The following is a 72089-nucleotide window of genomic DNA, read 5'->3' on the forward strand; positions in this document are numbered from 1 at the left end:
AGCACTTAAGCCCAAATTTCAGATCCATCGACCAAATCTGCCTTAGAATCATAAAGTCTTGAACTTTATCACTTTGGACGTCCATAAAGTTCTTAATACATGGTCTTAATCCATTAAGACCCTTCTACTACATGCATGGGACACCTTCAGCCATTGGGACATCATTTTTATCACTTAGGACCCTTTCTAGAGTCTGAAAGGACAGCTCATTTCGTCCAAATCATAACATGCACCAACTTGGGGACGTTTGGGACAAGACTGGTTCCATAAAGCTAGAATGGATAGATCTATATCATTCAAGCATAAAGTATGAAGCTTTTTACCTTCTGGAGCTTCTAGAGCACAAACCAACTTCAGATCTATAAGCTTGGTCTTCTTCTCCAACTCCTTGATGCAAAACCTTCTTCTTAAAACACTCAAGAAACACTAAATAAGCTCACACACTCAAGGAAATGGCTAGGGTTTGGGGAAAACGACTCTAAGCAGTGGAGACTAAGGTAAGGGAGGGGTTATGTGCTAATGATGTTGCTTATATAGGCCTCAAACCCTAAATATTAGGGTTTCCTTCTATCATGAGTACGCCCAGCGTACACAAGTGTACGCCCAACATACTAGGGTGCGACTAATACGCTCAGCGTACCCTTATGTACGTGCATCGTACTCCTCCTGGTCCCAAAGTTGCAACTTATCCCTTAGGCTTCTCATGGTTTCACCATTCCATCCCTGGGGACTATAAATGACAAAACTTGGGATGTTACAAGCATCCTAAAAATTTAAGATTAGTTTCTTAAATCAATGAAGAAAATAAACGAAAAATTATTTATTTAGTTAGATAATCAAAGGATAATCATCTCATTAGTTGACAAGAAGTTTAGAAAGTTAGAAGTTAAAATAACAACATTTTAAAAGTTAAAGGGGCCAAAAGTGCCAAGTTGGCAAAGTAAGCTGACCAAAGGGTTAAATCAATTCATGTGAATGACTATAAAAGTTATATAATGGATGGAGCAGGACTTTTTATGTCAAAACTGAATTTTAAATCACAAAATATGAGTTTATGGTGGAAATTGGCAAAATAAGCAAACTTGAGGGATCAAATATGTAAATTTGAAGGAAATAAGAGGAGTCTTCACGTGCAACCATATGAATGAAAATTTGAGCTTAAGAACTCCTAAAATTGGTGATTTCATACTTCCTTCACAACTAGGGTTCAAATCAAATAAATATTGATGCATTGGAAGGAGAAGTGATTGAAACAAGGGTTTACAAGGTATAAAATCTCTTCCTCTTGCTCAAATTTTGATTTTTAAGGTTTTGGTAAAACCTGAATTTTGTTTTTAGTTAAAAAAAATTGTTAGAGTTTTGGTTTCTAATCTCCCTTGAGTAGTACTGATGCTTCCAATATCAATCTGATCACTATATCGGTGGATTTGATGATTTAGGTGAAAACCCACATGAACCCTAGAAACCCAAATTAGGGATATTGTAATTGATGATGAAATTGGATTGTATTATATGACCTAGATGTTGTTTGATGAAAATAAATCCAATTAGAATATTCAAACACATCCATGATGGTAGAATCATGTATAAGTTAGGATTGAAATGGATTTGGGGAGAATATAATGAAACCATTGGAATCCTTTGTATGTGAGCATTTAATGAGTATATGATACTCATAAACATGATTTGATACTAATAATATGATTTGAATGCAAAAACATGAAGGCTTGAGTGATCTATATCTGAGTTTATGGAATAATTGACCATGAGGGCATTTTGGAAAGTGTATTGATAACTACATAATGATTGACATCTAAGAAGTGAATGACATTCATGAAAAATGAATTGACACTCTAGATATGAAATGGGAACATAAATATGAAGGGATTCTAGTTAAGTTCTATCTCTAGTGATTGTTTTGGCTTAAAGGGTAATTTGGGAACATGGAATGGAGTTGAGGATTCCATAGTTAGATTTGGGTATTTTGCAATGAGATCAATTATGGTTTCAAGTACTTAAAAAATTTATATGGGTATTCAATAAGTTGGGAACAAACTATATGAATTTTATAATGTGTAGTTGGAAACTAGATTAGTTAAACCTTTATTTAAAGCTTAAGGGTCATCATATCCTTGAAGGTTTCAATGAGCACCTAATGGATTAAGTGAAGTGTTTTAAGATGATAAATTACTTCATATTCATGTGTGGGAACCTATACAATTGTAAATTAAGTGAATTGGAAAAGGATCTTCAAGAACTATGCAAAGTAGAGTGCCATTTTCAGAGAAAATGAGTTTGTATCGGACTTAAATCGCCCTATGTCTTGGTAAAAATCATTATGGTTGATTTTAACATTTTTATGAAATTCTCAAAACCTTCATAACTTTTGCACATGGATTCGAAAACACGCATGGTTTTCACCTATATTCATATTCTCAAGTAAGGAATGATTTGAGACAATAAGTCCTAGAAATAGAATTCATTAGGGTATTTTGGTCATTATATTGACTTGAACTAGTATGATGTAGAAAGCGTTTAGAGAATGTTACTTGGAGGGAAGAAGCTTGAAAGGGAGTAACTAACCTTCTTGTTATTGAGGTGAGTACGTGTTGGCATTTTCCCACTTTGGGGTACATGGAAAAATAAATTTATGATAATGAAATGCAATTCTTTGATATATGAAATGTTTTTATATAAAAGTGTTCATTTTTTTTGAAAAGAATGTTTTGAAAGAATTCCTTGAAAGTAAGAATGTTTGAAAAGCAAAAGTATTTTGGAAGAACGAATGTTTGATATGTGAAATGTGTCTTTTCAAAGTATATATTCCTAACAATATATGTTATTATAAATGATGATATGAGTATTGATATCATGGAAAGTTAAAGCTCAAAAGAAAGTAAAAAGGAAAAAGGTAAAGAAATAATGAAAACTACCTGGGCCATGATACCTTATAAGAGGCACTAGAGGAATCTACTGGGGTGGTACCTTCTCCGTCGCGGAGTAGCTGTCCTAATGGAAATGATGTCTTGGTGGATTGATTTGTTATTTCCACCTTGGTCCGCACTTGGTAGTGATTCCTTTATTGGAAGTAGACCCTAAGTATAAAATGACAACAGTTTAACACCAGAATTAGCCCTTAATGGAAGAAGGAATAGAATGTGAAAGGGAATGTATTTTTAATTATGTCATGTCTAATGAAATGTTTTGATATGGAACAAATTGTGGAAAACGTCTATTTGAAATATGTTTTGCGAAGATGAAATGTTTTTAATGAAAATGTGATAAATTTTTTGGGTCACAAACCCGCATAGCTCATGAGACATTTTTGTCGTACGTATCTATTTTTAATGTCATGTATCCCATGTTGCGATTAAGGAGAAAATATGATATATGGCAGATAAAAGTTAAGGGATATAGGATGTAGTGGAACTTGTTAAGTTCATATTTAAATGATATTGATGTAATTCTTATTTGCTTGCTATGGTTTGTATGATGCTTAATGGTAACACCTAATGTTTTAATGATAAATACTTTTGTGGGACTTTTTTTTTTTTTTTTTTTTTTTTTTTTTTGTAAAATGTTGGTTAATACCCATAATGATTTTGTTTAAACCATAGCATGAAAAAGTTTGAAAATGTTGGGGTGTTACAGTTTAGTATCAAAGCCCAAGTTTAAGCGAATTAGGATGAGATCATTCCACTCCTAGGATTAGACTTCGGTTATGAAAAAAATATGTGAATGAGTTATAGGGTTCGTATGCCTTTAGTTAGATAGAATCTTGTGCAACATGTTATAGAAAGGAATTTTCCATACTAGATGTGAAGCTCTAGATAAGTTAAATGAACTTGTAAAATGCTATATTTAGTGCTTTTAAAGCGAGTACTGAACATTCTAAACAAATGGATCAATTCTTCTAAGTGGTGAAGTCAAGGTCGGGTATATATTATGTGGATATAATAGTATAGGGCCCATACTATTATAAATACATGATACATACACGATCTCAGTGGAACCATGAAGGGGTTTTGTGAAATGTGGTAAGGAGTTGAGTGAGTTAAGGACTTAATGAACGCATAACTTGTGTTAAGTGAGAGTCATGAAGGAGTTTAAAACATGGTAATGGATAATGGAAAATTTTGACAGCTTTGACTTTTCTGTCAAAGTCAAAAAAACTAATATAAAAATGAGAAATTACTTGGAATACATTTGATATATTGTTGAAATTGAGTTTATACCCTTTTAGTATCATCAATAATGAGTTAGAAACGCCAATGAATAAATTGAATTGAGCTGTTTAAATTGTTAACAAACATTTAGCTCAAAAGGGGCATAGTTGACTTTTGGTAAAAGTCTAAAATGGGACAAGAACTGGAATTCCAAATTCATGATTAAGAAGATTAGTTAAAGTTGGTAATTTTGGACAAGCTTATGTTACAACATAGGAGTAATAACTTCAAGTTATAAACAACTTGATTGAGAAAATAATGAAATTGAATCATGAATTCCATCTTCAGATGAAAGTAAATACCCAGATGCGATTGACGACATTGGAAGGAGAGACAATGACCTAATGGACAAAGTTGTGATATGAAGATGAAATCGAGATAGTTTAAGAAATCACGATCGAGATATCTTAGGAAGGAGCATGATATTGTTGACCCAATGAGATCATTTTGGGATCCTAAGGACTTGGCAACCAGATGACAACAATATTAAGTGTCGAGTATGATGGTAGCCGTGGAAGAAGAACATCCTTGCGAACCAAGACACTAGTAAAATGTGAGCGATGATGCATTAACCTAATACACTAGACTGGTGAATGAGGTCACTACAAGGAAAGAATAGTAGCGTAAGATACTTGAAGGTATTCCTTGAGCCAGAAAGGAAGACAAACAATATGAAGATCGTCTTGAAGCATGAAAATAATGGAAACTAATAGTGACAATGATAAGCTCATGATGAGAGTACCTTACCCTAGGGTACTAGACTATAGTGATGAAAAATTTAACGATAGGAGTTTTGTAATCTTTACTTACAAGTTCTATGACTTGTGATGAAAAGTTAAGATTACATGGAGAACATGATGGGGGAATTGGAAGGAATGAGACTCCAAGATGTCCTATTATTGATCAAGGAGGGAAAATGAATTCACTTAATAGAATATCGAAGAATGCAAATAGAACACCAAAAATCTTATAGTACTATCAATGTATGGACAAGAATAAACATTTAAAGTTTGTTGAAAAGGACTGTCAAGAAAAAGATGATAAGTAAAGGAAATTTTAGAAATTTCCATGAATGAGCCAGAGAGACGAACTACTATAGTGTGCGAATCATAAGATAACTTAGACTTTAAAAGAAATTCCCTTATTTATTTTAAGGGGTAGATGGTAAGAAGGATATGGGAGTGTGATGATGCGATATTGCAAGAGCTCACAATACTATGGAGGCTGGGTAAGAACAATATGTGGTGCTTGGACTTACAAGTGACCTAAACGAACCAAGGATACACGATTTATAGATTCCAAGTTGATCTACCTAATGACACGGACCAAGCACACTCAAGTATAATTATTTATTAGGTCTGAGTATTGTTGTTAATCTGGATTCGACAACCAGATAAAGTATGGGAAAACTTATGATAGTGAGATCTTCTGTGAAGAGTCCAAGTTGAACAATTTACGTGTATAGACCCCACAAGCTCATGCACATTCGGTACTTGGTACGAGTGCTAATGATAATCTTGATTCGGTTACTGCTCAAGGGGCGACAAGCATTTAATTTTGTCGATAAAGTGTCCATTTATGTTGGCATTCACCCAAATATATCTAAAAGATGGAATTTTGACTGTGGACGCGATGAGTACCTCAATGATGACTAAGAAATGTAGAAATTAATCCATCCAAAATTGATTGTAAAGGAAGATTGTTGGCTAGTCATGAAATCATGATAGAAGCTATATATGATTAATGGTGAAAAGAAAATGTGGAATTTGAGGTCCATAAGGAGTAAATATAAGGCAACGAGTATTCCATGAAGAAATAAATGAAACATCTTGCTACATGATGAGGTTCATATTGTGTTTTACCTTAAAAGAAATGCCCTCATTTCTTTTAAGGGGTAGATAGCTGGGAAAAATAAAGGTACACGTGTCGAGATAATGCGGGACCAACAAGATTTTGGAAGTTGAGTTGAATCAACACCATGCGCTTTGGAACTTCTTGTCGTGGTATGTTAGGCTTGTAGGCCTAAGAAATGTTTTAACTCATGAAATGAGATTTCGGTTTTATATGATAGTTAAAGTGAATGAAAGTGGATATGGAAAAGGTTGGAAGCAGACATAGACTTGGGTGGTATGGTACATGTTGGTGCAAAAGTATAAGATTTATAGCAATAAACATGGTTGAGTTGTATTATGAGTAAATGTAGAAGGGGAAACTCACCGGTATGAATGAAATGACACAACATCTTCAAGGTAAAGTTTCAGTATTATGACTTGAAAATCAAGACCTATAGAAAAGAAAATATAGAAATGAGAGGTCAAGAAAAGTGATTAGACTCTAAGTATAAAACCTAATAATAAATTAATTGCGATTATAGAAATAGAAATTAGACAATATGTGTAGCATAGTGTGTTTTGTCATGTAACTTATATGAAATATTAGCATGTGGACCTTGCAAACCATATTTTGGCAGGTTTGTTAAGTTCAAGTTGAATATACCAGATTATGTTTGAGACTATGATACAAGAGGGGGCTAAAAAGGAAAAGATGAAAGATATTTCGAGAGCTAACTTTTGGTAATGACTTACCAATTGGATTATAAAATAAAGAAATAATGGTGGCGTGCTTGAGCAAGAAAGGGTATACTTAGGCAATGTAGAATGCCTAAGTAAGGAAATGGTTAAATGATAAATTAAAGGTTGAAAGGATTTGATAAGGCTTCTTACATGCCTCAAACCTTTTCAGAACATGATGATGCTATATGTCTTTAAGTATTAGATATCATCGTCAAAGTGGTTTGTTAAAAGTTTAAAAAGGGGACAAAAGGGTAAAACCGTCCAAAAGAGTTGAAGATCCCAATGTTCTATTATTAATTACTAGGAAAAATTATAATTAAGACACATTGACCAAGGTTATGAGGCCATCAAGGAAATGGAAAAGTGACGAGATGAAATTATATTGAGAGGGCTTATGATGTCATTCTGAGGACGAAATCCTTTTAAGGGGTAGATAATTGTAACATCCTAAAACATTTAAGACCAAGTTCTTAAATTAATGAACTAAATAAATAAAAAATGCTTTATATAATTATATCATCAAGGGATAATCATGTAATTAGCTGATAATAAGTTTAGAAAGTTAGAAGTGAAAATAACAACATTTTAAAAGTTAAAGGGGCCAAAAGTGCCAAGTTGGCAAAGTAAGTTGACCAAATGGTTGAATCAATTACTGTGAATGATTACAAAAGTTATACAATGCATGGAGAAGGAATTTTTATGTAAAAATTTAAGTTTACATCACAAAATATGTGTTTATGGTGGAAATTGGTAAAATGAGCAAACTTGAGGGATCAAATGTGTAAAATTGAGGGAAATAAGAGGAGTCTTCACTTGTGCATCCATATGAAAGAAAATTTGAACTTGAGAGATCCTAAAAGTGGAGATTTCATACCTCCTTCACAACTAAGGTTCAAACCAAACAAGTATTGATGCATTAGAACGGAAAGTGATTGAAACTAGGGTTTACAAGGTATACAATCTCTTCCTTTTGCTTCATTTTCGATTTTTTAAGGTTTTGGTAAAACCTCAATTTAGTTTTTAGTTAAAATAAATGGTTAGGGTTTTGGTTTCTAATCTCCCTTGAGTAGTTTTGATGGTTCTAATCTCAATCCAATCACTATATTGGTGGATTTGATGATTTATGTGAAAACTCAAATGATTCCTAGAAACTCAAATTGGGGATATTGCAATTGATGATGAACTTGGATTGTATTATATGACCTAGATTTTGCTTGATGAAAACAAATCCAATTGGAATAATCAAACATATCCATGATGGTAGAATCCTATATAAATTAGGATTGAAATGAATTTGGGGACAATATGATGAAACCAATATAATCATTTGTATGTGAGCATTTGATTAGTATATGATACTTATAAACATGATTTGATACTAATAATATGATTTGAATGTAAAAACATGAAGGCTTGAGTGATATGTATTTGAGTTTATGGAATAATTGACCATGAGGGAATTTTAGGAAATGTATTGATAACTACGTAATGATTGACCTCTAAAAAGTGAATGAAATTCATGAACATGAATTGACACTCTAGAGATGAAATAGGAACATAAACATGGAATAAAATTGAGAATTCCATATTTTGATTTGGGTATTTTGCAATGAGATTAATTATGGTTTCATGTACTTTAGTACATTCATATGGGTATTCTATAATTTGGGAACAAACTATGTGAATTTTAGAATGTGTAATTAGAAACTAGATTAGTTAAACCTTTATTTAAAGCTTAAGCCTCATCATATCCTTGAAGGTTTCAATGAACACCTAATGGATTAAGTGAAGTGTTTTAAGATGATAAATTACCTCCTAATCATGTGTGAGAACCTATACAAACGGTACAAAGTGAATTGGCAAAGGATCTTTAAGAAATATGCAAAGTAGAGTGCAATTTTGAGAGAAATCGAGTTTGTACCTGAATGAAATCGTCCTATGTCTGGGTAAAAATCGTCATGGTTGATTTTGACAATTTTATTAAATTCTCAAAACCTTCATAACTTTTGCATATGGATTTGAAATCACGCAAGGTTTTCACCTATATTCATATTCTCAAATAAGGAATGATTTAAGACAATAAGTTCTAGAAAGAGAATTCATTAGGGTATTTTGGTCATTATATTTACATGAACTAGTATGATGTAGAAAGCGTTTAGGGAATGTTACTTGGAGGGAAGAAGCTTGAAAGGGAGTAACTAACCTTCTTGTTATTGAGGTGAGTACGTGTTGGCATTTTCCCACTTTAGGGTACATGGAAAAATGAATTTATGATAAAGAAATACAATTCTTTGATATATGAAATGTTTTGAAATAAAAGTGTTAAATGTTTTTGAAAAGAATCTTTTGAAAGAATTCCTTGAAAGTAAGAATGTTTTGAAAGCAAAAAGTATTTTGGAAGAATGAATGTTTGATATGTGAAATGTTTTTTTTTAAAGTATATATCCCAAACAACATATGTTATTATAAATGATGATATGAGTATTAATATCGTGGAAAGTTAAAGCTAAAAAGAAAGTAAAAAGGAAAGAAACAATGAAAATTGTCTGGGCTATGATACATTATAAGAGGCACTAGAGGAATCTACTGGGGTGGTAACTTTTCCGTCACGAAGTAGTTGTCCTAATGGAAATGATGTATTGGTGGATTGATTTGTTCTTTCCACCTAGGTCTACACTTAGTAGTGATTCCTTTATTGGAAGTAGACCCTAAGTATAAAAATGACAACGGTTTAACACCGAAATTATCCCTTAATGGAAGAAGGATCATCATATCCTTGAAGGTTTTAATGAGCACCTAATGGATTAAGTGAAGTGTTTTAAGATGATAAATTACTTCGTATTCATGTATGAGAACCTATACAAATTGTACAAAGTGAATTGGAAAAGGATCTTCAAGAACTATGCAAAGTAGAGTGCCACTTTTAGAGAAAACGAGTTTGTACCAGACTGAAATCGTCCTATGTCTTGGTAAAAATCATCATGGTTGATTTTGACATTTTTAGGAAATTATCAAAACCTTCATAACTTTTGCACATGGATTCGAAAACATGTATGGTTTTCACCTATATTCATATTCTCAAATAAGGAATGATTTGAGACAATAAGTTCTAGAAATAGAATTCATTAGGGTATTTTGATCATTATATTGACTTGAACTAGTATGATGTAGAAAGCATTTAGAGAATGTTACTTGGAGGGAAGAAGCTTGAAAGGGAGTAACTAACCTTCTTGTTATTGAGGTGAGTATGTGTTGGCATTTTCCTACTTTGGGGTACATGGAAAAATGAATTTATGATAATGAAATGCAATTCTTTGATATATGAAATGTTTTGATATAAAAGTGTTCAATGTTTTTTTAAAAGAATGTATTGAAAGAATTCCTTGAAAGTAAGAATGTTTTGAAAGCAAAAAATATTTTGGAAGAATGAATGTTTGATATGTGAAATGTGTCTTTTCAAAGTATATATTCCTAACAACATATGTTATTATAAATGACGATATGAGTATTGATATCGTGGAAAGTTAAAGGTAAAAAGAAAGTAAAAAGGAAAGAAAGTAATGAAACAATGAAAAATATCTGGGCCATGATACCTTATAAGTGGCACTAGAGAAATCTACTGGGGTGGTACCTTCTCCGTCGCGAAGTAGTTGTCCTAATGGAAATGATGTCTTGGTTGATTGATTTGCTATTTCCACCTTGGTCCGCACTTGGTAGTGATTCCTTTATTGGAAGTAGATCCTAAGTATAAAAATGACAACAGTTTAACACTAAAATTAGCCCTTAATGGAAGAAGGAATAGAATGTGAAAAGGAATGTCTTTTGAATTATGTCATGTCTAATGAAATGTTTTGATATGGAACAAATTGTGGCAAACGTCTATTTGAAAATTGTTTTGCAAAGATCAAATGTTTTTAATGAAAATGTGATAGATGTCTTGGGTCACAAACCCGCGTAGCTCACGAGACATTTTTGTCGTACGTATCTCTTTTTAATGTCATGCATCTCAAGTTGCAATTAAGGAGAAAAGATGATATATGGAAGATAGAAGTTAAGAGATAGAGGATGTAATGGAACTTGTTAAGTTCATTTTTAAATGATATTGATGTAATTCTTATTTTCTTGCTATGGTTTGTATGATGCTTAATGGTAACACCCAATGTTTTAATCATAAATATTTTTTTGGGAACATTTTTTTTTGTAAAATGTGAATTAATATACGTAATGATTTTGTTTAAAACATAGCATGAAAATTTTTGAAAATTTTGGGGTGTTACATATTGATTGTGCTTTGCCTTCTGGTAAGAACTCATTATGGTTGTACATTCTTAAAACTATGGGCATTCTGAAAGAAAATGATATAAATCTTTTACAGTTGTATAAAAAGAAGATATGTGATGGGGCTTCTACTTCTTTTTGGGAAGATTCATGGCTTGATGGGGTGACTTTAAAGAGTCAGTTTCGTAGACTATTCAATCTTGAAAAAATATAAATAGGTTTCAGTTAAGAATAATTTATATCTGTTGAGTTTATTGGCTTTTTCTATAAAAGCCCCGGGGGAGACCCTCCAGTGGGAGGGGTTTCAAAGCATGTTTGGCATAACTTCTCTTTCTTCCACCCTAGATAGGTCGATTTGGTCTTTATCTGGAATCGTTGGTTTTTTGTGGATTCAGCACGTTTATTTATTGATGAAAATATGTTACCTATTTCTACATCTTCTACTCGGTGGGTTTGGTCGGTTCCTAATGAAGTCAATATTTTTTCCTTGGTGATTGTCTTTTGATAATCTCCCTACTAGAGCTAATCTTGATAGTTGTGGTATTGCCATTTCTTCTTTACTTTGTCCACTTTGTGATGGTGGTATTAAGATGACTAGTCACTTGTTTTTTGCTTGTCATGTGGCGAAATAGGTTTTGCATCAGATTTTCTATTGGTGGGGTTTGTTGATGTTGAATTTAGACTCTTATGTGAATCGGTTGAATTGGTTTATTGCTCTGTGTCATATTCGTTTAGTGAAAACTTGCCTTGAGGGGATATTTTATTCTTCGTGGTGGCATATTTGGAATTTTTGGAATTCTCATTTGGTTGGAGTTTCCTAACTGAGAGTGACAAATCTTTTTGACAAAATTGCCACTCAACTATTATTTTTGGTGTAATGCTAGAAATAAAAAATATATTAATTGGGTAAGGTGACTTCAATAATCAAGACCCAATCCTAGTGCTCTATTGATGTAATTATGGTTTTGGCTAGCTTCTTGCTATTATGTTTTCAATAGAATCTCTCATGCCGTTAAAAAAAATCGAATTGATGCAAGTTCCAAGGGATTGAAAATGTGATGTAATACAAGTTAGATGTTGCAAAATGCACCCTTATATAAAACGATTTTGATTCCGAACACGATAAATAATCAAGATCATACCTCGTAGTGGTCCCTATGAGGTTGAGGGGTAGTTCCCCGAAACATAAACATAGTGCAATGGGAAAACATGATCATATTAAAAGATTCATAGAAAAATTAAGATTTTGGGTTCTAAACAGGTAAACTTGAGTGGCATGCCCAAGATGCCATACTGCCATACTATCTATATCCATATCTATATCTATATATATATATATATATATATATATATATATATATATATATGTATATATATATATATATATATATATATATATATATATATATATATGTGTGTGTCTGTATATATATATATATATATATATATATATGTGTGTGTGTGTACTTATAAAAGAGGCATTTTTTACTTGCACCACATGCATTTGAAACCTCCATGAATTTTCAATTTCTTTCTAATAATTATTATAAAGAGGTTAATAATGTCAAATTAATGTAAAAACTAAATTCTATAAAGTTATTAGCATTTGATCTGACATGCGGAATTGTAAAGAACACAATGAACATGGTGATTTGGGTGTCTAAGAGATGTAGTCGATTATGTAAGGACTTACAAAAAGGTGTACAAGAACTTGACAAATAAATAACTCACACTCACACTCTCAATGTTACATCTATCAAGAACACTCTAATAGTGATATGCAAACCACTATTTATAGAGGAGCTACAACTAGTCTCTCTCTCTCTCTCTCTCTCATGTCAAAAGGCTTTCGTAACCACATATGCAAATGGGTCTTCTAAAGCCAAACCTTCACTAGTCATCTAATGGAGAACTTTGTACCTAACATTCTCCCCCTGAAAGTTAGGAATGGATGACTTGGCTTTAATCTCCTAAATGAGAAACTTTGCGAACGAATCCTCAAGTGTGACAAATGTAGAAATGAGAATCAAATCTTCAAGTCTTCAATGGTTTCCTAATCTGGGTTCTAAAATGTGAGACATTACAATCTGAACATCAAAAGGTAATTTGAAGTATCCAAAACTCCAAGGATTAATTACCCAACTTTGAGCATTAAAACACACCCCAAAAATATTCATTATGTCAAAACCCTTCATGAGACCAGGAAAACCCAAACCATTTTAGAATTTCCAATTCGAATCACTTCATCATCTACCTCCCCTCAAGGTCACATCGGTCTTCAAATTCGCCTAATATGAAAAATCCAAAACTTTCAGCTTCGAATTGCCATATTAAAATATCTCATCCTTTTTTAATCACAATATGATTATAAAACCTAAATGGGAATGAGAAAGTTCTCAATGTGGAATATGCAATACAATCCTCCCCCTTGACACATAACATAAACATTGCACTTCAAATTCGAAAAATCAACAAAATTTTCACTTCTAGTCGGATAATGTGTTGGTGATTTGTTTCACTAATTGCATTTAAGTGTAATGGGTTGACTTGTTGACCAAAATCAATCTTGATGAATAATAAAGAAGTAAGGAAGGTGCGGAGTGCACACTTATTTAAGTTTATTCAAGATTAAAAGTAGACTGTCATTTAGGGGCGAAGCCCCTGAACGAACGGGGGTCCGGGGGCAGCGCCCTTGGGAGCAGGGTCCAAGGGGGCGGCAGCCCCTAGCGTGGTCCGAGGGGCAAACTGTTTTATGACAGTTTTGACAGTTTTCAGGCAAAGGAGGTATTTAACCAATTTTGGTCAGTTTTTTGGGACTAATGAAATTGATACATCCCATTCTTTGTTCTGAATATCTTCCGAGTCTTATCCAATCAAAGATTAAGGAGTACCACCAAAATACTTTGATTTGATAGTGAAATCACAATTCTCATAATATCCAAGTGCCTTTATTACCCCGAAATTCTAACAAAAATCAAAGTATTATGTGATCATGGAAAGTGGCGATTCTGTGAAGGATATGACAAGAAAGTTTGACAAATTGAACAAGTTTGAAGGGAAAGATTTTCATAGATGGCGGAAGAAGATGCACTTTCTCATTACCACTCTAAAAGTGGTGTATGTTCTGAGTACACCCATGCCAGTCTTACCAGAATCTGTTGAATATGAACCTCTTGAGGCAAAAAGAAGGAGGTCAACATGGGAAAATGATGATTACATATGACGTGGTCATATTATGAATGGTATGTCTGACTTTTTGTTTGATATCTATCCAAATTTCGAATCTACAAAAGAACTGCGGGATTCTCTTGAATCCAAGTACAGGGCTGAAGATACTTCTAGCAAGAATGTAACGACCCAAAAATCAAGGGTAAAAATTTCATTTTTAATTTAGCTAAAACATTGATACCATTTATTTCAACATTTCAAATCATCGTTAAGTAAATCATTTATCAGAGTTCATCCCAAAATCACTCGTTGCAAAAATCATAGGTGTATGAACTGCGATCAATCCGAGCTCTTCTTTTTCAAACGATGATACCTGAAACCAATAAACAAAACTGTAAGCACGAAGCTTAGTGAGTTCCCCAGAGCATACCCCACACACAATCCACAATCCACATATCATATTAGCTATAGAAGCTACATATACCACATCAGCCATACATACATAAAATCTGTAAGAATGCCATGGGCTACCCCACATGGTCTTTACCTAGGAATGCCATGGGCTACCCCACATGGTCTTACATCCAATGTCATGGGCTCCCCCACATGGTCTTTACCTACGAATGATATGGGCTACCCCACATGGTCTTACATCCAATGGTCATTACCTAGGAATGCCATTGGCTACCCCACATGGTCTTACATCCAATGCCACGGGCTCCCCCCGGGGTCTTCCCTGCCAATATCATATAAAATCAAAAAGCATAAGATGTGCCACAAAAATATCTATACATAACACGTACATAAACCTGTAAGGATGCCGTGGGCTCCCCCCCCCAGGGTCTTATATCATTGTGCCATGGGCTACCCCACGTGGTCTTTCCATGCAAGTATCACAAAGACAACTAGCATACCACATATCAGATAATTACTAGTATACCACCTAGCATAAAGCTAACTATCATACTACATAACATAAAATGGGCCGGCCTTGGTGCCTTAGACCCATTGGTATGGTGAGAAGACTCACCTCGCACTGTCGAAATCCCGCAGTCGAAACTCCAGCTGCTGGACTAACAACGTAAGACCCAGTAAGTCCCGACGTACTACTCCAACTCAACTGCCTGCAATCATCATGAGCTTAACCTGTCACGACCTTGAAATACCATAACCGCCCTCCGGATCAACCCTGTTCTGAGTCAAGGTCCACTATCAAGGTCAAAAGTCCATGTTGACCTCAACTCGTTGAGTTTAACCAGCCACTCGTTGAGTTCCTTGCTTATCTCGTCAACTCGACGAGTTACTTGAGTGACTCATCTAGTTACTTGATGTTCACGGCCGTAAACTCTCAACCGAAAACCCATGACCGTGAACCCTTGGCCGTGAACACTTAACCGTGAATAAGAAAACCCTCTCGACTCGCCGAGTCACTTGCACGAGTCATCGAGTTCCCTTAGTCCATCATGTTTACGGCCCTTTCCAGTGGGACTCAAGGTCCCAAACTTCAGATCTATCCTCTACTAGTGTAGATAACATGTAAAGTTGCAAACTTTACGTGCATGCAAGGCGTCACATGGCCATAATCACCAAAACTAACACTCAAATAAGGTTTCCATGGATGAAAAGGGAATAAGATTAATAAAAGGTGCAAATTTACGATATTTGGGACCTAAGAAGGTCCAAATCTGGAACCATATCCTTGTGATAGGTCCAGATCTAAACTTGCTTACATTTCCCTCAAGAATGGCCATAATCTGCCTCAAGAACTCTAAGGATCTAAGGCTGAAAGTAACAGATTAGTACCTCAATCTGCTGCCCAACACGAAATAGATGCTCAATCTAGTGCTTCTCCCTCGTTACTTTCTCTTAAGGCTTGGAAATCTCCCCAAAATCCCAAGGATAAGCTCCCAAATGCTCCTACTTCACACTCCAGCGAGTTTGCGGCCGTAAACGGTCTTTTATGGTGTTAAGGGAGGCCACAAGGGTTTATAATGATGTTTATATAGGGAGCAAACTCCAAAATTTGGGCTTTCATTAAACAGCTCAGACTCGCCGAGTCGAGCCTTCCGACTCGCCGAGTCACTTCCGACTCGTGACCAAGATACACGACCCTACTCGACGAGTTGGACTCCCAACTTGCCGAGTCCATGCACAAAACCCTTATAAATTATAAATGACCTCAAAACCCAGGAACAGGTGTTATAAGTCTCCCCCACTTAAACTAGACTTCGTCCTCGAAGTCTGCCGTCGTAAAAGTCTGGGTATGCTTCCTCCGCAGACTTTCATGATGCACCCCTTGCCCTATCAGGGCCAAATCCGGACTGAATCACTATACCTGGCCTTCTGCCCTTCTCCCAATATCGGGTGTCACTCCTGTAGAGCGAAGCCTTGAGAGCACTTCAACCATGAAGAAGCTTAAGTATCCAACTCTTACTAACATCGGCAACCCTTTTTGAGCCCAACGAGTACCGAAACTCGTCATCTCGAGGGACACAACTGTCACCCCTGCATTCCATGACCGTCCACTACAGCAACAGGACTCAACCGCTCCCAACTCTCTCCAATGCTTATCGAAATGGTGCTATCAACTGACTGGATTCACCCACCATGACCGAATACAATTCCTTTTGAAAAATTGGTCTCCTGTCCGGTTGCTGAACCGACTAGCAACCTCACATTCGCCCCACGCGACCTCCGAAAGATACCTCGTCTAATAGAAACTGTCCCTGCCATACCACCACTCCTGGTTCTGCCCATCCTTCTAACACCTCAAATCATCGTAACCCAACAACCTGTCACCACTGAGTCGAATACAATAGGGCGCGCTACCCGAATACGGCAGTCTTTCGTCATTCCCATTCTCCTTCGTCATGCCGTTTTCTGATTCTGACATGTCGTGGCCCTATTACTGATGAAACCAGCCCGAGCACATCATAATGACTTATGCTACCATCGAACCAAACCCATTCATTACCCTGGTATCTTGTAGTTGATGCCCTTGGCATCCTTATCCTCCCAAATCTCATCCCACTGAAACAAATCGTGTGCAAGAACGTGCGCGAACCCCGATTCGGAATCCTTTCCGAAAATGAGTCGATACCGTGGTACTACCTCGAGATCCATAATGCACCATAGCTTCCAACATCCCATACCTGACCGGTAAATAGATACCCTTAGCCGATCCCCAAGACTACCAGTCTCGCACTCGGTCCAACCACCAGGTTCCCAAGAGATCAAATAGCAGGACTTACCCATCCGTAGTCCTACTGCGTCATGTACCACATATCCACAAGATCCTGCAACTCGGAATCCAAACCCTTCACTCAACAGTCTCTACCAGTTCCATTTCGAATTCCCATGACCCTCCAGGCTTGCCCACGGATAACCGGTCGAATAATCACCTCCGATCCTGATTCCACAAAGTTGTGGCTATCCCACAATCTTGTCAACTGGTCTATCCTAGCCTTAATCACCTGAAAGAATTCGTGAATGCTATGGCTACCCCGTAGTCTTACAACAATTCCCACGCTATCCAGCTGCTAGTGAATGCTACGGCTCCCCCGTAGTCTTACAACACTTTCACCCTACACGATCGCTGCCCATGACCCTATCACTCATCTATCAATCCGAACATATCTCAACATTAAGCACCCACGCGGTCTGTCCTCCCAACCGAACTCAAATACTGCTGGGACCCAACCTGGTTCCCTCCCCCAAAACCTGATACTTGACGTCAAGAGGACGCGATCCAAATGTTGTGTAGTTTCCCGAACTCCCATCCCATGATATCCTATATTCACTCGGCCCCTAAGGCCGCCTTTCCTTCACTAATGGGGATGTGAAACACATCCTCGTCTCACACTCGCTTCCACTTAGGTATCTGAATGGTTCTCCCCCACTTAGATTCAACTAAGTCCGCTTAGTATATGAGAATTAAAGGATTCCCAAACCCTCTCTCGTTCCAATGATCAATCTGTTGACGGCCGGTGCTTAGCAAAGCTTGAACACCATGAATAACTCTTCCCAAACAACACGACTCTCGAAAACCAGCTAACACTTCCCGAATCCCAACAATGCCAATGAATCTAGCTGCCCAGACTGATATCACACTCAGATCTCGAAAATCCAAAAGTCGGATGCTCCAATCCAAACTTCAGCAACAACTCTCTCTTCCTTTGACAACCCGAAAGCCTTTCCAAACATAATAGCTAAGGTTACTGAAATATAGACATAATTTCCTCGTACCGACCCTTGAACCAAACCCGACCATTCCCAAAATGATACTCAAACACTGGACAATCTGCGATATACAAGAAAACGAGCCCGTACTATTCCACCCAAAATCATGGCATGCAGATGGCATTTAACTCTTCTTGAAGGTACATATAACTCAACCACAACCAGAGATGACAACCAACGATACGCCTACTCACGCTGATTAGGAGGCAAAAGGGTATATATACCTCGCACCCTTGCTTGTCGAAATTCCGATCTCTCCTGTCCGATCCTGCAAAGTGGGGCCCCTCTCTGCTGGGCTCCGGCTCTACCCTCTCATCCATTGGTGATCCTCAAAATAGCCGGAGCGGACACACTCACCGCTCCTCTCTGATCGTCAGGTAGTCGACCTCCTTATCACCCACCTGCCCACAATGACAATATGATGGTCTTGCCCCCTATGGGCAGTCCCTGCTGACGTGGCCAAAGCTGCTACACCCGTAGCAATCTAGATCACCGAACAAATTCCGACGACTCGGAGCAATCATGGTATATGCGGGACCCACTCCGCGAGATATGTCCGTCTGAAGATTCCTCAAAATTCCTCGGCATGCTGGCTAGCATCTGACAACCCTTGCTAACCCAAAAAATAGCAGAGAATCGAACCGAGATCCAACTTATCACCATTCCAAAACAATGCAAATTCCCGATATCCATCGGGAATGGCCGAATATAGCATATCCGCAAACATCTGGAGGAATCCTGACCACCTCCTCCTGAGTTACCACTGACCATCCTGAGAACATGATGTAATACTTTATTCTGATCCTAATGACAATCCAACCCTTGGAGCGAGACTCCATCGTGCAATTTCTGCAAGCGTTGCACCGAATCCGGCCCCACTGACCACTCAAAAGCTAATCAAAGCTTCTGGATCTCTTCCCGAGATCCTCCACTAACTTCACATGGCCTGAGCCTCTCTTCTCGAGGTACTCCTAATCAATCTTCCGCCCTCGGGCTCTGGAATCCATATCATCCAGGGTCTCCCACCCTGACCCACTCACTGGCTCAATTGCCACGACTACACTGCAATAACTGGAGCAATATCTGCTCTAAACCAGGCTACAAACTATCCCTGCGACTTGGTCTCCAATCCCGAATGTGCACTAGATCTCACAATTCTTGCCGCCTGATCCTAGACGAACTCAAAATCCTGGCAGTCCTTCCGCTAACTGGCTCACCATCGGAGCCGGGACCAAACCCTTGTCCTTTATGTAATGCACGTGTTTCTAGGCTAGGCATTAATATTGACATGATAGTCTAGGTTAACCTTTGTGACTCTTTTAGAAGAAATGAAAAGGAATTATGTGAATATTATGTGTTTTATGTGTTTTATGTTTAATTATTAGGGTTTAATTAATTAAGAATACAAATGAGCGTCAAAAATAAATATTAGATAAAGCCGATATTTATTAATAAAGTTGTAGTGGTCGTGACAAGGATTACGGATATATAAAGAATGCCGAAATCCGAGTTATAACGAAGAAGTTATGACCTGTCGAAGTTTCGCGACAAAACCGACACGGTGCCGAATGTCGTAAAAAGTGAGTTTTTGATAAACTACTTTTTAGCCTTAGTGATCTAAACGAAACTCGTAGTGTTCGTTAAACCGAGAGTAGGTATAAAAAGAACACCTAAATCTGACTTCGTATGAGGAAGTTATGATTTTTCGAAGTTTCAGCTTAGCACTAGACAGCTAAAAACTCGAATTTTAGATCGAGTGATTTTTAGCCGACACAACCTAAACGAGAATCGAAGGTCTCGTAAATAGTAGCACAACGGTAAAAAGTCTGACGAAAACGGATGTCGGATGAAGAAGTTTTGAATTTTTAACGAATTTCCTGTCCCGGTCTGTTAAAAATAATAATATAAAAATTAAATTCAAAATTAGCCGACAAAGTCTAAACGGAAGTTGTATAGCATAATTTTACCTACGCGTGCATATAAAGAACGTCAAAAACGGAGCTCGTATGCGAACGTTATGAATTTTAGAAGATTTTGGCACAAAATTCGAGAAATTTCGCATGGATAAGCTTCACCCGGAAAAGCCACGTCACCCTCGCTCCGAGCTTGCCACGTATCCGAAGCAGCTGCATCATCCGAGTCGTGGCGCGTCCGAGGAGCGACGCGTGTCGCACAGGTGTCCGAAGCAGCTTAGTCACCCGGTGAGGAGGCTCGTCCGAAGGTTGACGTGTGGCCTCGCATGCGAGACGTGTCCGAGCCTCCTGCTGCCTCGTGTCCTCGGTGCTGACTCCCCTTCTCGGCCGACCTTCGGACCTCCCTATAAATAGAAGGCATGCGAGATTGCCCGGGTAGTTTTGGAGAATTTACACTTTTCACCCCCTTTTTCAATATTTTTACTATCTCGACATCCCCCGAAGCCTCGGTATCAATTATAACCCCCGGAATACGCCGCGAAGTGCCCGAGAAGCCCAAAAAATTTATCTTTTCGGTTTCGAAGCCCGACCCTTCGCAGAGCCCGGTTTCTCAATAAAACTCCCGGTTTTATTAGAAACGATCGTTTTAGGAAACGAATTGCTGCCCGATTTTCATTAAATCAGGTGAGTGTGTAGTCAATTTCATCTTACACATAGATATGAAGTATTTTATATAAAATACGTGCTATGTGTATATATGTTGTTTGTTTATTTGAGATGGATGTTGAATGAATGTTTATACATGTTTAAAATGATTTAAAATGTATATATATTTTATCTTCAAATATGTTGGGTAAAACATGGGTAGATAAAGAATGAAGGATAAGTACAGTATAGATGTACGTTGGTAGCCATGAATTTAGTATAGTATAGATGTACGTTGGTAGTTATGGATTTAGTACGTTGGCAGCTATGGACTTAGTGTCTGTTGTATAAACCTTGGTGACGATGTGACTTCGTGCCTATTTGACATAAATTGCCGAGGGAAAGCAATGTTGTCACCCCGATGTTTGTTTTATTTGACATAAATTGCTGAGGAAAGCAGTGTTCTCACCACATTGGTTGTTTTATTTGACATAAATTGCTGAGGGAAAAGCAACGTTGTCACCCCCAATGTTTGTTTTATTTGACATAAATTGCTGAGGGAAAAGCAATGTTGTCACCCCGATGTTTGCCTTATTTGACATAAATTGCGGAGGAAAGCAATGTTGTCACCCTATTGGTTGTTTATTTGACATAAATTGCTGAAGAAAGCAATGTTGTCACCTTATTGGTTGTTTTATGTTAGGTTGTCTTGTTTGACATAAATTGCTGAGGAAAGCAGTGTTGTCACCCCATTTGTTGTCTTATTTGACATAAATTGCTGAGGAACCTCCGAAGCAATGTTGTCACCCCTAGTGAAAATCCTTAGGCTAGGTCCCTTGTGATAGTTGTTTTAGGGACGTAAAGTGAGGATAATGGGAATGGGTAATTAGGGTTATTTTTGGTTGATGAAATTAATAAATTTATTGTTGATTGAGAACTTAATAAGTTTATTATTTATTGTGGGTTGAAAACCCTATATGCTCACCAGGCTTCCAAGCCTGACCCACTCAGCTTTTTATATTATAGGTAGTGGACCCCGAGCATAGTCGGATGATGATGATGAGTGATTTTTGGATCATAGGCCAGTAGTTGTAAGTAACTGTTGTAAGGCTTATAATGTCTTGTTTATGCTTTTGATCTATATCGGAACATGACATCCCGAGGTTTTGATATAAAAAGGAAATTATATATTTCTTAAAGAAAGGTTTTGATAAACTTTTATCATGCTTTGTTTTGGGAACAAATTCCGCAACATCTTTTAAAAGGATTACTCTGATTTTATTTTAAAAAGCATAAAATAAATCGGTCTTTTCTGGCCGAGAAATTAGGGGATGTCACACTTTCCCTTGCGTGCTCATCCGCATTCTACACAGAAGCTACCCCCACGATCCAATCATAACCAAGAACTCTCCTTCCCAGGCTTCTTAGATTCTCCAAAACTTTCCCCGATTCGAGTATGGATCCTGTGCTTTCAGTAGTACGGGCCCAATACTACCTTCCACACCTATCCATACTTACCTCCGGAATCATCCCAAATCCTCTAATTCACAAACTCCCATGATGAACTAAATGACTGCTAAATAGCGACGCAATATCCACCGAAGCACCTCCTAGGCTCCCCCTAGGTTCCCAACCTCGCCCTGCCATCAGCTGCTGAAGAACTCCCCATGATGACAACCATCCACCTCCTGGATATCGTCATATCCACTTAGTAGCTGACTCCCATCACTCAAGAGTTCCACAAAGCACAAAACAAGAAACATTCAGACAACGGACAACTAACCAACATACCCCAAGCATGCAATTTTATCCGCACATACCACTCGTAATCCGGTGACTCTTGTCACTAATCTCATCCTAGGCTTACCCTAGGGAAATCTCCGACCCATAAACTATCATAGAACATTCAGCCCGCATACCACAACTCATGCTATCCACATCCATCCATCCTCTCTGTCGGCTGCCTTATGCATGCAAATTATACACAGAACATGATCTAATAGACTGTCGAATAATAGACTCTACCCTAGGACCACAACCACACAAGGAACAGGAAATAAGGCCCATCAATTATTCTAAGGCTATAGATCCCAACCGTATACAATTTTAAAAACATACACATAGCAGTTACAAATTCCAATTATCATTCTCATTCCGGCATGGCATCAAATATTCCCAAGGTTACAAGCACCACATATCAGGCCAACCTATTACTGACTACTTAGCACTAGCATGCAAGTCTACCAGCTCATACAACATATACAAGCATCTCCCCTAGCCCTAACTAGCATGCGATTCTCAAATTCATAAATCAGATCATAACAGATAACAAATGTGGGTATTCTGGGGAAACTTACTTGAGCTCGGCTGATTGCATGCACCACACCCTTTCTTGTCTTAGAAATTCTTTACTTAAAACATTTTTCTTTTGAAGACTTTACAGATCCTCGGTTTGAGTTCAGACTCACCCGAAAGTATGTCCGAATCCCTCAAACCAAGGCTCTGATACCAACTTGTAACGACCCTAAAATCAAGGGAAAAAATTTCATTTTTAATTTAGCTAAAACGTTGATACCATTTATTTCAACATTTCAAATCATCGTTAAGTAAATCATATATCAGAGTTCATCCCAAAATCCTTCGTTGCGGAAATCATAGGTGTGTGCATTGCGATCAATCCGAACTCTTCTTTTTCCAAACGATGATACCTGAAACCAATAAACAAAACTGTAAGCACGAAGCTTAGTAAGTTCCCCAAAGCATACCCCACACACAATCCACATAACACATATCATATTAGCTATAGAAGCTACATATACCACATCAGCCATAAATACATAAAATTTGTAAGAATATCATGGGTTACCCCACATGGTCTTTACCTAGGAATGCCATGGGCTACCCCACATGGTCTTACATCCAATTTCATGGGCTCTCCCACATGGTCTTTACCTAGGAATGCCATGGGCTACCCCACATGGTCTTTACCTAGGAATGCCATGGGCTATCCCACATGGTCTTACATCCAATGCCATGGGCTCCCCCCGGGGTCTTCCCTGCCAATATCATATAAAATCAAATAGCATAACATGTCCCACAGATAATATATATACATAACACATACATAAACCTGTAAGGATGCCGTGGGTTCCCCCCAGGGTCTTATACCATTGTGCCATGGGCTACCCCACATGGTCTTTCCATGCAAGTATCACAAAGACAACTAGCATACCACATATCATATAATTACTAGTATACCACCTAGCATAAAGCTAACTAGCGTACTACATAACATAAAATGGGCCGGCCTTGGTGCCTTAGACCTATTGGTATGGTGAGAAGACTCACCTCGCACTGTCGAAATCCCGCAGTTGAAACTCCAGCTGCTGGACTAACAGGGTAAGACCCAGTAAGTCCCGACGTACTACTCCAACTCAACTGCCTGCAATCATCGTGAGCTTAACCTGTCACGACCTTAAAATACCACAACCGCCCTCCAGATCAACCCTGGTCTGAGTCAAGGTCCACAATCAAGGTCAACAGTCCATGTTGACCTCAACTCGTCGAGTCTAACCAGCCACTCGTCGAGTTCCTCGCTTATCTCGTCAACTCGCCGAGTCACTTGAGTGACTCGTCTGGTTACTTGATGTTCACGGTCGTAAACTCCCAACCGAAAACCCATGCCCGTGAACCCTTGGTCGTGAACACTTAACCGTGAATGAGAAAACCCTCTCGACTCGCCGAGTCACTTGCACGACTCGTCGAGTTCCCTTAGTCCATCATGTTTACGGTCCTTTCCAGTGGGACTCAAGGTCCCAAACTTCATATTTATCCTCTACTAGTGTAGATAACACGTAAGGTTGCAAACTTTACGTGCATGCAAGGCCTCATATGGCCATAATCACCAAAACTAACCCTCAAATAAGGTTTCCATGCATGAAAAGGGAATAAAATTAATAAAAGGTGCAATTTTATGATATTTGGGACCTAAGAAGGTCCAGATCTGGAACCATATCCTTGTGATAGGTCCAGATCTAAGCTTGCTTACATTTCCCTCAAGAATGGCCATAATCTGCCTCAAGAATTCTAAGGATCTAAGGCTGAAAGTAACAGATTAGTACCTCAATCTGCTGCCCAACACGAAATAGATGCTCAATCTAGTGCGTCTCCCTCGTTACTCGACGAGTTGGACTCCCAACTTGCCGAGTCCATGCACAAAACCCTTATAAATTATAAATGACCTCAAAACCCAGGAACAGGTGTTACAAAGAATTTTCTATTAGTAACTTTATGGGTTATAAGATGATTGATTCTAGGCCTGTTATGGAACAATTCCATGAAATGTTAAGGATTATGAGACAGTTTGCTCAACACAATCTAAAAATGGATGAAGCCATTTTTGTGGCTGTGATCATTGACAAACTACCCCCTTCCTGGAAGGATTTTAAACACAATCTGAAACATAACAAAGAGGAATTGACTTTGACTCAACTTGGAATCCATTTACGGATTGAAGATTCCTTAAGGACTCAAGAACTCGATAACTATCCTAAAGGCAAGAACCAAGTTGGTTCCTCTTCTGTGAACATGGTGGAAGGAGAAAGTTAAAAGAATCCCAAGAAGTCTAATGGAAAAAGGAAGTTTAAAGGAAAGGATGACAAGTATTCCAACAAGAAGTCTAAGTTGGTTTGTTGGAATTGTAACAAACCGGGTCACTTCAAGAAAGATTGTCGTCTTCATAAAGTGAACAAGGATGGTGCTGGACCAAGTGGATCCAAGGATCCAGAAAAGAAACAAGGCAGATTTCTATTTTCATGCAGAATTCTAAATATATTCATAATTATATTTCTATGATTTCTAAAGCAATTTATGTGCAGGATGATAAAGTTGCACGGTGGGTTGATTCGGGAGCAACAAGTCATGTTTGCAAAGATCTATATTGGTTCAAAGACCTTTAACCAATTGAAGATGGTTCTATTGTGAAGATGAGAAATGTTGCAACTGAACCAATCAAAGGACTAGGATCTGTTTTACTTACCTTTACTTCTGGGAAATGTTTGTGTTTGAAGAATGTTTTATATGTTCCAGGGATTCGTAAGAATCTTGTGTCTGAAATTGTATTAAATAATTGTGGTTACAAACAAGTATTAGAAAGCGACAAGAATATCTTGTCAAGACATGGTTCTTTTATGGGATTTGAATATGTATGTAATGGAATGATTAGGATTAATATTAATTATCCTTCTATTGATAATTATGGTTGCATGACTTCCACTAGTACTAGCAATAATTTTAATAAATATGAATTATGGCATGCTAGACTAAGACGCATTCATTATAGATTAAAAGACATGTCAATAATGAGTTTAATTCCTGCTTTTGATATGCAAAATAATGAAAAATGTAAAACATGCATGCTAACTAAAATCACTAGACAACCTTTCAAAGATGTTGTTAGGGAAAGCAAGGTGTTGGATCTTATACATAGTGATTTATGTGATTTCCATGCAACACCTTCCCTTGGAAACAAAAAGTATGTTGTTACTTTTATTGATGATGCATCTAGATATTGTTATGTCTATTTGCTACATTCTAAGTATGAAGCACTTGATAAATTTAAAATTTATAAACAACAAGTTGAGCTGCATAAAAATGAATTAATAAAAGTATTGCGTACTGATAGAGGTGGTGATGTTATGACCAGTTTATTTTGAATCAATTGGAAGAATACATCAAACCAAAGCTCCTTATACACCACAACAAAATGGTGTAGCTGAAAGGAAGAATAGGACTTTGAAAGAAATGGTTAATTCCATGTTGTCCTATTCTAGATTAAGTGAAGGGTTTTGGGGTGAGGCAATGTTAACTGAATGTTACATCTTGAACAGAACTCCAAATAAAAGGAGTAAGAATACTCCTTATGAACTTTGGTGTAAAAAGGTACCAAATTTGAGTTATCTCAAAGTTTTGGGCAGTAGAGCAGTTGTAAGGCTCACTGAACCCAAAAGGAAAACATTGGGTGAAAGAGGTATAAATTGTATCTTTATTGGATATGCTAAGCATTCCAAAGCTTATAGATTCTATGTTTTAGAATATAATGACTCTGTGTCTGTGAACACAATTATAGAGTTAAGAGATGCTATCTTTGATGAAGAAAGATTTACATCTATACCTAGACCAAGGGACATGATTCAAAAATCTTTCAGCAAGAACACAACTCAAGCTGGAGATGATTCTGGTGGTACAAGTTTTGTGCCTGAACTTAGAAAGAGTAGCTAAATCTTTTGGATATGATTTTCAACTATATTTAGTTGAAGGAACAAGGGATGAGACTATGTCTCAACATCAATATTGTTTTAATATTGAGGAAGATCCAAAGACTTTCAGTGAAGCTATGGCTTCTAGGGATGTTCATTTCTCGAAAGAGGCAATTCATGATGAGATTGATTCTATCATGCATAACAATATTTGGGTATTGTCTGATTTACCTCCTGGTTGCAAGGCATTAGGTTGTAAATGGATCCTCAAAACAAAAATGAAGGTGGATGGCACAATTGATAAACATAAAGCCAGATTGGTTATCCAAGGATTTAGACAAAAGGAAGGCATTGATTTCTTTGATACTTATGCTAATGCTGCAAGAATTTCTACTATTAGATTATTATTAGCTCTTGCAGCTATACATAATCTTGTGATTCACCAAATGGATGTGAAAACTGCATTCTTGAATGGTGACTTGGACGAGGAAATATACATGAAACAACCTGAAGAGTTTGTGATGTCTGGAAATGAACACAAAGTGTGCAAGTTGAAGAAATCATTATATGGTTTGAAACAAGCACCAAAACAATGGCATCAAAAGTTTGATGATGTTGTCTTGTCTAATGGTTTTGCATTAAACCAAGCTGAAAAGTGTGTATATAGCAAATTTGATACTTCTGGTAAAGGAGTCATGATTTGTTTATATGTAGATGATATGTTTATTTTTTGTACTGATTTAGAAGAAGTTGATAAAACCAAGAATTTCTTATCATGTAGTTTTGATATGAAAGACATGGGGGAGGCTGAGGTGATTCTTGGTATAAGAATTAGAAAAGGAAAAAATGAGATTTCAATTTCGCAATCTCATTATATTGAGAAGATATTGAAAAAGTTTAACTTTGAGAATTGTTCTCCTGTTAGCACTCCTATAGATCCTAGTCTTAAGCATCTACCTACTAAAGGATCTCTAGTGTCTCAACTTGAATACTCAAGGGGTATTGGTTGTCTAATGTATGTCATGATTAGTACTAGGCCTGATATAGCATATGCTGTGGGAAGGCTTAGTAGATATACTATTAATCTTAGTTCACGTCATTGGCAAGCTATGAGTAGAGTATTTAAGTATTTGAAAGGGACCATAAATTATGGTTTAACTTATAGTGGATATCGTTATGTTTTGGAAGGCTATTCAGATTCCAGCTGGATTAACAACTTAGAGGATCACTCCTCTACTAGTGGTTGGGTGTTTCTTCTTGGAGGAGGTGTCATTTCTTAGGCATCCAAGAAACAGACTTGTGTTACTAACTCAACCATGGAATCTGAGTTTGTTGCATTCTATGTTGCTGGTAAAGAAGCTGAGTGGCTAAGGAATTTGATTTATGAAATTCCATTATGGCCCAAACCGATATCTACCATTTCTATCAGATGTGATAGTGTTGCAACTTTGGCTAAGGGTTATAGTCAAGTGTACAATGGGAAGTCTAGACATTTAGGTGTTAGACATTGCATGATTCGTGAGCTCATCATGACTGGTGTGATATCTGTGGAATTTGTAAGAACTCAGTTGAATTTGACCGATCATCTAACCAAAGGGTTAGCAAGAAATCTTGTGCACAAGGCGGCTGTAGGGATGGGTTTAAATTCCACTTAAAATCTTTTATATTGAGATATCCAATTCCCATATAATGCAATATTAGATGCTAAATTCAATGTGGAAAGCTTGATATTTGAAGATTGGAACACATTTTATCATCATCCCAAGGTATGTGTTCAGTACTGCAAGTTAAGGAGGTTGAAATTTTATTTCTTAATAGTTCTTTGAAAAATTGCATTTGCAGGTGCAAGAACAAAAGAGATATCTGTATAAGCATAAAATTTAGCTGCTTCAAGAAGTTGGGACTTGACTTTGATATGCTTATTGAAGGATGGGACATAAGCTAGTAAAATATTGTGTCAAGTTAGAACTTATGAGAATGTAAACTGTTGTGTGTATTATCTTCATGTATTCACTATGAATAGAAAGGGTTCAATCCTTACTGGCACCCTAATATTCGAATATTTGGAATGAATAATATACTAATGTGAAATTCAATCGTCGCGACATTTCATTTGTGCATCAGTTTGTTGTTGTTATGTTTTGTTTTAAGTTAATCAAGATTACACTTAAATTGGGGAGGTTTGTTGGTGATTTGTTTCAGTAATTGTATTTAAGTGTAATGGGTTGACTTGTTAACCGAAATCAATCTTGATGAATATTAAACAAGTAAGGAAGGTGCGGAGTGCACACTTGTTTAAGTTTATTGAAGATTAAAAGTAGACTGTCATTTAGGGGCGAAGCCCCTTAACGAACGGGGGTCCGGGGGCAGCGCCCTTGGGAGTGGGGTCCAGGGGGCGGCAACCCCTGGCGGGGTCCAAGGGGCAAACTATTTTATGACAGTTTACAAACAAATGAGGTATTTAACCAATTTTGGTACTAACGAAATTCATACATCCCATTCTCTGTTATGAATCTCTTATGAGTCCTATCCAATAAAAGATTAGGGAGTACCACCCAAATAATTTGATTTGATAGTGAAATCATAATTCTCAGAATATCCAATTGCCTTTATTACACCGAAATTCTAACATAATGAGCGTTTCGGATTTCCTTGGACCAAAAAATGAACAAAATCTGTTCATGTTGCTAAACATCTTGCAAAAATAACACTATTGAAATCCCCCAAAAAATCTCCAAACTTTAGGAATAATTATGTTTCTGGGTAAAAGGTGTAGTTTTTCTGAAACTGTAGGGACCAAATGTAAAACTTCAGTTATCTTCTTCCCCAAATGTAATCAGATGCAAGATACAATGAACTAACGAACGCAACACATAACAAAAGTCGAAACTTCAACTTTCGACTCGAAAGACACTTCAACTTTCGACTCGATACTTTATCACTTTCGACTCTTAAGCTTTTGTCCAAAACTTTTAACTATAAAGCCTTGATTTCGGCTACTCTATTGAAGCTTTCAACCAATAGAATCGAATATTTATGTAACATCCTATTCAGGATCATTTTGTAATTCAGAGCCGTGGGCTGGAAGTTGATTGTGTAAAGGCTTTGGATCTTAAGAAGGCAATGTTTAGACCTTTTAGAAGGAGGTAATGGGGTTAATGAGATCTAAACCTTTGAATTGTGTTTTGGAGTCAAGGGGGGTAAAACGGGAAAAGTCATAGGCTTGGTTCTTGCATGAAATATGGATTTTTGTTCGAGAAGGTTTTAGTCCAAGATATTTAGATAATATTGTAGAGCTCCTCAATACCTTTCTGTGGATATAAAGAACTTGAAAATCGAAGTTAGAACGAAGAATTATGCCCATTTGAAGTTTGGTCGTTTTAGGTTATGCTGAGTACGCGGGGCGTACCAGGAGTACGTTGGGCATACGCGATCAGTGCCTAAACCCTATTTTTGTGGTTTGATCTCTATTTAATCTCCTTAACTCCCCTAAACCCACTCCATTCTCAGCCTCCACCCCTCCAACACCCCTTCGATGAAACCCTAACCCCAGTTGAGCCGTGTGTGCTAAAAAAGGTGTTTTGAGTGCTTTGGAGTATGCATGGTGCACCTTGGAGAAGAAGGAACTACTTGGAGAAGTGTTGGTTGCTTTGGAGCTTGTAGATCTGGACTTTATTCACCTTGATCTATCTTCCAGAGGTATAAAGTTTGAATCTTGATGATGCATTTGTTAGATCTAGCTAGTTTTGGCTTTTATGAGCTGTTGGTCATTTTAGTGCATAAATTTTAGAACTTGAAAGTTTGTAACCTTGTTATGGATAAAGTTGGAATTTTTATCCATCTAAACATCATTTTGATTCAGATCTGAAAGTTGGAGACGTGTACTTAATGGATTAAGTTGAAAAAGATGAACTTTGGGTCCCTTTGAGACTTAAAGACTAGATCTTGTTTGTTGGGACCATTCGAATGGATAAAGTTGAAAACTTTATCCATTATAAGGCTATTATGAACTATAAAAATGTGATCTTGGCCCTTCTATCCCTTCCATGCAAGAGTTGTGATGTCTTATTGGGTTAAGAACTTAGGGTTTTCTTGGAAGTAAGTCCATGTTGGTTTTGTTGGATTAGATCTCTAAGCCCATAACTATTATTGGTATGTATTCGACCCGACTTGGCATGGTCCATTTGGGTTGCATGGCATCGGAACAATTGGATAGACAAAATGACAAAAAGGATACTAGTGATTTATATTAATATATTATAAATTCTAATATATTAATATGAAATCATATTATTTAATTAATATTGATCAAGAATTAATTTGGAATTAATTTAGTGATAAAAAAGGAACTAATTAAATATGGACTCTTATATATGTGGTGGGCCAAGTTCATTTAGGTTGGGCTAAGCTTTCATGGATAGTCCATGGAGTGTTTAACCCATGGATCCTATGGAAATGAAAGGTAATGGGTATTAGGGTTTACATGAATGTAACCCTAATCCTCCACACTATATAAAGAGGTCACTAGTTCATGAAATGAGCACTAGTGTGTATACACAAGAGGGCAAAACCGATTTGGTGCAAGTATCCTTATTCTCTAGTTATTTCAAGGGTTCTTGGTGTTGTGTGAACCATTTGAGGTGCAACACTTGAGGCACTAGGCCCTTAAAGGTTCAAGACTTCAAGCTTCATCAAAAGGTATGTCATTCTACCAGATTATTATATTGTTTATACTTCATTGTATGCTAGTTAGGATGAAACCTTGGAATATCGAATATTTGCATGTATAATAGAGAAATCATAGCTCCAAGGTTTGTTGGGTTGCATGTACACCATAGGAGTGTTAGAATGCTCAAAACCCTTCAGTGGTATTAGAGCCTAGGCTTGTTTTCAATTATACTTGATGCAATTTGCTGAAAAAGCTGAAAAAATCGAAATTTTTGCTGTCTGGACAGGGGACTCGACGAGTCCATTGAGGGACTCGACGAGTCCATGTGTAAAATCATCCAACTCGTCGAGTTGGTTCATGCACTCGACGAGTTGGACCCCCAGATAACATATATTCAAGGTTTTTGGCTGGAATTGGACTAGGAACATTACCCTAAGCTGTTTTTGAACTTGTAAACCTGTTTTTGATGTGGTAATGTTCATGCTAATCCAATTTCAAAGATAATTGTCAATAGATTCATGTTTTTTATTAGTTTAATGGTTAGGCTAATTTCATGAAAATTGTTTGATTTGAATTATCTTGTTCTTATGAGTTGATTTAGATCAATAGAAAAGTTATGTGATAATGTGTTTTCAATCCAAATTGATCTAAAAGTTTTTCATAGTATGTGTTTTTGTTACTTGTCCTCAAGTTATATGAAAAGTCACTTTTATGATTTTTAAAACTCATAAGATTTCCATAAGTTATGAAAATGAAGAGTCTCATTTTTAAGGCTTTAAAGTCTTCCATAAATTGTCCTCAAGTTATGGAACTTGAAGACTTTTTTCATTAAAAACTACTTTAAACTCATAAGTTATGGAATTGAAAAGTTTTTGAATTGTTCAAAACTTGCCCTCAAGTTTTGGAACTTGTAAAGTTTCCCCTCATGAATACTTTAATTCCAAGTTAAACCCTTAGAATTTTAAAAGTTAAAATTCAACCCTTATACTATTATAATATTAATAATTAATAGTTATATGTATAAGAACAAATTCAGTCTTACCGTTAGTAGGCCTCATTCACGAAGCCGGTGTATAAGGGGGGTATAAGGTTACTGCCTATAAAATGGAAGTTTAATGGGTGTCCACTCTCACCCACCGCTTCCTTGACTGGTGGAGGGTCGTTAGCCGAACGGGTAGGACAAGGACTAGAATTCTCCCTTCATTAAAAGTATTAATGATAAATACGAAGTAACTAAACGTTTTATAAATTCTCAATCTTAGTTACTTAGGAAAATGTGGTGCTAACCCATGAAATTACACTTTGCACTTTGCTTAAGTCGTTAGTGGAGCGCGTGTGGTTAACCGGCACACTAAGCTGGATTTAACAAGGTAGGCAAAGGGTAACTTAATGTTTATCATAGTATCGATGGAGCGCGTGTGGTTAACCGACACATCGATTGAGGGGTAAATATTAAGGGTACCAAGTATATTTGCATGGTTATTCACACCTTGTTTTGTGATCCTCGGCATTCCAGTCACAAAACTTGAGAGGGCACAATCGAGATTGAAACATGCCATTGAAAAGTTTAATGAATCTCAAAAGATCTAGGAGTTTCAAATCCAAGTAAAACCTAATAAATTATTTCGTTTTTCATGGTGGAAATTGGTGAAACGTCATTCGCCTACCTTCAAATATTTTATAGCTTGGATTACGGCATCTCTCTTCCAAGTTATAAAATGTTGTGTTGGGTCCTAGCCTTAATATTTCATATTGGGTGTTATATTAAGGACGTAAATCAACTAACTTGAATATCTCCCATTGTAGATGTCTGGTTCAGAAAACTATGATCTTCCCAAATCCATTGGAACAAGCTTTCCTAATGAAGATGATATCACGCGACTGGTTCATGGAAATCATACTTCTATTCCTCCACCTCCTCCAATTATTCTCCCTGACCCACAAGCTCGGAGACTTGAAAAGTTCAAGATCACTCAAGCCCTGCTTGCAATGAAACATAAAGATGGAAGATATGTGTGCACTTATGTCTTAGGAATGAAGTCACACATTGATAGGTTGAGAATGTTGGGTGTCGTTGTCGCAAGGAAGTTGGCTATTGACTGGGTTCTTCAGACACTTCCTGAGTCGTATAGTGAGTTCATTAAGAACTACTATGTGACAGATCACGACATGACCCTTATTGATCTTACCTATTTACTTGTTGCTGCTGAATCAGAAATGTTTTGGTGCACTGGAAAAGTAAATATTGGTGGAAATTCTATTTCTCAAACTTCCATGGACATTGACAATGGTAATATTGGAAGTCCAGAAAAGCTTTCTCTTCCCAATGGAAATGGATCGACCTTGGTCAACCCGGTTGACCAAAAGGTAAAGAGAAAGGATAAGTCTGTATGTCTTTATTGTCGAGAGAAGGGACATTGGAAGCGAAGCTGCCTTAACTACCTGAAGGATCTGAGAGAAGGAAGAATCAAAAAGTTTAACTCTGCTTCAGGTAAGTCCACTATCTAACTCTGTTAAGTTCCTAATTGATGATTCTTAATACAAAATGTGACTCGATTACATTTTGGTGTTTAGCAGGATCAAGCAAAGGGAAGGAAGCTTAAAAGAAGCGTATGCTGAATCTGATCGCGAAGATGGATTTCAATCGCATGGTTCGAAGATCGGATTCTTGAGTTACTTCGTAGGAGTTATGATAGATTGCTAGGAAATATGTAATAGCATAAGTTTTCATTTAAAATTGCATTGTAAGGAAAAGTTTTTCCGCATTTTATAAATAAATAAAATTTTGTTTTACTTTATTTTATATCTCCTTGCAATGACATTTATGGAAAATTGATGTTTGTATGTTTCTAGAAATAATGGAAATGTGAATTTAATTCTTTTATTTGTGGTAGTGTCTAAATTTACCAAACAAGGAAAGATTCTCATCTCCCAAGTTTTCAATTGGATCGATACTTGGAATCATGGAAGTTGTATGATGAATGATAATTTACATCTTTGGAAAATTAAGACTAATTCCTTGTTCACATGTATATGTGAGTCAAGTAAAGGACTAAGGGATCGAGTACACATTCTTGTGCACTGGTTAAGTCCACCACAAAAGATTGATAAGACTATTCGTCATGATTTACTAAAACTAAGTAAATATGGTTATACTTACAAGTTTAAGTATAATTCTGAAAACATTGGAAAAGTTTCGATGTATGGCAGAACGAATGAGAAGAATCAAATTTGGCAGAAAGATAAAAGTTTCTCAAATCTGAAAAGATGGGAGAGTACTTTAGTATCATGTTTTATGATCATCTTAATGATTGTGAGACCATATCACAATTCATCCTCTAAGGACATCTTAGTGCATTCTTATGGCTAAGAAGAGGAGTCATGAATTGTTGAAATGGTTAAATCAAGAAGATGAGTCATACTTCGTTCCAAAACAAGTCTTAGAGTCATACTCCAAGATTGTAACTTGAGTGACACATCTTAAAGAAGGTTTATTAACACTAGTAAAATGTAAGAGTAAATGTGTCCTACTCTTGTACATTTGAAATTGGTAAGTTGTGATGTTTTGGATAAAACAGAGACCAACTAACGCCAATTGTGTGAATTGTTTGTCTTGATAAAAATCCGCACTATCTCTTGAATATTTGTTTGACAAGGCATGGTACTTGGCAAGAGAGTATTATATGTCAAGAGGACAGTGGGAGTCTAAAAGATTCTGAAAGAGTTTCAAGAACTGATCAATAATAAAACCTATAGTTTATCACTAGCACACGACTTGAGGTTTATAACCTATCGTGTTGACATATTACTATTTCTGTGCCCATTCCAGTTAAAGTTGGCTTTGCATATGAGTTCTGAGAATTCTCAATTGGTTGCATAACAATTTGGAAGCAATGGCAGACCCTTGTTCTGCCAGGTGGCAATAATTTAAAATTGCACAAGTTCAGTCCATATGAGTTTGGATTTGTCACTAACCTTGTCTTGTGATTATGGTTTCGATAGATTCACATGGGTAGGAACTCATACACCATAAAATCTAAGTGTCATAAGGTTTCTCTCCGATTCATGAAAATGATGGTGAGGAAACGCTTTCACTAAGTATATTTTAAGTAGATAGCAATTGTGATATTTTCATTCTCAAAGTCATTAGTGGAGCGTGTGTGGTTAACCGGCACACTAACATGGACTTGTGAGAAATGGCAAAGGTCTAAACAATTAAGACTATGATTACGACATCCCTTTTTCATAGTTCTAAAATTGTTTAGACACACATGTGAGCTATCTAAGTAAAAGGTGTATGATTTTGACAAAGTTTTATCAAAGCATCTCGTATTAGAAATCTAAACTTTGGTAAGAAAGTCAATAAATTATTGATTTCTAGAAGTCCAACTGATTTCTGAGTACATGTCAAAGCTAGTGGGAGCATAAGTGTTATGCTAACAATTATCATGTTAATGGGAGCATGATAATTATGATAAGTGTTGCAAGTTAGCAATTTTAATTATAGAAAAACAAAAGTTCAATTGGGAAAAGTTGTTTTGCTATAATTAAGGGAGAGGAAATTATACTTCATTTCAATTCTAAAAGCTTAGATTGTGGTTTTAATCATCTTTAGTCAAGGATATATATATATATATATATATATATATATATATATATATATATATATATATATGAGTTTTATGTTGGAATGGCTCAACATAAGGAAATTCTATATATGGGTCCATTATTTGCGTTCTAAAATTCGATTATGATTACGACATCCCTTTTCATAATCTAAATTATGAGAACTTGACAAATAGAAATAGAAATATTATAGCAAAAAGAATGGTCTAGTATCATGTCTTTATGTGAGACATCATGAATCGTATCCCATATGCTTCGGATATAGGATCAATTTCATGTGCTATAATATTCATCCTTTCTAAAATTTCCAAATGCTCAGGGCATTAATAGGGGAAAAGTCTAGAATTGGATATGACTAAAATGATTAAGCAATTGTCGAGGACAATCTAAGGTTTACCAAAGATTGGTTGCTCATGGACAGTTGGAAGTATATTGTTAATTTTGGAAGCACCATATTGACATATTCTGAAAAGAGGCAACTCTTGTTCAGAAGTGATAGTCAAAATGGGAATATGGAAATGTTTTCCATAGGTGGAAGTTATTCAATCTGTGTAAGATTAGAAAACCTAATGCAAGAAGGATGTTCAAAGCAATGTACTTTGAATATGAGACTGCGTTTCCATAGAGTTGATCTCCATTGGAATACTCTGTAATGACTGTTGACAAGTCTTTGTGACTTTGTGCATAATCATTACAAGAGGATCAATGCATATAAGTTTAAAATCTAACAGATTTCGGTAAATAGTAGGAATTTGGAATTCTTATATTTACGATAAGGATTCGGGATTGTGAAATGAGAATCATTGGAATTATGTTCAATTGATCTATTCCACAAAGTAAGGATCATAGACAAACATAGTGTGCATACTTGGTGTATGGCATAACTATTGTTTGGACAAACATAGTGTGCATGCTCGGAGCATGGCATGACTATTGTTTTAATTCAAGTATTAAGTTGATTATTTGAAACATTTTGCAATGAATAATGTGTAATCAATATGGTGATAAATAAAAGGTGTTCTATTTATATTCATAAGTTCTGAGACCATATTGGATTCGATTATTCTTGTGTTTCACTTTGCATGTTTTGACTTCTAGAATAACTAGGTCATTCTTCCCGAATGACTAAGTTATTCAAACCATCCACAGTCGATAATACGTTGGAAGTAGGTATTAAGGCAAGACTGTCATGAAGTTGGTTTGTAGATGTCCAAGGTATTGGACATAGCAAGAGTTGCTACAATATTCTAAGTGCTCATAAGTTCCGAGTATTGGATTCAACCCACGCTCATTTGAATCACTTCATGGATTTTATCACGAGTAATCATGAGATGATAATATCTTATATTCTTCAAACCTAGAGATATGAGTTGTTGACTATGAGTTAGTTATACATTGATTGCACGAAAACGCATTGGTAACTCGATGTTATAAAACGTGCCTTTGTGTATGATTCAACAAGTAGTAGAACAAGCATATGAGTCAAAGTTTATCCATTCAATTTACCCTTGTAGGGATAAAAGCGATATCTATGGGCCCCTCGATGATTTAGTGATGACACCCCTAAGTGCTTGGCCAAGCCTGGACTGATTTGATTTGTTCAATTAGTCGGTCATCATAAATCGGAAATCGGGAAACAACAGATGGACAGAGAGAATGATTATAATCCATGTCTCAGTCCATATGATATCTAGAATGGAGGAATATATGATCCCTTATCTAATGGACGCGTCATTGATTTGTTCAGAGTACGACAACAGCTTTAAGAGCTACAATTGCTAGTCGGGTTTTGGAGTCATACGCAATAATAGTTTTAGACTTATGCAAGTGGGAGACTGTTGGATTAGATGTCTAAGCCCATAACTATTATTGGTATGTATTCGACCCGACTTGGCATGGTCCATTTGGGTTGCATGGCATCGGAACAATTGGATAGACAAAATGAGAAAAAGGATACTAGTGATCTATATTAATATATTAAAAGTTTTAATATATTAATATGAAATCATATTATTTAATTAATATTGATCAAGAATTAATTTAGTGATAAAAAAGGAACTAATTAAATATGACTTCTTATATATGTGGTGGGCCAAGTTCATTTAGGTTGGGCTAAGCTTTCATGGATAGTCCATGGAGTGTTTAACCCATGGATCCTATGGAAATGAAAGGTCATGGGTATTAGGGTTTACATGAATGTAACCCTAATCCTCCACACTATATAAAGAGGTCACTAGTTCATGAAATGAGCACTAGTGTGTATACACAAGAGGGCAAAACCGATTTGGTGCAAGTATCCTTATTCTCTAGTTATTTCAAGGGTTCTTGGTGTTGTGTGAACCATTTGAGGTGCAACACTTGAGGCACTAGGCTCTTAAAGGTTCAAGACTTCAAGCTTCATCAAAAGGTATTTTATTCTACTAGATTATTGTATTGTATATACTTTATTGTATGCTAGTTAGGATGAAACCATGGAATATTGAATATTTACATGTATAATAGAGAAAACATAGATCCAAGGTTTGTAGGGTTGCATGTACACCATAGGAGTGTTAGAATTCTCAAAACCCTTCAAGTTTTGGGGCCCAATCGGGTTATTGGGCCATAATGGGCTTTTGTTGCATTTGATTTGGGCTTTCGATTGCCATTTTGGGTTTTAGGCTTTTTATGCATTTTGGGCTGGGCCTCGAATTTTTGGATTATAGGGTTAATTATTGATTAAGATGGTATTTCTTTTGTTAGTTGGCGCGAGGTTATCCGGTTCAGCGGTCCAAGCAATTATTTGGTTATCAGCAGACTGAGTTGATTTTCATCACCGTATTTAGCGAGTCGAAGGCACCAATGCCGACCCATAGTTTGTTATGCTTAGTATGCTTGTTGTCTGCGTGACTCTCGCATGTGTTATGTGTTTTATGTTTACCGAGCGGGGCCGAATGACGGGCGGGGCCTGATGAGTATATTGTATGCTAGTTATCTGTGTGTGTTTTTATGATTACTGGGTACGACATGATGCCGGGCGGGGCCCGAAGGCTAGTCTGTATGCTATTTATCTATGTGATTATGGCATGTGTTGTGTGTTTATATGTTTTTATGTTTATATGTTTATACTGGGCGGGGCCTGATGACTGACAGATCTAGATACCGAGTAGGGCCCGATACCGGACGGGGTCTGATGTCGGGTAGGGCCCGATGACAGGCAGGGCCCAGTATATGTTGATATGTATGGTATGTGGTATTTTGGGGAACTCGCTAAGCTTTGTGTTTACGGTATTCAGTTTATGTTTCAGGTACTTCTGTTTTCAAAAGGAAGGGCCCGACTTGATCGCAACGCATCCACCAATGTTTCTGCATTACGATGATTTTGGGATTGTACTCTGATAACTGTGTTCTTAAAAAGTACTTTTGAATATTTAGCAAAGGAGTATTGAATGTTGACTTAAAGATAATTAATGTTTTGGTTGAATTAAAATCGAAAAATTTACCGCATAATTTAGGGATGTTACAATCTAACTTTTGTTTCTACACATTAACCACTTCAACCAGTTCGATTATCAAACAAATCTCCATTAGATATCAAAAATTCGATTCTTGACAAAAAAATCGTCACTTTTGTTCTCATATGCGAACAAAAATTGTTATCAACTATAATCAAACACTTCTTGTTCGTAATCAAACCTTCAATTTCGACTCTAACAATCCAAGCCATTTTCACTTTCGATTCTCAAACGTTATCAGTTGTCCAGACTTTGTTATCTAAAAAATTCGATATCAACCTCTTATCAGTCCCGATTTTCGCCTCAAACCTTCGCTTCGTCATTGATACTTCGACCATCAAAATCAGATCTTTGACCTTCATCTGTGAAACCACTGTCGAAACCATTCGAAATACCAAAAAGCGAACTACTTTCATTTAATCACAGAAACCTATCGAACAATGTAATCTCGTATCGAACTAGTATTCACAATTCATCAATTTTGACTTTTCACGTTTGACATTCAATTGATTCAGACTCACACACAATCATCAAAACAAATTCACTTTTATCTGTCTTCATCGGTTCGACAAACATCAAATTCCTTAATTCCATAACTTTTTCAGATCAGACGATTAGTTTCAAACAAATTCATCATCGTCTTCAAATGTTCATCATCTAATTCTTCACTTTCAAAACTTTTCCATATCAAAACAGTTAATCGACCATTAATCACTGATTCTAATCCCAACTGAGACAAATCAATCAATCTCCGGAATAAATTGATATCAATACCGAATTGAGATTGATATTTCAAAGAATTTAAAGTGTGATTAGGATGCAATAGCTTGGATGAACAAGAAGAAAGATTGAATCAAAGACGGAAAATCAATCGAGATATCACGATTTTGAAGTGAATAATCAATCGAGATCAATCCTTGAATACATAAAATCGTGAATAAGCAGATAAGGTTCTAAAGAATGAAATTGTGAATCGAGATTTTAACATTGAATTAAAACATAATCTGAAAACGAAATAGATAATGAAATAAGGGCCAAATACCAGATCATATGAACAATAATGAATCTCAAACCGGGCTCAATATTAGATTGAATGAACAGTAACAAAATCAAAGAGATTTTAATTTTGGCTTTGGGCTTGAAAAGTGAACAAAACATAAATTGGATCAAGAAAATGAATATGATCCAATTCAATCAAAATGAATCACATTTGATAACAACAACATGATTCCGAGTGATTATCGAGAGACTCACCATAGATCGTTCACATTGTGTTGATTTTTGTCAAATCGAGAACCGTTTCCACGAAATGATAGCTTGAATCTTCATGGTTAGGCTCTGATACCAATTGTAGAGTTATTAGCATTTGATTTGACATGCAGAATTATAAAGAACATAATGAACATGGTGGTTTGGATGTCTAAGAGATGTATTCGGTTATGTATGGAGTTACAAAAAGGTGTACAAGACCTTGACAAAAAAAAATAACTCACACTCACACTCTCAATGTTACATCTCTCAAGCACACTCAAATAGTGATAAGCAAACCACTATGTATAGAGGTGCTACAACTAGTCTCTTTCTCTCTCTCTCTCTCTCTCTCTCTCTCTCTCACTCTCATGTCACAAGGCTTTCGTAACCATATATGCAAGTAGGTCTTCTCAAGCCAAGCCTTCACTAGTCATTTAATGAAGAACTTTGTACCCAACAAATTCTAATCATAAATCAACTAAACTACAATATTAAAATATCATATTTTACTTCTATTTATAAAACTATGACTTTAATTTTTTAATATAGTTATCTTATTAGTTTGAGTAAATTACATGAACGGTCCTTGTGGTTTGGGGTAATCTGCATGCTTGGTTCCTAATTATTTTTTTAACTCAGACGGTCCCTATAATATTTTTTTGTTGCGCGTTTGGTCCCTGACAGATCGAAAAAGACTATATCGCCCTTCTTTATTTATTTTTTAAATTAATTTATTATTTATTCCTTATTTATTTATTAAAAAATAATAAATAAATAACAAATAAAGTAGGTCTCACCCTGAAACATCATGCCCACCATTCTCACAATCTAACCTCTGTCCAACATTCTCATAATTGTCACCACCCTCCGACTGCCATATCCGATGAAATGTACGATATCCCACAACCATTGTTCTTCAACAAATCCCAAATATAAAAATCAAATCTAACCATTTAAATCATAATCTACATCCGTAGAATCTAAAGAACTTACAAAATTAACCAGCAATAACCAAAGAAAAAGTGGCAGAACTTGCAATATCCAATCCCACATAAAAACATATTTGAGTTGGAAAATACTAGATACAAAGGGAAATATTAAATATTTGTTGAGCATCAGGGCTACCGGTTGATCTAAAACCAATTGGTGTTAGAAAGGGCGCAACCTTACCCATATAGCGCATTCAGCCGTCCAGGACCAGGCATTCTATTGCGACACTCCAGGCCATCGTGCGAGGACTTGGTCGATGCCATTTCTGACCCCCAATAATCCCCCCCTCAGAAATTGCTCCCTGAGAGAATAGAACCCTCGCCACTGGCTCTGATACCACTTGTTGAGCATCAACGCTACCGGTTGATCTAAAACCAATTGGTGTTAGAAAGGGCGCAACCTTACCCATATAGCGCATTCAGCCATCCAGGACCAGGCATTCTATTGCGGAACTCCAGGCCATCGTGCGAGGACTTGGTCGATGTCATTTCTGACCCCCAACAATCCCCCCCTCAGAAATTGCTCCCTGAGATAATAGAACTCTCGCCACTGGCTCTGATACCACTTGTTGAGCATCAGCGCTACCGGTTGATCTAAAACCAATTGGTGTTAGAAAGGGCGCAACCTTACCCATATAGCGTATTCAGCCGTCCAGGACCAGGCATTCTATTGCGGCACTCCAGGCCATCGTGCGAGGACTTGGTCGATGCCATTTCTGACCCCCAACAATCCCCCCTCAGAAATTGCTCCCTGAGAGAATAGAACCCTCGTCACTGGCTCTGATACCACTTGTTGAGCATCAGCGCTACCGGTTGATCTAAAACCAATTGGTGTTAGAAAGGGCGCAACCTTACCTATATAGCGCATTCAGCCGTCCAGGACCAGGCATTCTATTGCGGAACTCCAGGCCATCGTGCGAGGACTTGGTCGATGCCATTTCTGACCCCCAACAATATTGTTGGAATACAAAATCGTTAAACGACTCAGCTCGAGAATTAAAATTCATTCATCCCAAAAAAAGAATTCCAAGATCTGAAATTTGGAACACTGATTTCTCTTGAAACATCCTCCATATATTTTTTTTCCCCTTAATGCATCTTCCATGGGTTCTTTAGTTCATCGAAAGCAAACAACATCAATACCCGTATATTAGTCTCCTGCATAGTACAATACATATATAACCCTAGAGCGACGAGTTTCAGAAAAAGGATATGAATCAGATGAAGTACTTGAGTCGGGGTAGATGAACGGTCGAAGTTTGATAGAGGAGACTAAGAGAGAGAGAGAGAGAGAGAGAGAGAGAGAGAGCGAGGGAAGGACAAGGATAATGTTGTCTATTTTGTTTTGCTAGAGGCATGGTTTCGACGATATTCTAATGGTGACCTACAAGATGGCAATGAGAAGCGGTGATGACAGAGACATGGTTACAAGCAGCAAGAAGAGTCGGGAATAAGCAGCGACGGCTGTCTGGTTGTCGATTGTATTTTGGCGGTAATAACGACGACGAGAAGTCTGGTTATCGGAGTGATGGTGGAATCATCGGTGATGATGGTCCATACCTTCGTCTCGGAGACCTTTTGCTCCGTCGCCTACTGGAGAAAGAAGAATGGGAGTTGTGGGTTTGATTGACAGAGAGGGGAGGTATTTTGGTGGCCATGGCATCTGACGGAGATGATGTTGATGAAGATGGGGAAGAGGATGGGATCGACGACAACTTTATGTTTTGAAGGCGTAGATATAAAACAAATTAGGGGAATAAGGGTGTGTTTTATTAACTTATAAAATTATAATAATAAATAAATAATATAAATAATAAAACAAATAATAAAAAGGTTTTAAAAAATAAGAAATTAGAAATAAACAATAAATAAATCAAAAGAGAAATAAAAAGGGCAATATAGTCATTTTAGGTCTATCAATGATATATCGTGTAAAAAAATGCATTATTGGGACAGTCCGAGTTAAGAAAAACAATTTGGGACCAAGCTCGCAGATTACCCCAAACCATAGGTACCATTCGTGCAATTTACTCTATTAGTTTAGATATGTTGCGATATGTGAGCAATTGTCATTTTAAAGTCACAACTTTTGTATAGCATATGATATTATGCAAAATAGTAAAATTATTAATTTCAATATAATGTTAAACGGTTAACTTAGATCAAATTTTCAGTTAAACTTGAAAAAAATCGAGAGACTATTCTATAAATAGTTAAAAGTTATAAATTATAGTGTTAAACCTAAATTGTGATCCTAAATTAAAAAAAACATGAAAATATTTTTTATAATCATTAAGAATTTTCAAATAAGTAGGTTAAAAATAACTTACAATAAGAATAGTTAAAAATAATATTATATAAAAAAAATTATAATATCAACTTTAAAAATAAAAACAACGTTTGTTGTTTTAAATAATTACAATCAAAGAAACCAACAATATTCATCAAATAAATTTTTAAAAGGTTAAATTTCTGAAACCAAATTAAAATAATTAACATTTTCCAAATACATTATTTTAAATAACTTACAACAATAATAGTTAAAAGTAAAATTATATACAAAATGTATATTATTTCCTTTAAAAACAAAAACAATGTTCGATGTTTTAAATAATTACAATGATAGAAATTAAAATGTTAAGCAAATAAACTTTTTAAATTTAATTAATCATAACATCAACTATAAATATTATTAAACCATATATTATATTTAAATTTATTCATGAATAACTCGCAGGTAGAAACCATTGATATAATTTAAATTATAAATTTTTAAAAGATATGTATATTATCATATAATTCAAAACAAATAATGTTTATATCAACTTATTATAAGATTTATTATATAAGAGCTAACATCGTCATTGATATATTTAAAAAAATATATTTATTAAAATTTTAAATATATTATTTTATTCTGGACAGTACATGAATATTCGTCGAATGCATATAAATAAAATTGTCTAACGATTATTCTAGAAGATGCTAATGAACTACCAAAAACCGTTATTTTGTTAATCTTATCCATTTGATCATAGGAGTATATATTCATAATTTTCCAATTTTGGAACTCATGATCTCGAACATTCTTACACTCACCGGTGCATTGCTTTCTAATTTCTCCCTAATTATAGAGTCCCTTGAAAATTATCTCATATTGATATTATGATACCAATGAAAATAGTCAAAATATCATCTTACAAAAAATGAGCTACGATTATCAAAATATACAAAAATCATATTCGATAATATCAAACTATCATGTTTTTACCTTTTACCCATATTTGCTAACAATTACTAATCAAATTTCTTTAAATTTATGTTCGAAGTTTAATATTTTTACTATTCTAGAGGAAATAATTAGTATTGTTAGGAAAAGATTTTGTTAAACCTAAATTTGGAGAAAGGGAGAAAATAGATAGATAATTTATAGATAGACAATTGTTATTGTCTCTATTAAAATTTCTTTACATCACTATAAATGTTGGCTTTAGCGGTGATGACATCTAAACAACACATTTACATGTCAACTCTATTGGTGGTGTCGCTCCTACATTCTTTAAACTCTGATTCGTGTGGTTGTTCAAGGAAAGACCTTATCCATTTATTAGGTATCTCAATCCAACCCAACGATTGACATCGCATGTCGTACATAAGCATTTGCGGTGATAGAAATAGCAACAATTTTCATCGCCGCTAATACCAAAAAAAAAAGACAGCATAGTATTCCCTTAGTTTTCACCAATAATCGGCTAAAACCTTTTTCGTTTACATTGTCTTTTCCTTCATTTCCCGATTACGATTGTCTTACCTCTTACTCATTATTCTCCGGTGATATCGAGAGATGAACGCCTATTTTTTGGTAACTTATACCAACTAACACCAACACGCCACCAACAACCACCCCTACCGACGACAACGAACTTGGATTTACCGGCTATAGGAAACCATCATCGACAACAATTTGTGCTTCTCTTCCCTCATTTCTCTTTCTCTTACTCGTCTAACCATGATTTCGAGTCTAATTGCATGAATTTCTTGATTTCAGGGTACCACTGTCTTCTCCACCGGTGGCTTCTTTATTGTTAACAAATCTCCAACGACCACCACCACTCAAATTGTATATGTGAAAAAAAAACATTTATGTATGTATAATGTATGTATATACGTATTTGTATGCAATCATGAATGTATGTGTATATAATATATGTGAAATAGTCATAGCCTTAGGGATTTGTTAATTTGCTTGGAACATGAATTAATTGTTAAAGGATTAATTATTAAGTACTGAATTGATAAAAACTTATTGTTAAGGACTTAATTGTTAAAGGCTTAATTTATAACGGCTTGATGATTCGTTAATTGTCTTTTGTTTTTACTTAATTCTTAAGCCTAAATGTTTGTTTTTGGTGTGAATTAATTGTTTAGGAGTTTATGTATTTGTTATGTACTCATCACGACCTTACTTTGTTACGACTTAATTAGGCAAGCCCAAAAAACTACACAATATGTAAGGTACAATGTTATAATAGAAAAAAGTACGATGATATAATTCACAATGCCATTTAAAGTACAATACAATAATAAAAAAACCAACATATTATGCTTGTTTAAAGTACAATGCTATAATAGGAAAAAAACATAAGTAAAACGCTATAAATATAATTTTTTTTTTGCAAAAGTAAGATGCGATAATAGAAAATAATATGATATATGAAGGTCGATGCTATAATAGACTAATTAAAAAACAGTAAGATGATATAAATAACAAAAATATGAAAAAGTAACATGCTATAATTTACAAAAGTATGATACAATTCTATAGTTACGTGTCTTAGTTGTAGTCATCATGAGCTTAGAAATACCCACCCAAAATTAATTTAGAAATTAATTTCAGGTTGTCCCTGTTTTGGGAGTGCGTTTTGAATGCTTTATCTCATTTAGGATGTGAACATGTATTACATGATTGTTTGTTTAAGATAAATTCAGTTGCTATTTTCTCTTTGCTCTTCGAGTATATACACACACACATATATTTGGGAGCTAAGGGAAAATGCTTCCTACCCTTTTGAATACTCTCCCCGTTTCTGATTTTTTGTTCTTGTTTCGGGGTACTTTTTGAATCATCTAATTTATGAACACTGTATCTGATTTTTGTTTCTCGTAGAGTAAACCGTAAACCCTAAATTATGTTTTAGTTGCATCATGCATATTGATAAAATTTGGACTGCTAATCTACATCGTAACTCTCCCAAGTTCTAGTTCGGGCTTGATTATGGTTGTAGATGTAGCACCAAGTAATGATATTGGTGATGTTATCAACAATGATATGTGGGAGTCGAGGGAAAATGATACCAATCCTGACGAAGGGAACTCAAATATATGGAGTAGCAGTTTCGATGATGATTTTATACAGTTGTTAGAAGAAGTCTAAACGAAATTATATATTGGTTGTACTTCTTTTTCACCCATCGATCTTTTAGCAAAGCTGATAAATATCAAGGTCAACAACAAATGTATTGATAGTTCATTTAATCAACTCGTTGAGTTGTTACAATCATTATTTCCAAAAGATGACATGGTTCCCCATTCACATTATGTATCCTAAAAGAAACTAAAAAAGATTAATTTGGGGTATGAGTCGATCACATGTGTAAAAAAGACTGTTTTCACTTCTGGAAAGAACACAATTTATTGAAGAATTGTCTCGTTTCTAATGAGAGCCAGTTAATTGATAAAAACACCAAGGGTAAGAAGGTAGCTCATAAGGTGTTATGATACTTTCGTGTGACCCTAGATTATGACGTTTGTACTATCCATGACACATTGCAAAAATATGATTTAACATAATACCGGATGATCAGAAAAAAGGTGTGATGGATTATCTCGTTAATAGATAACATTGGAAATAATTTGATATAAATTACTCTAACTTATCGAGCGAACCCCGTAATGTACACCTAGGGCTTGCTATAATTTACAAAAGTATGATACAATTCTATAGTTACGTGTCTTAGTTGTAGTCGTCATGAGCTTAGAAATACCCACCCAAAATTAATTTAGAAATTAATTTCAGGTTGTCCCTGTTTTGGGAGTGCGTTTTGAATGCTTTATCTCATTTAGGATGTGAACATGTATTACATGATTGTTTGTTTAAGATAAATTTAGTTGCTATTTTCTCTTTGCTCTTCGAGTATACACACACACACACATATATTTGGGAGCTAAGGGAAAATGCTTCCTAGTTTTTATTAAACAAACAATCATGTAATACACGTTCACATAAGAGATAATGTATTCAAAAAGTGGCTTTAGTAGCCTACCCTTTTGAATACTCTCCCCGTTTCTGATTTTTTGTTCTTGTTTCGAGGTACTTTTTGAATCATCTAATTTATGAACATTGTATCTGATTTTTGTTTCTCGTAGAGTAAACCGTAAACCCTAAATTATGTTTTAGTTGCATCATGCATATTGATAAAATTTGGACTGCTAATCTACATCGTAACTCTCCCAAGTTCTAGTTCGGGCTTGATTATGGTTGTAGATGTAGCACCAAGTAATGATATTGGTGATGTTATCAACAATGATATGTGGGAGTCGAGGGAAAATGATACCAATCCTGACGAAGGGAACTCAAATATATGGAGTAGCAGTTTCGATGATGATTTTATACAGTTGTTAGAAGAAGTCTAAACGGAATTATATATTGGTTGTACTTCTTTTTCACCCCTCGATCTTTTAGCAAAGCTGATAAATATCAAGGTCAACAACAAATGTATTGATAGTTCATTTAATCAACTCGTTGAGTTGTTACAATCATTATTTCCAAAAGATGACGTGGTTCCCCATTCACATTATGTATCCTAAAAGAAACTAAAAAAGATTAATTTGGGGTATGAGTCGATACACATGTGTAAAAAAGACTGTTTTCACTTCTGGAAAGAACACAATTTATTGAAGAATTGTCTCGTTTCTAATGAGAGCCAGTTAATTGATAAAAACACCAAGGGTAAGAAGGTAGCTCATAAGGTGTTATGATACTTTCGTGTGACCCTAGATTATGACGTTTGTACTGTCCAAGACACATTGCAAAAATATGATTTAACATAATACCGGATGATCAGAAAAAGAGTGTGATGGATTATCTCGTTAATAGATAACATTGGAAATAATTTGATATAAATTACTCTAACTTCTCGAGCGAACCCCGTAATGTACACCTAGGGCTTGCTATAATTTACAAAAGTATGATACAATTCTATAGTTACGTGTCTTAGTTGTAGTCGTCATGAGCTTAGAAATACCCACCCAAAATTAATTTAGAAATTAATTTCAGGTTGTCCCTGTTTTGGGAGTGCGTTTTGAATGCTTTATCTCATTTAGGATGTGAACATGTATTACATGATTGTTTGTTTAAGATAAATTTAGTTGCTATTTTCTCTTTGCTCTTCGAGTATACACACACACACATATATTTGGGAGCTAAGGGAAAATGCTTCCTAGTTTTTATTAAACAAACAATCATGTAATACACGTTCACATAAGAGATAATGTATTCAAAAAGTGGCTTTAGTAGCCTACCCTTTTGAATACTCTCCCCGTTTCTGATTTTTTGTTCTTGTTTCGAGGTACTTTTTGAATCATCTAATTTATGAACATTGTATCTGATTTTTGTTTCTCGTAGAGTAAACCGTAAACCCTAAATTATGTTTTAGTTGCATCATGCATATTGATAAAATTTGGACTGCTAATCTACATCGTAACTCTCCCAAGTTCTAGTTCGGGCTTGATTATGGTTGTAGATGTAGCACCAAGTAATGATATTGGTGATGTTATCAACAATGATATGTGGGAGTCGAGGGAAAATGATACCAATCCTGACGAAGGGAACTCAAATATATGGAGTAGCAGTTTCGATGATGATTTTATACAGTTGTTAGAAGAAGTCTAAACGGAATTATATATTGGTTGTACTTCTTTTTCACCCCTCGATCTTTTAGCAAAGCTGATAAATATCAAGGTCAACAACAAATGTATTGATAGTTCATTTAATCAACTCGTTGAGTTGTTACAATCATTATTTCCAAAAGATGACGTGGTTCCCCATTCACATTATGTATCCTAAAAGAAACTAAAAAAGATTAATTTGGGGTATGAGTCGATACACATGTGTAAAAAAGACTGTTTTCACTTCTGGAAAGAACACAATTTATTGAAGAATTGTCTCGTTTCTAATGAGAGCCAGTTAATTGATAAAAACACCAAGGGTAAGAAGGTAGCTCATAAGGTGTTATGATACTTTCGTGTGACCCTAGATTATGACGTTTGTACTGTCCAAGACACATTGCAAAAATATGATTTAACATAATACCGGATGATCAGAAAAAGAGTGTGATGGATTATCTCGTTAATAGATAACATTGGAAATAATTTGATATAAATTACTCTAACTTCTCGAGCGAACCCCGTAATGTACACCTAGGGCTTGCTATAATTTACAAAAGTATGATACAATTCTATAGTTACGTGTCTTAGTTGTAGTCGTCATGAGCTTAGAAATACCCACCCAAAATTAATTTAGAAATTAATTTCAGGTTGTCCCTGTTTTGGGAGTGCGTTTTGAATGCTTTATCTCATTTAGGATGTGAACATGTATTACATGATTGTTTGTTTAAGATAAATTTAGTTGCTATTTTCTCTTTGCTCTTCGAGTATACACACACACACACATATATTTGGGAGGTAAGGGAAAATGCTTCCTAGTTTTTATTAAACAAACAATCATGTAATACACGTTCACCTAAGAGATAATGTATTCAAAAAGTGGCTTTAGTAGCCTACCCTTTTGAATACTCTCCCCGTTTCTGATTTTTTGTTCTTGTTTCGGGGTACCTTTTGAATCATCTAATTTATGAACATTGTATCTGATTTTTGTTTCTCGTAGAGTAAACCGTAAACCCTAAATTATGTTTTAGTTGCATCATGCATATTGATAAAATTTGGACTGCTAATCTACATCGTAACTCTCCCAAGTTCTAGTTCGGGCTTGATTATGGTTGTAGATGTAGCACCAAGTAATGATATTGGTGATGTTATCAACAATGATATGTGGGAGTCGAGGGAAAATGATACCAATCCTGACGAAGGGAACTCAAATATATGGAGTAGCAGTTTCGATGATGATTTTATACAGTTGTTAGAAGAAGTCTAAACGTAATTATATATTGGTTGTACTTCTTTTTCACCCCTCGATCTTTTAGCAAAGCTGATAAATATCAAGGTCAACAACAAATGTATTGATAGTTCATTTAATCAACTCGTTGAGTTGTTACAATCATTATTTCCAAAAGATGACATGGTTCCCCATTCACATTATGTATCCTAAAAGAAACTAAAAAAAGATTAATTTGGGGTATGAGTCGATACACATGTGTAAAAAAGACTGTTTTCACTTCTGGAAAGAACACAATTTATTGAAGAATTGTCTCGTTTCTAATGAGAGCCAGTTAATTGATAAAAACACCAAGGGTAAGAAGGTAGCTCATAAGGTGTTATGATACTTTCGTGTGACCCTAGATTATGACGTTTGTACTGTCCAAGACACATTGCAAAAATATGATTTAACATAATACCGGATGATCAGAAAAAGGGTGTGATGGATTATCTCGTTAATAGATAACATTGGAAATAATTTGATATAAATTACTCTAACTTCTCGAGCGAACCCCGTAATGTACACCTAGGGCTTGCTATAATTTACAAAAGTATGATACAATTCTATAGTTACGTGTCTTAGTTGTAGTCGTCATGAGCTTAGAAATACCCACCCAAAATTAATTTAGAAATTAATTTCAGGTTGTCCCTGTTTTGGGAGTGCGTTTTGAATGCTTTATCTCATTTAGGATGTGAACATGTATTACATGATTGTTTGTTTAAGATAAATTTAGTTGCTATTTTCTCTTTGCTCTTCGAGTATACACACACACACATATATATTTGGGAGCTAAGGGAAAATGCTTCCTAGTTTTTATTAAACAAACAATCATGTAATACTCGTTCACATAAGAGATAATGTATTCAAAAAGTGGCTTTAGTAGCCTACCCTTTTGAATACTCTCCCCGTTTCTGATTTTTTGTTCTTGTTTCGGGGTACTTTTTGAATCATCTAATTTATGAACACTGTATCTGATTTTTGTTTCTCGTAGAGTAAACCATAAACCCTAAATTATGTTTTAGTTGCATCATGCATATTGATAAAATTTGGACTGCTAATCTACATCGTAACTCTCCCAAGTTCTAGTTCGGGCTTGATTATGGTTGTAGATGTAGCACCAAGTAATGATATTGGTGATGTTATCAACAATGATATGTGGGAGTCGAGGGAAAATGATACCAATCCTGACGAAGGGAACTCAAATATATGGAGTAGCAGTTTCGATGATGATTTTATACAGTTGTTAGAAGAAGTCTAAACGGAATTATATATTGGTTGTACTTCTTTTTCACCCCTCGATCTTTTAGCAAAGCTGATAAATATCAAGGTCAACAACAAATGTATTGATAGTTCATTTAATCAACTCGTTGAGTTGTTACAATCATTATTTCCAAAAGATGACATGGTTCCCCATTCACATTATGTATCCTAAAAGAAACTAAAAAAGATTAATTTGGGGTATGAGTCGATACACATGTGTAAAAAAGATTGTTTTGACTTCTGGAAAGAACACAATTTATTGAAGAATTGTCTCGTTTCTAACGAGAGCCAGTTAATTGATAAAAACACCAAGGGTAAGAAGGTAGCTCATAAGGTGTTATGATACTTTCGTGTGACCCTAGATGATGACGTTTGTACTGTCCAAGACACATTGCAAACATATGATTTAACATAATACCGGATGATCAGAAAAAGGGTGTGATGGATTATCTCGTTAATAGATAACATTGGAAATAATTTGATATAAATTACTCTAACTTCTCGAGCGAACCCCGTAATGTACACCTTGGGCTTGCAACTGACAGTTTTAATCCATTTAGTAACATGTGTACTCCACATAACACATGGTCGGTTGTACTCACCACATATAATCTGCCACCATGACTTTGTATCAAAGAGTCACTGTTCATCTTCAAGCAATGCTTCATGAATAGGAAAGTAATGAGACACTTCAAGCGTGGCTTCGATTGTTGCTACTATTAAGTGGTAGTATAGTAAATGAGGGGAACCAAGATGATGACACGCCCAATTAGTTTACGTTTTATTTAATGTTTTGTTAGACATTATATAACATATAACTTTAAAACACTTTTGGTACTTAGTTTTGTAATGTCGTATTGTTAACTTTTTAATGTTTGGATCAATTTTTCTATAACTAATGGTTTCGTTTCAGTTTTGATATTCTGTATTGGTTTATGTGCATTTGGAAGGAGTTAAAAAAAACAAAATTAGTGGTGACAATATTTGTTGCGACTTGAGTATTAGTGGTGACAAGTAATATTAACAATGATTGTTTGAACAATAGCATGAGACATTAACGATGATTTGTTGTTTCTATTACTATCACCAGCTACAATTGATCTTTTTAGTGGTGCTAGTTATCGTCGCTAAAGTTTTTTTTTTTTTTTTTTTTTTTGTAGTGCATACCCATATCATATTTATTGAGTTGACTTTTTTTAGTTCTATTATATATGATTTTATATATTTTATCTATTTTTATTATATTTTATATTATTTTAATTTCATTTTAGGGGTCGAGATGGTTGAGATTGTTTATTTGAAGTGTTTATAGATTTATTGATGTGACACTTCTAATAAGAAATTTGAAATATTTGGATTGAAAATTTTTTATAAACACTTATTAACTTAAATAACAAGTTTTAGATAAGTTATTTTTTCCTTACTTATTGATTTGTTTCATGATTTTTTGATAATTTATTTCCTAATTAAACATATAAACACCATTTATCAAACTCTAAAAAATAACTTATAAGCTTAATATAAAACAAAACTTTTTTTTTAAACTTAGTTTCGAAACCGAATAAACTATTAAACACCTTTTACTAAAAAATATAAGTCATTTTAGATAATCAATCCCAAACATCCCCTCAATATTAGTTAATATCTTTTTATATTTAAAATATAATATATAATAATAATATATTATTTTAACATTTATATAGTTAAAACAAAATTAACAAAAAAATATATATAATTTGTGGTGATAGATAAATATTCATTAAAAACAAATCGGTTTCTCTAAAAATCAATAAGTTTTATAAGATTGAAGATGGTTTTCTATCTCTATCAACAATTCAAGGTTTAGATGCCATTAGCAGGATGACGGCAGGACCCATAAAATCGAGCCCATAGCAAAACATAATATTCCCTTGGGTGACATATGACAACGATTGAAACAAAAATCTATCCAATTGTAGATCGGTAAGCCTCAAAATCAGCCACCCATCATTACATAATACATCAAACCTTGTTTTCGAAATAAATATCATGACTTTTTTTCCTTTTATGATATTTTTTGTTATATAACAAAGAATAAGGTGGTGTTTGTCCGCATCTTTTTGGCCTCTTCTGTCTGCGCGACCCAGACCACACGCAGACATTAACCTATGCAGACTGTTTGTTTTTTTTAAGACTGCAGACCTAAAAATGTCCGCGTATCCTCTTCTTGACGCAGATTTGGACTAGAGTCAAGTCTTCTAACATCTTCAGACATCTTCTAGACGAATATATATATATATATATATATATATATATATATATATATATATATATATATATATATATATATATATTCGTCTAGAAGATGTCTGAAGATGTTAGAAGACTTGACTCTAGTCCAGATTTTTTTAGAGAGAGAGAGAGAGAGAGAGAGAGAGAGGAGGGTTCAATTGAGAAAAAAAAAGATTGAGAATGGGAGAATCATTCTCAGCCACTCATTTATTTTTGCCGCAAAAGTCTCCGTCGTACCAGCGGAAATGGGAAAAGAATAGACATGTGTTTTCCAACAAAACATGTTTCCTTAAACTATGCTAAGCATTACCTTAATATATACAAAAACATAGTTTTTTCGTTTTTTTTTTAATTTTTAAGAAGCTATTTTTATGGAAAAATGATTTTAAATATACCAAAATTCATGATTTTTTATTCTCTACAAATAGACATCCATATTGATATAGTTTTAAGATAAAATAAAAAATTTATTATTTTTATATTTTCAGTTATCGTTATTCATAAGTGAATAAAAATGAATCAGGTTTTTACTACAGTACATTCGTTATTCACTTATGAATAAAAACTATGATTAATTTTTTTTACAGTTTAAGTATCATTCATATATGAATACAGCATATAATAAACATAGTATATTCATATTTAAATATTAGACGATGCATTCACTTGTGAATATTACATAGTTTATTCACTTATGAATATTAGATGATATATTCATTTATGAATATTAGATAATATTTTCATATCTGAATATTACGTAGTATTACATGGTATATCACATGTGAATATTACATAGTATATTCACTTGTGAATATTATATGATATATTCACTTATTAATATTACACAGTATATTCACATATGAATATTACAAGGTATTTTCACAAATATATATAATTTTTATATATTATTCACATATGAATAATATACAGACTTGTATATTTGTTTTTTTGTTTTAATAATCATATACTGATTCAGGTGAGAAAACATATTCATATATGAATATAACGTGGTAATTTAGTTTATGCATTTCATCAAACAGTTGGAGTGCATACAATTTAACTTTTTTAAAAATGTTAAAAACATGATACTTTGACTATTTAAATCTTACAAAATAGTAGATTGATAGAGAATTATATGAAATTTTTCAAAAAAAAAAACGATTTGATCTTTTTCTAACCTCAATTTTGAAGTTTTATTTGATAATCGATGTTGAATGAATGATATGAAGTGGATTTTTTGTTGATTATCGATGATGTTGATCTAATGACGCTGGGAGTATAATTAATCGTAGATGTTGAAGATCTGATCGTATTCAAGTAGATTTGAAGGTTGGATTAAAAGAACCAAAAATGAATTTTTGTTATTAACTGTTGAAGCGTGTTGATAAACATGTTATTGACGAAGATCGATGATTGATTAGCACTGGATAATGTTGATGATGGTTTAATTGAAGAAATCTGGATGATTGTTGAAGGTTGGAGAAGAAATTTGGATGATGAACGATGAATGGGTTTGAACTGTAATCTAATTCTCTACAGATACGTATTTGAGATTGAAGGTTGTTATCATATTTACAAGTTTGCCACCGTGTCTTTTTATGCTTAGATTAAATGAGTGGCTAAGAATGATTCCCCAATTCTCAACCTTTTTTATTTTCTCAATTGAACCCACCTCTCTCTCTCTCTCTCTCTCTCTCTCTCTCTCTATATATATATATATATATATATATATATATATATATATATATATAATTTTTTTGAATTTATATTTATTCCAACTTTATTACTAATAAACAATTTGAAAAAAAAAAGTTACAATATTTAAAAAAAAAGTTTGACGACACCAACATGATATTTTTGACAAATTTATACATAAAACTTTATTACAATAATGTTCGTTGAAGTTGTTTATATAAATATGAAAAAAAATCATAATATATTTTTATATTTTGTGTGCCAAATTTTATAAAACATTATTTAATACGGTATCGTCAATTTCTTAGAAACATATTTATGACACGTTTTTAATTGATTTAATTGAAAAAAATCGAAGTTTGTATCCATCCATTTATGTATCAAGTTCTTTGATTCCTAATTACAATGTTTAGGTATAACTTTACGACCAAAATTGTTGGTTTTTATCAAATATATACGTTAATTTGAACAATTTTTATTTTCACTTTTTATAAAATAATACATAAAAGTTGATCCATATTTATTAATTATTTATACCAAAGTCATAAAAATATTAAAAAAATCACTTTGTACCTTAAAAAAACCAGTTTATTTAGATTTTAGTTTATTTTAGTAGCCTGCAGATGTTAAAAAAAACAAACTTTCTTCTTTTTTCAGACTGCAGATGTTTAGCCCACCTCTTCTGCGACAGAGGTCTATAGATGTGGTCCGCAGACTGCATACATTTTGCCTAAAAAAACAAACAACACCTAAGTAACAACAGGGTTACGTTAATATGAGAACATAATATTTTATTAGACATGGAGACGTAATCCTAACCATTCATTTTGGAGATAAAAAAAATATTTTTAAAATGCAAAATAAATGAAAATTTTTGAATTTTTTTTAAATATTATTTTCGTCATTGTTTTATCCAAAACAAAAATTTTAAAAAATAAAAATAATGAAAAACTTACCGTTTTTTTCAAAAAATACATGAAATATTCTAATAGAATATTATACTGTAAATATTCAAATCGAATTTTTAGAATGTTATAATATTTACTAGAATATTAAACTATAAATATTCAAAAAATTCTAATAGAATATTAGAATATTCTAACAAATCTAAAAATTCAAGTAAAATATTAGAATATTTTAACATATCCATCAATTTTAGTAGAATATTTGAATATTCTAACATTCTAAAAATTCGATTTGATTATTTACAGTGTTAATATTTCATTAGAATATTTCATTCCTATTTTGAAAATACGGTGATTCTTTTTATTTTATTTTATTTTATTTTTATTTATTAAAATTTTTTTGGATAAATTAAATAACGAAAATAATATTTAAAAAGGAAGTTTTGAATTTTTCCTATTATTTTGCATTTTATATATTTTCAAATTTTTTTGATCTCCAAGATGAGTGGCTAGGATCACGTCCACATGTCTCACAAAATTAGCATTGTCTCAAATTAACCTATATATATATATATATATATATATATATATATATATATATATATATATATATATATATATATATATATATATATATATATGTGTGTGTGTGTGTGTGTGTGTGATTCTAAGAAAATAGAGATCTTGAAATTCAACTTCGGTAACATAATTCTTATTCGCCGCTCTAACGCTCCAACGTACCGACGACAGCGGGGTATGCGTAATTATAAATGATTATATAGCAGAGAGGTTATATGATTATACATGTTTATACATATATGTCTAAACATAAATGATTATACATATATGTCTGTTCATAGATTGAGTAATCATATACGAATATGATAGTTGGTAGTAGACGAGGTGGTGGCGGCAGAGGTGGCGGTGATATAGGTGACGAAAGTCGCAATGGTGGAGTCGGTTGGTGGCAGAGGCAGTGGTAGTGGTGGTGGTTGTGGCGGTGGGGAAGGTGGCAGGGGAAAAAAGGAACGGACGATGCTGAATAATCAATTATGATTATAAATCTTCCGCCATGCCGGTACGTCGGAGCGCTAGAGCGTCAAACGAGAAATATATGCCTGAGGTTGAATCTCAAGATCTCTATTTTTTCGGAATCTCAACGAAAGCTATATATATATATATATATATATATATATATATATATATATATATATATATATATATATATATATATATATATATATATATATATAGAGAGAGAGAGAGAGAGAGAGAGAGAGAGTATAAAAACAAGGATATAAGACTATACATTATTCATTTGTGAATAATCTATAGAGTACACGTAAAGCTATATGGATCATTTCATCAAATGGATATAGGTTCACTAATCTTAACGCCATAAAATATTCACAAAAAATACAAAATAAAAGCAACATCGTCATCATCTTCTAACTTCTAATCATATGTGAATAATCCATATAGCTTTACTTGTACTCTCTAGATTATTCATAAATGAATAATGTATAATCTTACATCTAGCTAATCTTACATCTAGCATATATATATATATATATATATATATATATATATATATATATATATATATATATATATATATTAAAACTTCACATATCTATAGATTTTGATCAAGAAAATTCAATTTATGTTTTTCTATCGTCAATTTTGATATTTTTCTTGAGAAAGTTAGAATACGATCATTGATGTTGAAAGATTGATGTGAAGTGGATTTGTGGTTGATGATCGCCGATTGAAAATTGATAACTTTGAACTAAAATTGATTGATGAAGGTGCAAATCGCAGATGTTAAAACAAAATTGATCGATGATGATGATGATGATGATGATGATGTTGATGTTGAAAAAAAATCGATTGAGATATGCAGATCGAAAAGATGCTATGATGTTAAAGATCTCAAATTGTGGATGCTCATGGAATTTGAAGATTTTAGAAAATAGTGAAACTTCATAGTTTTAGAAATTTATATTTCATTGTTATGATTTAAGTAATAAACACAATTACTTATTTATATGTTATTTATACATTTGACTTCATTATTTCATTTATTTCCAGATATAGTTAAGAGAAATGAGTGGTCTATATTCGTTTTTTCATTCTCAACTTTGATTTATTCTCGTTTGACCTATTTCTCTCTCTCTCTCTCTCTCTCTCTCTTACACACACACACACATATATATATATATATATATATATATATATATATATATATATATACACACACACACACACGGTGAGAGATAGGTAAATTCGATTAAGAAAAAAAGATTGAGAAAGATGGAATCAATCTCAACCATATATTTATTTTTTCGTAAAACATTCCGTTGTACCGACATAAATGGGGAAGAGAATAAACGCGTGTTTTTCAAAGTTGTAATATGTTTTCTTAAATTATGCTAATCAGTACCTTAATCTATACAAACAACTTTTTTTATATTTTTTTATTTTTAATAAGCTATTTTTTTTTTATCAAAAACAGATTTTAAATATATCAAAATACATAATTTTTATTCTCTATAAATAGACATCTTTATTAATATAAGTTTTAACATAAATAATTTTTTTTAAGTTTTAGCTTTTTTATTCGTAAATGAATAAAAGTATATCAGATTTTTATTACTGTACATTATTCACTTTTGAGTAAAACATATGTTTATTTTTTTATTTTACAGTTTAAGTATCATTCATATATGAATATAACATATAATAAAGTTTTTTCTGAACTAAATATATTTTTATTCATATGTGAATAAAAATGCATCAAATTTTTATTAATGTACATTCGCTATATACTTATGGATAAATTGTTTGAGTACCATTCATATATGAATAATCACATGTTATTTATATATGAATAAAACATGTATTAGCTCTCCTCACATGTTGTATTCATATGTGAATAAAACAATTATCATAAATTTGTTACAGTTTATTTTTTTAATCATATATAAATAAGTTGTTTGAATTTTCAAAACATTTTGTGTTTTAGTATTAAGATACTACTTATTTATATATGAAGAACAAATAAACTATAACAAAAATCTGATAAATGTTTTATTTACATATGAATATAACATATGACAAGAGTTAATACACGTTTTATTGACATGAATATAACATGCGATGAAAGCTACAGTAAAAATATATATGTTAAGTAAGAAAAACTTTATTAAATGTTATATTCATATATGCATGATACTTAAACTATAAAAAAATTAAGCATACATTTTATTAATAAGTGAATAACGAATGTACAATAATAAAAATTTGATACACATTTATCCATTTATGAATAATGAGAGCTGAAATTATAAAAAGTAATTTTTTTATTTTATCTTAAAACTATATATATCAATACGGATGTCTATTTATAGATAATAAAAAAGTATGAATTTTGATATATTTAAAATTGTTTTTCGATAAAATAAGCTTCTTAAAAATTAAAAAAAAAATAATAAACGATAAACCTATGTTTTTGTATATATTAAGGTCATGATTATTATAGTTTATGGAAACATGTTATTTGTTTGAAAACACACATGCATGTTGTCATTCAAATGGGTGACCGAGAATAATTCATTCATTCTTAATTTTTTTTTCCTCAATTGAACCCTCATATATATATATATATATATAAAGTCAAGACTAAGTAAGAACTAAAAAAAATATATTTTTCATGATGCACATGTGCGTGTGACCTAATCTCAAATTGGTTTATTCTACTTACTACTACTTTCCATAACCAATTTCCTGCAAATAAGATCTTTTTAATTATTTTACCTACTTCACAAAAATATAATACCCATTAAATTTACCTTTGGTGATAGTTAAATTTCTCTGTTGTTTAGAAGCAAGGGACAAATGTTTGCATCCCAATGTGGAACTTTGATATTCATTTTGTTAATCTTATATGCGTATATATTTTAGCATAGTGATGAAATGTATTCTCTTTGCTTTCCTAATTTGCGGCTTAAATTTTATGAGATGCTATTTTCCATAGAATCACAACTAATACGTACCCAACTCAAAAAATTATTTGACCACGTCTTTAGATCCCTTTCCATAACATGTGTGTGGGCAGTCACATTGATTGATTGGTTTGGTGTATATATAATGCGAATTCATATACAGTTCTTGATTTGATATCACTCCAAAATAGTTTTTTTAGTAGCATGCACCTGAAAATCACTTTTGAATGTTTGAGTAAATATACGTGGTACATTAATGATCATCAACATATGGAGTAACTCCCTTAAAATTTCTATAAGACAATGTTAAAAGGAAAAAAAATGTTAATTAGAAAAATAACTAACAAACAATATAGATAGTTATATGAGTGTACATTATGTTGATATGATATGATAGTAAGGTATAATCCACTACCCATAACAATATCTTCCATCAGGTTCCAATGACTACTTGCAAGTATCCTTATTTTCTCCACAACAAACTGCCCAACTAATATGATACATATGAGTGTTAACATCCCTACCAACTATATAAATTAACTCACCCTAAATTCCCTTTAAGAAGAATCCGTCCACTCCAATTACCATTCAATCTATACATCTAACCTAACTGCGGATCCATGATTAAACCTACTTATTTCCTCAGTATAACTCCATAACCTACTGTAATGGTGTTTGAAAGTTCATTCCAACTGAACCAAAGTTTTTATTTTGGTTTTATTTCATCGACACAGACCAACCTTTAGTTTATACTTCTTCTCTAAGTCACCTTTCATATCCCTACGTGGATTTTGGGGTTCTTTGAGATTTCGCTATGGTATTTTTGTAGCAATCCAAGGAAAATTAACCATTACTTGTAAGTAATGTTTTTAGATCTATATACAAGTACTATTTCTTTGTCATTTCAGTGACCTTGACATCCAACATCTAGAATTATTGTTTCTTTTTTAATTCTTTCATACCAAATATCACATCCATTTATGGATAAATAGTTGGTAAGTATATATCAAAATTCCCTTTGATTCTCAAATATCATGCTAACAATTAGGATCATATCCTTATAATTTAGTATGGGATCATTGGTATGACATTCTTTAGAAACTTTACCCACTGCCTCCTCAAAGTCTGTTTATTAAGAGTTTTAGGTTTTGAATGCACAGACTTGTATATAAATCGACACACCTATAAAGATAATAAAGAAAAAAGAGGATACAAATATATGATAGACGATGATAGAAGGATGGGTTATAGGTAATGAAGGGTTGGTGGTCAGAGGTGGTTATTGTAATGCAACACATCAATGATATTAGAGAAAGGGGGAGGTGAAGAGAAGGGTACGGGGCTGAAACTCATGAGGAAGATAGATCTATGGTGTTTGGCACAAGGAGAAGGGAATGGAGAGAGATATATGTGTTGTTCGGTGGTGGTGACGATGTTAGGAATCGGACCGGGTACACGCAGCGGAAACACACTATCACACACTCACAAGCGAAACGAGAAAATAAAGCAAGAAGAACACAAGAATATTACGTGGTTCGGATTCGGTACAAATCCTACATCCACGGGCCGCAACTAGAGATTTTATTATTGCTAGAAGATTACAGTACAAGTTGGTACATCTACAAATGAATGATGAATGTTCTATTTATAGGCAAAGAGCCGATGCTTAAGGAAATAAAGAATGGATGCATTCCTTTGCTTTTCCTCCAAATGAGGTGTTCCACATTCCTTTGTCTGTCACTTGCTTTTCCCTTTTTATTGCTTTGTGAGTTGGAAAAGACACCAACTACCCAACAATCTCCCACTTGGGGCTTTGAACAACTTAGGCTTTTTCTACCATCCAACTCTAGCAACATTCCTCAGTCACTTCAGTAATCTCTAAACCAGACAAGTCTTCCAAGCTTCCTGTTCCCAAGAACAAGCTAAACTTAGTCTCATTTCTCTAGTTGCAGCCGCCCCTCATCATCAAGTACAAGAAGGGCCAGTTGAAGCTCCCACTAGCTCCAACTCAGCCGTGGCTAATCCCGCCACCGACTCATCCTCTGTCTCAACCGGTTTGGACACTCCACCGGATCCAGAGATACACCGAGGACCACTAACACTCTCCAAACTTAGCAAACTTCCAACAGGAGAGAATTTTTCAGTCTTAGTCTTCAAAACCCAACGGCTCTTTGTAACTGTACCCGGAACACGCCCCGTGCTCCCACTGTCACAGAATCTCCTGACTGGTTTAGACTTTCCGACTCGTTCAGCTAACATCCCATTGGCTCCAGAATTCATGTTTGCAAAATGAACTCTCTTAGCCGTAGATTTAGCGAACCAGATTTTGTCTTGCTTAACAGGGACGGTCATACTTCCCTCAGCAGGTACCTCAACCATATACAATGACCCACACTTTATACCATGAGCAATCACCGAATTACCATTGACCACCCTCCATTTACCACCACCAAACCTTACTTCCAGTCCTTGTTTATCCAGCTGACCAACATAAATCAATTTCTTTTTCAGCTCCGGAATCACCCTGACATTCTTCAGGTTCCATGTAGTTCCCAATGAAGTAACCAGATCAATATCTCCTATGCCCGTTACTTGAAGCATCTCGTCATTTGCCAACCGTACCTTCCCAAAATCTCCTTCTTTTAGATTCACCATCGTTTCCCCGTTGTCCATGGCGTGAAACGAAGCCCCTGAATCCATGACCCAAGAGTCTACAGAACTTTCCATACTGAGTAACAATGCATCATCCCCAGAAAAATTCTCAGCATCAGCAATGTTCAATTCTTTCTTTGGACATTGACTCTTAACATGTCCCACTTCTTGACAGTTCCAGCATTTCACATTCTTCAAAGTTCTAGAAGAACTTTTTCCCCGACTCCCACTGCTCCCACTATTCCTGCTATTCCCTCTACCTCTTCCGACATTTAATAAATCAGAAGAGGAAGATCCACCTTGATTCTTGCGTCTGATATCCTCGCCTAGAACCAAATCTCTAACCCCTTCAAAAGTCATACCACTGGTCCCCACGGAACTTGTAACAGCAGTAACTGTTCCGGACCAGCTATCAGGTAGAGAAGCTAGTAGCAGCGAAGCTTGAGTCTCATTATCAAATTTAATTCCCACAGATGATAATCTGGACAGAATTGAATTTAGATTGTTAATGTGAACCGTAACTGAGCCTTCCTCATTCATCCTTGTAGTGAACAGCTCCTTCATCAAGAACACCTTGTTAGCCGCCGATGGTTTCTCATACATATTTGACAGAGCCTCCATCATACCACGCGCCGTGGTTTCATTCATGATGTTGAAAGCAACGCTCTTCGTCAACGACAATGTAATAACCGCCTTGGCTTTCTTGTCCTTTGAGTTCCATGCATCTTCAGCAGCTTTTTCCATTTTCTCCGGTTTGTCTCCGAGTACCACGTCCAAGTCTTTCTGACATAACATTGCTTCTAATTGCATTTTCCACCAGCTAAAATCAGAACCATTGAACCTTTCGATTATAACCTTGTCTTCAGCCATTACGGCAAACAAAAAAAATAAGGTACACTCGTGTGTGACAGAAAAACGATCGTACCCTCCAAAACCTCGCTAACCAGGCTCTGATACCAGTTGTTAGGAATCGGACCGGGTACACGCAGCGGAAACACACTATCACACACTCACAAACGAAACGAGAAAATAAAGCAAGAAGAACACAAGAATATTACGTGGTTCGGATTCGGTACAAATCCTACATCCACGGGCCGCAACTAGAGATTTTATTATTGCTAGAAGATTACAGTACAAGTTGGTACATCTACAAATGAATGATGAATGTTCTATTTATAGGCAAAGAGCCGATGCTTAAGGAAATAAAGAATGGATGCATTCCTTTGCTTTTCCTCCAAATGAGGTGTTCCACATTCCTTTGTCTGCCACTTGCTTTTCCCTTTTTATTGCTTTGTGAGTTGGAAAAGACACCAACTACCCAACAGACGACGAGTGTATTGTCTGTAAGAGAAGGATATAAATAGAGTAGAGTAGGAGAGATGTGTGATAAATGTTAAGGTTTAAGAGGGGGGAGGGGGGATAGCCGGGGTAGGGTGGTGTGTTTCCATTGGCTTATTAATTAACAAAAATGAGATAAATCATTAAGAATAAATTTAAGAAAAAACTGCAAAATGGTCCATGTGGTTTGCGTGCTTTAGGAAAACCATCAAAACCTTGAAAAAACTAGATGAGTGGTCATTTTCAGCAAGTTTTCTTGCGGTTTTTGTCCCTGTCCAAATAAAAAAAACCTTTTTACCTTTTATAAACATTTATTTTTGTTATTTAACAATTTTGTAATATTTTTTACGTTATTTAATAAATATTAAAAGTAAGGGGTCCATCTCTCTCTCTCTCTCTCTCTCTCGATTTCCTGATCACACACACAATTAGTTGTTCTTGTTCTTGAAAATACACAACTGAGTTCTCTCCGGGAAAAAAAATGATACATTAAAGAAAACATATGCATTTGTTTTTTTTTTTTTTGGAAATCGATTCATTTCACATGGGTTCCCATTCTTGTTGTTCATATTCTTGTTTATTCATCAACACGTATACATGCATAAAATTTGAATCACACACTCGGTTTTCCAGGTTTGTTCTGAAACACATAAACACACTCGGTTTTATGGGTTTTCTCCTTAACACACACATATATGAACAATCATTTTTCTGGGTTTTCTCTTCAAGAACAATTAAATTTTTGGGTTTGTTTCTAGAATTGAAAACCTATTTCAAAATCTGAAAAAAGTTTATGGGTTTCCAAAAACTAGCAATTTCTGAAAAATCAATTTCTTAAATGTGTTTTCATATCATTTCTAGGTTGAGGGGTTAAGGGAATCAAATAAGTAGACGATAACACTAAATGAAATCGAAACTGAAATCATCCCATAGCTCGATTGTGTTACAAGAATCGGAACTAAAATCAATGTTGAACCAAGAAGATAGTGTGTGTATGTGTGTGTTATGTTATTAGTTCTCCGAAATCCTTTATTCTTCTTTTCTACTAGAATCAAAGTTGATCTAATTCACATTTCAAAGAGTAGCGATGTGAAGGAGATGATGTAGTGTTGATGAACAAGCATGGGGGAGGTTGTGATGAACATGCAGAGGCAACATTGGTGGTGACAGAGGGTGATGTTCATAAAGATGTCTTATGTGCGTGTTTTTCAGGATCTTACTAAGTGTGTGTATGTATGTGTGTTCATAAAGAACAAATCCAAATGGGTGGAGAGAGAGAGAGAGAGAGAGAGAGAGAGGCGAGCCCCCCTTCTTTCTACTATTTATTAAATATTACAAAAATTCTATAAATAACAACAATGAATATAAAGGGTAAAAAAGTTTTTTAAGTTTGGACATGGGCCATAAACAAACTTGCTTAAAAGTACCATTCATCTAATTTTTCTAGGTTTGAACGCATTTCCTAAAAAAATCAAACCACATGGACCATTTTTGCAGTTTTGTCTAAATTTAAAGGACAAAAATAGTCGTTCTACATTTGAGAGGGACCAATCCTAAAAACAAGTCCGTTTTTGGACGTTTGATGCAAGTTGTAAATATTTTTGACTAAATTCACAAAAAACAACAAGGCAAATGGACCAATTTTATATTTTACTCATATTTTATTTTTCTAAATTTCCAAATTTAGAAAAAAAAATAATGGATCATTTAGCTTTTATGGCTATTTAATCAATTCTTTTGGTGGTTGAGCATAGTCAAAGGTCTTTGTCATCAGTTGATTTTTATGGCTATTTTCAGTCAATCTTGATGGTGGTTGTTTAGTGCGATCATTACCTCTTTTGCATACGAGCATAAATGAATGGTACAAGAAATTAAAGTAATGGATATTATATTTTGGGGAGAATGTCAATGTAGCGTAATAAACTTTTGTAGTTTGTCCGATTTGGTCACTAATTTTTTTTTACACAATAGACTATTAAATGCACTTATAACCTATCAATACGCTGTTTTGCTCGAATTTAATAGGTTACCTGATAACAGAATTGATGTGACATTAATCATTAAGTTGTATATTATTTTCTGGTACCTAATCACAATTTAACCCTGCCCTCCTTCTGCTCCGATCAAGTACTCCACGTTCCTTCCTTGGAATGGTAAATTCTATCTGGTATATAGAGATTCATACGTCATGAATCATTGTATTGCTCATCTAGTTTGCCGCATCAAAGAAGCTTCTTTATTGCTGATGGGACCTTGTTAGGATTTATTCAAAATTGTTTTCCTAAAAAACGCTAAAAACAGTAACGAAAGCTTAAAATTAGGAAAAAACGTAAACCTCTTTTAAACTCACCAATGATCATTTTACAAGCAACGTAAGATTAAATCAACAATAGAAATTAAAGTGCCACAGACTTTGAATACTTTGATTCTCATGAGAGATGGAAGTTGATGAAGTGATGCATTAAGCTCCCATGGAGAAGCTCTCTATAATGTATCCACTAAAGCAAGAATCAGCTACTAAAACATGCTAGTCTTCACTTGTATAAATGTTGTTCTTACGCATTAAATTTTATACCAAATAAAGCTTAAAGAGAAGCAACATATAATCTCTGAATTCAAGCACCAAAATTGCAAGAAGAATGAGAGGGAGAGAGAGAGGCTAAAATTCTCGAAAATTGGCATCCCTTTGTTAAGAGAATGAGAGCATAAGAACAAACCATTCTTACTATCAAGGCACTCTATTTATACATACACTTATTTATGAAGTCGGCAAGTAATAAATGAAAATGTGGTGACTTTTTACAAGCACGATGGAAGAAGTAAACAACACAACACACAACCTCCTATTCACTAGAATAAGTTATAGCCTTGGCAAGGAATGTCAAGACCAAAGAGTTTTGTTTACAAAATCCCATAAATAGTAGTTAGTATGTAACTAAATGGTTACTCTAAGTGCCCAAAAAGTTTATACACAACAAAAGTGGTTATATTCACAAGGTATATATATATATATATATATATATATATATATATATATATATACCTTGTGAATATAACCACTTTTGTTCTATTTTATTATTATTATTTCCTAGGAATAGTAATTCTCAATATGTTGGTAAAATATTATTTTCATAAAATAATGCTTTTCCAATTAAATACAAGTGTTGATATTTATTAATAGTCAAAATTACTCCAATAAATAATCAATTAGTAGTAACTTTTTATAAGGTGTGACCATGTAGGATCATATTTATTAACAAATATCATTCTATAATGACTCTTGGGCATAGAAATCTTTTGATCTCCCACTTTCACAAGACTCATCATAGATTGATATAGACAATGGTGAATGTATAGCAACATTTAACTTCCCCCAATAACACATGACGAAGAATTCCATTCATCAACATCCAATTCCAAAAATCTCAAAGCTACAATTGATGTATAAGGTAAGTTTATCAATTATCCCTTTGTTACAGACATCTTGTTGAACATGAGACTTGGATCGCAATCAATCTCATTTCGTGTTCAACTTTGGGTAATGGATGTTAGAGGTCTTGCACTCAATACATAATATGAACAAATCTCATATTGACTACATAAGTCTCTTGCATAGTTCACACCATACCTGATAATGTTTTTTATAACTGCTCGATTAAGGATCAACGTTTGACCACACCAAAGTATAGCACTCCCTACACTATGATTTTTTAGAAGAATAAGATTATCCATGGATTAAACGTGTTAATATAGAACACAACAAGTATTAATGTGATGATCATATTCTAATATATCAAAACAATACAATAGTTGTTGTTATAATGGTTCAATATGCAAATACTAAATCCAAATCCAAATCTCATTTCTCGAATAACAAAGTCTTACAACTTAAGTATGACCATTGATGCTTAGCTTAAAGAAAAGAATTTATTAATGGGTCTGACTAAATTTCACTTGTGTGAATTATGAAAATACGACCATCTCCATATTTAACTTTATTCTAAGTATAGTTAAATATCATGCAGAATATGATTGATGTTTTGATGTGTTTTACAGTGTCTTAGCTTGATTAAGTATGCTCTTGAAGTCACAAAATATTTCTAGGTTATCCCTAAATGGAAGGACTCAACCTAGTTTTTCAATAATCTCATTTATCAAATCATATTTGATTATAACTTATAAAGTAGAAGTGTATTCTAATTTTGGAGTAGACTATACTAATGGGTTTTTCTTAGACCCCATTCTAACAAAACTTACTTCTCATTCCATAATGAAGTCATAATCCAATTAAATTCATAATTATATCAATCTATTTTGAAATCATCATGTTGTGTATCTCTTTACTTAAAGATCTTCTTCTAAACGGATTTTATCATATATATTATGTTAGTTCTTCCTAAGTAATCTTAGAATGTCCTTATAGTCATACAATGACTTACCCATGTATTCAGTTGATATCTTATGATATGTTCACAACATAATCATATACCTTGTCTTGTATATAATTTGGCATAAATGATGAATTTATTTTTCCAAGAAAATAGAATATAAAACATTTCATCTAGCTCAAAACTATGTGTTAGGTCCTTTTGAGCATGCTCAAAATTATGCCATGTGGCAATCCTAAGAGTCCTCTAAATGAATCTTGTATCTTGATCTATTTCAATATATTATTAACATATGAATAAAGATTTTAAAACTTTAACATTCATATTTATTTATCTCTGTAGATTTTTACATTTCAATAATGTATATTGTCGTTCCTAAGTCTTCATCTTAGGAACATTTTTCTAGTCAAGGTGATACAACCTTGCATAGTTGGAATGTAGTTGCTAATGATTAAGTATGTCTCGTTCATATAAGATTAGGATTATCACTATTCTCCCACTAGTTTTGATAAAATATTACCTTGTATTTTCAAATTAAAATGACAATTCCAACCTTACGATAACTTCGGTTAAAAAAACCTCCAGGCTAAGCTATATAGACATCTTCAAGTATACGTCTATTAAGAAGAGAAGTTTTCTTGAAATCTATTTGCCATATATTATAATCATAATATGTAGTTATGGTAAATAATATTCGTGTTGATCTAATCATATCTACTTGAGGAAAGGTTTAATCATAGTCATTGACATGATTACGAGAAAAACCTTTTATAACAAGTTTTACTAAATTTGTATAGATCTTCATGTTTGCTTTCTTTCTAAAAGAATTACCTTCTAAAAGAAATACTTGATAATTAGACATGGATTATATCTCAGTGTCATGACTCTAAGTCATTAATCAAGTTCAAAGTCTAATATATCATTTTGGTAGTTGATGGATTCGCGAGAAACCATCAAGAAGAACTCATCAATATATTTCTCATGTTATAGACGATTCCTACAATATATGCTAACATTTTGTGTTTATGAATATCTATTATTCATGTTCAATAATTCCTTGTTGAAACTAGTGCCAACCTTAACAACATCATGATATGGTTCTTGAGCTACTTCAAGTTCCATGTGCCTCCTACTTGCTTCATCATTAAAAAAAATTTCTGACAACTCAGCTTTCAGAGGAATATGAACACTTATTCTCGGTGGGGTTTTAATAATAATCTAAGCAACCTTTTAGAATATTCTACAAATATGTAATTAGTAGATTTGAGGTTTAGAAGCTTTAGTTTAACATAGTCTTCAAATCCTCAAAACATTGAGTAAGATAAGGATGCAGCCTTTCCATATTAAATCTTATAAAGTATTTTATCTACTCAATAGTCGGTTTTTGTATTTGAAAATACAAGTGACAGTGATTAAGTTATAATCCCAAAAGTATAAAGGACGATAATTTCTACTGATTAGAAAGTAAATCATATATAGTAAGGTTTAATTCATCTATTATTATCACTAAGACTTAAGATAGTCCTAATGATTTGTATCTCAACTTTAAATTTTAAGACTTCAAAAAAGGTTTCATAGTTATCTTTTAACATGTAAAATATAATTACAATGACATTAGATTTTAATAAAGTTGATTAGGTACCTTGTACTAAATCTAGACATTTATTAGAAAGGAAGTCATACATCACAACATATAGTTCCTTAATAATTAATTTATTTATTGTTTAGTGGAAATGTCATTAGGAATCTTTTATATATAATTAGGATTCATATATGTCAAATAAACTATATTATTTGCGTTTAAGAATCCATTTCTTGAAGTTGAAATATGTGTATTTCATTTATATACTGAAGACAAGAATGTCTTAGATAAGTTTGATTCAAATCAAGTTTAAGTCAAGTTTTTTGCATATGGAAATTATTTATTTAAAAAACAATGATATTTACTTTATAATTCTACAAAGAGATATAGTTTTCAAAAACAAAATTTTAATTATTACAGAGCATAGAGGTCATCGTTATGAAAAATGAATA

Source organism: Lactuca virosa, chromosome 4, assembly GCF_052849685.1.
Source record: "Lactuca virosa cultivar CGN04683 chromosome 4, Lactuca_virosa_CGN04683_v6, whole genome shotgun sequence".
NCBI lineage: Eukaryota > Viridiplantae > Streptophyta > Magnoliopsida > Asterales > Asteraceae > Lactuca > Lactuca virosa.